The sequence below is a fragment of the Miscanthus floridulus genome, chromosome 11, assembly GCF_019320115.1.
Source record: "Miscanthus floridulus cultivar M001 chromosome 11, ASM1932011v1, whole genome shotgun sequence".
In the NCBI taxonomy this organism is placed as follows: Eukaryota; Viridiplantae; Streptophyta; class Magnoliopsida; order Poales; family Poaceae; genus Miscanthus; species Miscanthus floridulus.
The window spans coordinates 64,325,376-64,387,511 of NC_089590.1; the positions used below are offsets into that span (position 1 = coordinate 64,325,376).

Here is a 62,136-nt window from a genome sequence, read left to right on the forward strand (position 1 = left end):
GGATAGCAAGTTGAAATTCAAGCTCTCTACTAGCAACACATTGGATATGCTCATGTTATTTGATATTGCAATCTTACCAAGCCCTTTGACCTTGCCTTTGCCATTGTCACCAAATGTGATACTATCATAGCCATCATTGCCATTAGTGTTGATTGAGTTGAACATTCTTGCATCACCGGTCATGTGTTGAGTGCACCCACTATCAAGAACCCAATGCCTTCCTCTGGCTTTGTAATTGACCTACAAAAGAAGATCAATTCTTTTTAGGTACCCAAACTTACTTGGGTCCTTGAAGGTTAGTCCCTAAGCTCTTTGGTACCCAAATGGCTTTTTTCTTTGAGCCCATTCATGGTTTACCAATGAACTTAGCCTTGACACCATTTGTACCCTTAGTAAGCACATAGAAAGAATTAATCTTAATAGAGGATACATTAGCATTTTTGCTCTTGTTCTTGCACTCATGCTCTTTATGACCAACTTGCTTGTAACTAGTGCAAAACCGACCATTGTTCTTGACAAAACTAGTCTTATGAGAAGCAAAGGCTGCCTTGCCTTTCTTGGGGGTATAGCCCAATCCCTCTTTATAGAGAGAAGCTCTTTGGCTTCTCAAGCATATAAGCAAGCAGTCCTCACCACCATAGGCCTTAGCCAAGGTGTGAGTGAGCTTATTGACCTCCTTGAGGTTCTCATTCTCAACCATTAGTGAGACATCACAAGTGAGACCATCACTACTAGATGAGGTGGAAGTAGAAGTACTACAAGAAGGGTTAGTGGGAGCAATAATGATAGGCATAGATAATGATTCATCAATTATATCACAAGTTAAGCCTATATTGCAAGTTTCAACATGCTTCTTTTTATTTTGCTCATCAAGCAAAGAGGAATAAGCTTTTTCAAGCTTATTGTGAGCCTTGCCAAGCTTCTCATGGGCTTCCTCTAGCCTCTCATGAGATGCATTGAGCTCATCAAAGGCTTGTTTAAGGGCTTTTAGTTCCTTACGCAAGCTTTTGCATTCCCTTCTCTTGATGTCAAAGTGTTCTTTAGCATCTTCTAGCATGTCAAATAGTTCATCCTTAGTAGGTTCATCATCATCACTATCACTTTCATTTTCATTTTTATTATCATGTTCCTCATCACTTCCATCATCACAATTTTGTACCTTAGTGGCCTTAGCCATGAAGCATGATGGAGTGTCGAAGAGAGAAGGTTTCTCATTGATTGCAATGCTTGCAAGTGCCTTCTTCTTGGTGGTCTTGTCATCATCACTATCATCATCATCATCACTTGAGGAACCATCACTATCCCAAGTGACCACATATGAACCACCCTTCTTCTTCTTGAAGGTCATCTTGTCCTTCTTCTCTTTCTTTTCCTTTTTGTCCTTCTTATTCTTCTTGTTGTCATCATCATTGTCGCTATTGTAAGGACATTGAGCAACAAGATGATCTTTGCTTTCACATTTGAAGCACCTTCTTGACTCTTCCTTGTTCTTGGATGAAGATTCTTTCTTCTAGCATGGTACCCTTTCTTCATCATGAACTTGCCAAATTTCTTGACGAAGAGAGCCATCTTCTCATCATCATCATCATCCCATGAGCCATCATCTTCACTTGATGTTTCTTGCTTAGCCTTGCCCTTGGATGATGTGGCCTTGAATGCCACACTCTTCTTCTTCTCATCTTTCTTCTCCTTCTTTTCTTCCTTCTCATCATCATCTCTATATGTATCATCGGTCATTATATCTCCCAACACTTGGTTTAGTGTCATGGTGTCCAAACCACTTCTCACTAGAATAGTGACTAATGTGCCAAATCTTGAAGGTAAACATCTCAGGAACTTTGTGGGAGAAGTCCTTATCCTTCACCTCTTCTCCAAGTGCTTTGAGATCATTAACAAGCACTTGAAGCCTATGGAACATCTCCGGCACACTCTCATCCTCCTTCATCTTGAAGCTTGCAAACTTGTCTTTGAGAAAGTATGCCTTTGCACCCTTCACGGCTTGAGTGCCTTCAAATGATTCTTCCAACTTCTTCCAAGCCTCATGGGCCATATCAATATTCTTGATTTGCTTAAATGTTCTCTCATCAATTGTATCATGAATAGCACTTAGAGCAATGTCATTGTTTTGGAGAAGCACTTCTTCGGTCGTGGTGGGATTCTCTGGATCACCAATCTCAATTTTGGTTTCTACCACCTTCCACACTTTTCTATTGATTGACTTGATATGTGTTGTCATCTTTGATTTCCAATATGGATAATTTGTGCCATCAAATTAGAGTGGCTTCTTCATGTTGTTGATTTGAGCCATTTTTACACCGAAGGTTGTTAAGCCTCAAATCACGGTGACCTCATCTCTGATACCACTTGAAAGGTCCTAATGGCTAGAGGGGGGTGAATAGCCTATTAAAAATTTCTACAACAATACTTAACAAACCGGTTAGACAATTATGAGGCGAAGCGAGTGTTGCGCTAGCCTACTAAAAATACAAGCCACCTACCATAATTCTAGTTTATGTAGTTTCTATCCACACAATAACTATATCACTACACTAAGTTAGTGTGCTCTCAAAAGGCTAACTAAAGAGTCACACTAACCAAACTAACAAGCTCACAACTAGCTACACTAAAGAACTTGACAACTAGTTTATGGTAATGTAGAGAGTGAGCAAGATAGTTATACCGCCTTGTCGAGGAGTGAACTAATCAATCACAAGGATGAATACCAATGAAAACCAATCACCTTAGAATCAAATGATGAACACAATGATTTTTTACCGAGATTCACTTGCTTGCTGGCAAGCTATTCCTTGTTGTGGCGATTCACTCACTTAGAGGTTCACGAGCTAATTGGCATCACACGCCAAACCCTCAATAGGGTGCTGCACAACCAATACAAGATGAGGATCACACAAGCCATGAGCAATCCACTAGAGTACCTTTTGGCTCTCCGCTGGGGAAAGGTCAAGAACCCCTCACAATCACCACGATCAGAGCCGAAGACAATCATCACCCTCCGCTCGATGATCCTCGCTGCTCCAAGCTGTCTAGGTGGTGGCAACCACCAAGAGTGACAAGCAAATCCCATAGCAAAACACGAACATCGAGTGCCTCTAGATGCAAACACTCAAGCAATACACTTGGATTCTCTCCCAATCTCACAAAAATGATGAATCAATGATGGAGATGAGTGGAGGGCTTTGGCTAAGCTCACAAGGTTGCTATGTCAATGCAAATAGCCAAGATGGTGAGCTTGAGCTAGCCATGGGGCTTAAATAGAAGCCCCCATGAAATAGAGCCATTGTACCCCTTCACTGGGCACAACATGGGGTGACCGGACGCTCCGGTCATATCGACCGAACGCTGGACCTCAGCGTCCGGTCACGCGATGCGTGCCACGTGTCCCCTCTCTTCAAATGTTGATCACCCGTTCTCAACGGTCAAGTGACGATAGGATGCAGCAGCTCAAAGTGATCGGACGCTGAACCCCAGCGTCCGGTCATTTCTAGTAAGCATCTAGAGACGACTTTTCACAACCGAACGCATCCAGTCATGCTTGACCGGACACAGCCAGCATCCAGTCAGTCACCTTCAACACTATGTGTTGCCATGTCAGTAGGACCGGACGCAGCCTTCCAACGTCCGGTTAGTTTGTGACCCAGCGTCCGGTCACTGTGTGACCAATGACTAACTCCTTTTCACCTCTATCTTCTTCACCCTTGCTCAAATGTGCCAACCACCAAGTGTATCACCTTGTGCACATGGTTAGCATATTTTCATAAACATTTTCAAGGGTGTTAGCACTCCACTAGATCCTAAATGCATATGCAATGAGTTAGAGCATCTAGTGGCACTTTGATAACCACATTTTGATATGAGTTTCACCCCTCTTAATAGTACGGCTATCGAACCTAAATGTGATCACACTCTCTAAGTGTCTTGATCACCAAAACAAAATAGCTCCTACCATTTATACCTTTGCCTTGAGCCTTTTGTTTTTCTCTTTCTTCTTTTCAAGTCCAATCGCTTGATCATCACCATGGCATCACCATCATCACGTCATGGTCTTCATTTGCTTCATCACTTTAAATGTGCTACCTATCTCATGATCACTTGATAAACTAGGTTAGCACTTAGGGTTTCATCAATTCACCAAAACCAAACTAGAGCTTTCAACAGTGCACATAATTACACAACAACAGCCCAATTGGAAATAATGATTCACGAGCTAAGTCATCTTCTTCCTTTCCTCTCTGTTTTAGATCATATCAGCAACGCAGCCATTGCGGTGAGCCATCCCACGAATCATAGCTTATAAGATTGATTAATATTAGGTGATATACATGAAAAACTCAAGGCACAAAGGATAGGAGTTGGGGATATATACCCTAAACAATTCAAGAACATGGGTAGATTTGAACCTCAGTGCAGGGAGGGTCAGACGTGTAGGAGTCGCTAGCTATCACTCAATTATAGGGCACAATTGTGATCACCAACAAAGGTCTAGGGTTTTAAACTAACAAATTCCATGAGTTTTGGTGAATCTGTATTTTCTGCAGGGTTTATCTAGAAAACCGTCAAGGTGAACCTACATGTCATAATTAATCATGCTTATCCACCACGAAACGGGCACCAGAAGGTTCCAGAGGACTCCAGAGGACACCACACCGAAGCGGGAGCCAAGGGGCTGCCATGTGGGGCTGCTCGGCCCCTGGGGCCACCTGTCAGCCTCCACCTTGTTATGTTAGTTCTTCACCGCCTCCTAGGTTGCATCTACACCATTCTTTAAGTCGGTTTGATCCAAGGGCTCACGATGTATGCTTCGGCCTATATATATTAGCCCCTGTCCCCCTCCCACAGCAGATCCCTAAAACCCTAATTCATATCTTTAGGATCAGAGCGAGCAATCAAGAGAAGATTAGTCCTCCATATGATCTAGCCTTATAAATAGAATAGTGAGATAAAGAGTGAGGGAAGAGTTTGGAGGAGGTGTTGGACTGTCGGTGCTCTCTCTACGACTTGTACCTTGGTGGATCCAAGTTCTACTTGAGCTTGCTTTCGAGGTTTCTCTGGTAATCAACTTCTAATTCAAGTAAGTAATTGTTTATATTGTTCATCAGGATCATGACTCTCTTTTGAGTGCTTTAATCAATAGATGCTCTAGGTTAAAGTATTAATTGTAAGTGTAAGTGTGGTGCTTAGACTTGGGTTAATCGTGGAGGCCCCCTGCATTTCAGAAGGTGGTAGATCACGTGTGTGATATAAGTTCTATATAGCATGTACTATATAGCTTCGTTGATCCTTTGTAGTCCACCTCCCATCTGTAGGTGCACGTAGGACGTGGTTGTGAAGGAAAGCATCCTCTGCTGGTGTCTTTCCCTAGTAATGTCCCCAGTTGAATAATAGAAGACATAGCTTACCCAAGTTAGAATTGGAGAACCTTAGTTATCCTCTCTACGCTCCTAATTATCCTAACCTTGTTGCTACCCCTAATTAAGTTAGACCGTAGTTAGTCTCACAGGTTTCCCTATGGATACGATACTTGGAATACCTCCAGGTGAAAGCTACAGCGATATCCATGCGCTTGCGGATTTATCTATGTACATTAAAATATACCAACAAGCTTTCTGGCGCCATTGCCAGGGAAACGATTGTTGAATTAACTTCGAGACTAGCTTAACATTTTATCTTTTGTTCTTTCTTTTAGCATCGATTCCATTCCTATCTATCAATATGCTAAACCCATGAGCGCAAGCCTAAAGCCACCTAAATCCTCAGACCCTATCATAACACCTGGTTATGAGCTACGTCTATATTTAATAAAACTGATTAGGGATAAATCCTTCTCAGGAGAAGGCAATGAAAACCCATACTCACACCTATAAGAGTTTGAACAGACCTATGCATGCTTGTGCATCGCTGGCATGTCTGACAAAACCTTAAGATGGAAGTTATTCCCGTTCTCTTTGATGGGAAGAGCTAAACAATGGTATAGTCTAACCATAGGAAGTATACAAGGAGATGGGGAAATATTATGCTCTAAATTTTGTTTATGTTTCTTTTCCATCTCTAAGGTAGTCAGCCTTTGAAAAGAGGTTCTAAATTTTAGACAACTAGAAGAAGAATCTCTTGGTACATTGTGATATCGTTTTAATGAACTAATCATCACTGGCCCAGACCGTGCCATTCAAGACCCCGTACTTCTTCAACATTTTTACATAGGTCTTAGCAAGGATTCTAGGGAATCCCTTAGAGGAGCTTTCCTTCATTTGTCTGCTAGTGAATCAAGGGCTATGCTTGATAGAATTAGTGGAAAGACTCCCTGCACTAGCATTCATTATGAACTCCTCGAAGAAGAGAATGAATCCTCTCTGAAACAAGAAGAGGAAGTTTTGATAGCCAAATCACAACCACTCTGATCCCAAGATTTAGCTATCAATCCTGAACCACCAATACCCCAAAATCTCCCAAAAGAAGGAATTCTACCTTTGGAAATCCCTGTTGAGATTAAGGATGACCTCTTTCATGCTGATTTTGGGAGAGCGTTAAATTCTCATAAGAGACATTCAAGTGAATATAATTCAAATCCTCTCAAGAAGGGATCTCTTAGAAAGCGTCCTTATTCCCATGTGGGACATTGGGAAGAATTCAAGGATGGCATGTCTAGTGATGCCATAGAAGGAGAGCCAAGCCATTTAGAAGCCAATCCTATCTTCTCCCCTTCTATACCCACATTATATGTCTTATTTGAACCCATCCTTAACCCCAATGATCCCTCTTATGCTCTTTATCCTAAGTCTCATGATGACCCTAGAAATCCATTAAAACAATTGAAGCATAGGAGTCATGAAGACCGCAAGGATGACCAAGAAGGGCAATGACAATGGCTGGAATGTATTAAGAATTCATATGCCGTTGCTAAAGATTGGATGGACAAGGACGAAGCCTTATGGGTAGAATCCAAACTTGGCCTAGATTCAAATAGTGAGTTTGAATCGACCTCTTTAATAAACATGACTCATCAAAGTTTGGAGGAAGCCTTAGATGAGATCACCCTGAGAGTCTCCAATCTAAGGAAAATATTGCACATTCATGAACAAACATCCTTGGAGCTTGAAAAGGAAGATGACATCGATGAGCATGGGAGTTATTTCATGAACATCTCATCAAATCCATGCTCACATGAGAAACATCCTTTTAGTTTGAAAAGGAAGATTACATCGAGGGGCTACCACATGGGGCCGCTCGGCCCCTGGGGCCACCTGTCAGCCTCCGCCTCGTTATGTCGGTTCTCCACCACCTCCTAGGTTACATCTACGCCATTCTTTAAGTTGGTTTGATCTAAGGGCTCATGATGGATGCTTCAGCCTATATATATCAGCCCCTGCCCCCCTCTCTCAGCAGATCCCTAAAACCCTAATTCATATCTTTAGGATCAGAGCCAGCAATCAAGAGAAGATTAGTCCTCCATAGGATTTAGTCTTATAAATAGAATAGTGAGATAGAGAGTGAGGGAAGAGTTTGGAGGAGGTATCGGCCTGTCGATGCTCTCTCTACGGCTTGTACCTTGGCAGATCCAAATTTTACTTGAGCTTGCTTTCAAGATTTCTCTGGTAATCAACTTTTGATTCAAGTAAGTAATTCTTTATATTGTTCATTAGAATCATGACTCTCTTTTGAGTGCTTTAATCTATAGATGCTCTAGGTTAAAGTATTAATCATAAGTGTAAGCGTGGTGCTTAGACTTGGGTTAATCGTGGAGGCCCCCTGCATTCTAGAAGGTGGTAGATCGTGTGTGTGACATAAGTTCTATATAGCTTGTACTATATATCTTCGTTGATCCTTTGTAGTCCACCTCCTGTCTATAGGCGCACGTAGGACGCGGTTGTGAAGGAAAGCATCCTCTGCTGGTGTTTTTCCCTAGTAATGTCCTCAGTTGAATAATAGAAGACATAGCTTACCCAAGTTAGAACTAGAGAACCTTAGTTATCCTCTCTACGCTCCTATTTATCCTAACCTTGTTGCTATCCCTAGTTAAGTTAGACCGTAGTTAGTCTTACACGTTTGCCTGTGGATACGATACTTGGAATACCTCCAGATGAATGCTACAGCAGTATCTGTGCGCTTGCGGATTTATCTGTGTGCGTTAAAGTATACCAACAACCATATTAATTGAGGATTTTGTTGTGGTTAGGAAAGCTAAAAGTGAAATTTGCTATATTGCTATGCATTCCTAAAAATAGTCCTAAAAACAATCAGTATTCAAGACTGACTAGCCAATTCACTTTCTTGCAAGCCACCAAGCACCATTGACTTGTTTTCTTCCTTTCCATAGAAACTTCTTCTAATTTTATCAATTGCCCTTTACCTATTTAGGCACATGATTGCGATGGCAAACACCATTGTATATCTGCCATATTTGATGGTTTTCAATCTTTTCAATCCCAGCTTCTTGTTTTAATTGGCTACCTTAATGAGTTCAAGAATAGGCTCGAGTCCTTTTGCTGGTGTGATAGTTTGATAGTTTGTTGATGAAGGTGTTTTGATTGGATACAACCATCTAGTTTAAGGAGCAAAAGCCTATGAGCCATGATTTTTAGCCACCAAATTTATCATGACTTTTTTCTGAAATTATGTACCTACTAGTTACATTGAACATGACTGGGTAGTCTCAAGTAGGCTGTTACATTGATAGGGTAGTCCCAAGCTACCTAAACTAGTCTCGTGCACCAAGAAACTGACAAAATATGAATGGTTGTCACACCTATAGCGTTGCGTGTGAGAGTAGAAACCAAATAGCTCAAATCTTCTTTTGTTTGACGCCATCCTTTTTCTCTTTTTTCTGGTTGGTCTTCCTATGGGCCTACTGGGTACAGGAGAGGACAAAATGATGGTTCTTATATCATCAATGGCACTTATCTCATATATCTACTCATGTGTTCAAGCGCAGTGCTTAAGAAATTCTATGATGCACGATCCAATATTTACTGCAAAGAAAGGTATTTAGCGTAATTGGCCTCTTTTGATATAGCATATGCCATAGCATTTGTGACTTGTAGCTTGTTTTTAGTTTTGAATCTTAGTCATTCAGCTCAGTATGTTTGGGTGATGATGTTTGTCTTGTAGTCTTCTTTTCTATTTTGCATCACCTCTCAGTTTTTGGTTTTGGTTTCATATTGAGTTGTTTGCCCCTTCACCCTAATTCCAATAAACAAGTGGGTGATGATAATTATAATTACCATGGCATGAAATTTGATTAAAAACAATTTAGAAGGGTATTAGAATCGATAACATTGGTAACACAAGCTTAAAATTTGACAAGTTTGCAATTCTATTCACCCTAACTGCAAGTATGGGCACACCGCACACCGAAGCTATAGCCTTGGTGCTGGAGATGGGTTGAGATTAGTAGCCTGACTCTTATCCGCACTCCCCTCACTCTCTCCCTATTTGCATAGCACTACTACTAAACCTTGAAACCTATATGAAGAGTGACTCCTCCTTGTAAGCATGAATGAGAGTGAGGGGGGTAGGGGGTATTTATAGCACTTTAGTGTGGGCCCATGGATCCATGTGACATGCCTTCATAGCCATTGATCCAAACCACCATTACATCAAGGGTTGAGATGTGAGGATGTTGTGTTTCCTTGCATGGGAGCATGCAAGATGTGATGGAGCGCAAAAGGGTGGTCGGCTGACCGTGACCCCCCCTATGACATGTGGGGTCTACCCCCTTTGGTGTGGGGCCTCTCCTCTTGATCATGTGTGGGTATGAAGTGGTGTGACCATGTGTTGATGTTGGTTTGGTGACATGTGGGCCATCCAATCCATTTGACTTCATCTTCCACCATTGAGAGAAAGCACACTTGTGATCCAATGGCTCGTGTTGCTTGAGAAGGTATTAGGAGGATCATGGAAGCTTGTCAAAGGGTTGAGAGCCTTTAGAGGCACAATGGGTAGGTAGGCCGACCATAGGTGTGTCGGTCGACCCCCCCTTGTGGGCACATTGTCTATTTGCTCCATTTTGTCCCTACAAGTAAATGAATGGCATGTACAAGTGGAACCATGTTGTTTGTACAAAACTCATTACTACTTTGCTTATTTTCTTCCAAAAAGGATGTTTCGTTGACACTTTTAACTATGTAAATGTGTGGTGAAATTAACATCAACAATGATCTTTGTTGGAACTCAAATTTCATATACTGCTAGAGCGCATTGCAGGCTGAACTTGCATCAAATTTGAATAACAACTAAAATTAAATAGCAATTTCAAAAGTTTGAATAGCAATTTCAGAACTAAAATTTCACACCAGAAAACAACCAACTAAAATGCTAGAGTAGAACATTTCCATCTGCTAGCTTCTTTCTCTATCAGAACTGACATTTTAGAACTCAGTCAGCAATTTGCATTGAATAACAATTTCGACATCAACATTTTAGAACTCATCAGCTAGCCCCTGTCTCTCTAAGAACTCCAGCTACTGGTATAGCATGTGCAACTCTTTCCACACCTTTGGAGATCTGCAATAATTTGTGATGGACCAGCAATGTCAGCTCCATACTGTCTCTTCTTGTGAGTTCAGCTTACAGTTAGACCCTTACACACTTGAAATGCAAAAAACAGTGGAAAATGAAATAAAAGTGGTTCAGATTGTTCCATTCATCAAGGATTATCAAGGACTATCACCTCTTGTAGGGTTGAGATGGTGACTAGAGGGGGGTGAATAGTCGTTTCTAAAACTTAATCGTGTCGGCTAACCGAAACAAGTGCGGAATTAAAACTATCGATCTAGCCAAGACTACACCCCTCTATCTATGTTCTCTAGCACCTTGTAAATATCCTAATTAAGCAACAAAGGTCACTAGTACTTCAAGCAATGAGGGAGCTCCTACACATGCTAGTAAGCAAAAGCACAAAGCCAACTAAGCTCACTAGCAATGCTCAATAACAAGGCAACCAATGCTAAATTAGAGAGCGCAAATACTAAGCTACACAAACTAAGCAATGTGACTAACAAGGTTACACAAACCAAATTAGCCACGCAAGGGAGCTACTTCTATGCTACACAAGTAAGAAGGTAACTAGTGAGCTACACAAGCTAACTAATTACAAGAGCAACTACACAAGCACAATGTATAAAAAGGTAATCACAAGCTTGTGTAAGGGGATTGCAAACCAACGGGAAGAACAAGGTTGACATGGTGATTTTCTCTCGAGGTTCACGTGCTTGCCAACACGCTATGTCCCCGTTGTGTCGACCGCTCACTTGGTGGTTCAGCGGCTAATTGGCATCACCCGCCAAGCCCGCACGTCGGGCACCGTAAGAACCTACCCCAAAAGTGAGGGTAGCTTAATGACACGCTCAACTAGAGTTAATCTTCGCGGCTCTTGCGGGGCGAGCACAATGCCCCTCACAAAGCTCTTCTCCAGAGCACCGCACAAGCTTCTTGCGAGCTTCGACGGAGACCACCACCAAGTCATCTAGGAGGTGGCAACCTCCAAGAGTAACAAGCACCACTGGCTTGCAACTCGATCACCTAGTACCACTCGATGCAACCTCATGATGCAATCGCACTAGAATCGCTCTCTCACACAATCGGATGATCACTATCAAGCATATGTGAGATGGAGGGCTCCCAAGCACTCTCAAGCATGGACACAAAGTCCCCCAAGGTGCTTAGCTCTAGCAATGGCCGAGACCACCTTCTATTTATAGCCCCATGGGCTAAACTAGCCGTTACCCCTTCATTGGGCAAACTCGGGATGACCGGACACGCCGGTCATATCGACCGGACGCAGGACCTTAGCGTTCGGTCAATGGATGCTTGCCACATGTCACCTCCATTCAACCATAGTCACTTGATCTCAACGGTAAGTGATGACCGGACACAGCTGCTCAAAGGGATCGGACGCACCAACACCAGCGTCTGGTCGTTTCCAGTAAGGTTCCACTCACGACCAAACGCGTTCGATCGGTCACGATCGGACGCAGCATTAGCGTCCGGTCCTTCTCCAACTTCTCTATGTCACCTACATCACCATACATCAGCCTGACCTGATGCACCCTACCAGTGTCTGATCACTTTCAGCGCCAGCGTCCGATTGAAGACCAATACCTACGCGCTCTCTGCTACCACTGACCGGACATAGGACCCCAGCGTCCGGTCACCACATGACCAGCATCTGGTCTACTCTGTGAGACCAGACCCTATCTTTTCTATATAGGGCGCCGGTGGAGTTTCGAACCCTTCTCACCTCTGTTCCATCATCGAGTTGATCCACATCAACTCCAACTTCATCTCCTTTATAAATGTGCCAACACCACCAAGTGTACACCACCATGTGTATGTGTGTTGGCATTTTCACAATCATTTTCCAATGGATTAGCCACTCAACTTGCCACGCCACTCAATCCTAGCGATGATGCAAAGTTAGATCACTTGAGTGGCACTAGATGACCGATATGCAAACAAGTTTACCCCTCTTGATAGTATAGCCATCTATCCTAAACCTGGTCATCAACTTCTCTACACACCTATGATCGGTAAAATGAAATGCCCTAGGTTATACCTTTGCCTTGCGCATTCCATTCCATCTCCTCCAATGTCGATGCAACACATGCACCAACACGATCAACAATGATATGATCCACTTCATATCATCATGTGATCATATTGGTTCATCGATCTTGACTTCACTTGCTTTTCACCATTGCCTTCGTCCATCGACGCCAAGTCTTGCTTAAGCTTCACCGCCACGTGGTCCATCACTCTAAAGCCTCCAACTTGCCCTTCACGCTTGCAACTGGTCCATCAAGCCAAGTCATGTCTTGATCTTCTCCACCTTGATCACATGACTCAATGTCATGTCTTATTTGCAATGAGCTCCTTCATCATCACATGTGTGAGCTTTGCAACATCTCCAAGCCATTTTCACCTTCATGGCATATGTTGCTCACACACATGTACTTGTGGACTAATCACCTGTGTATCTCACATAAATATAATTAGTCCACCTAGATTGTCACTCAATTACCAAAACCACACAAGGACCTTTCAATCTCCCCCTTTTTGGTAATTGATGACAACTCTATAAAGATATGGAAATTAAGCTCTTTTGGATTCATGTTGCTTGCCCAAGAAATTTTACCATGTGTAAATGATTTTGGACAAGTACCACAAACCCAAAATGGTAGTATTAGCTCCCCTACATATGTGCTAGAGTGTTCGGTTTGAAGTTTGCACATATGCATAGATTGGAAATGTGGGAGAGTAATTACTACCGAATGATGCTAAGGTGTAAAGAGTAAACCTTTGAAGTGTGATACCAATCAGAGTTTCACCTTTAAGTTCATCCTTAGCACCATGGTTAGCTAGATAACACTTGGAAATAAAAAGCACTAGATACCTCGTGAGATCAACATTAAAAGCAAAGTACTAGCATTACTTGAAAAGCATACCAAGTGTCTAGCTATCATCCTATGTATGCTAGTTTTCATTTCATCAATCAAATTCTACAACTAGCATACATCACACAAGCATGCATATTGAATTTAAGAACTTATGCAATGTAAGCAAGCATATGAATATGTACATATCAAATGCAATCAATCAAAGTTCATGAGCTTGCTCCTCCTACTTGTGTGCTTCTCTTGTCCAAGAATTTTGATCCATCTCTTTTCTTCAATGTTGCTCCCTCTTTGTCCATGTCCATGTCCTACCTCTACTTCTTTGAACTTTCATATCTTATCTCTCCCTCTTGTACAATCTTAATCTCAAAGCTTTCATATCTTTATACAATCTCTCCCCCTTTGTCATCAATTTCCATAAAAGGTGTGTTTCTCATTGATGCAAAGGTATGCATTTGGGGTAGATGGATGAGACTTGAATCTTGTATTTTTTATGGACATCACTTGATTGTTTGAATGACACCACTTGTATATACCACTTGTAACTTATACCACTTGTATCTTGTGTAGGGCTTCTTGAGATACCACACATAGGATCTTTGATACACTTGAGCTCAATTTGTGGGACACCTCCCCCTATGTGATAGCATGGGTCATCTATTTGATACACTTGAGCTCTTGTAGGTGAGGGATGCATTTTCATTTGATGATCACTTAAAGTTGAGGATCACATGTGGAACCATCGTCTTGCATGATTGATACCACATGTAGATGTGATACCACTTGAAAGAATTTTCTAGTATGGAACCACTCGTTGGATTTATCAATAAAAATCTTTTCTTGAACATTTTCTATCTTCATGAGTACCACTTATAGGATATCACTTGTGAGTTGATCTAGACATCACTTGTGAATTCTTGATGAAATACTTGAGTCTAGATATCACTTGAAACAACCAAACTAGATATCTATTTGCATTGTTGTCTTGTGCTTGTACTCTTATCATTATCATGAGCTTCTAATGTTGACTTGAACTAAATTGATTTGCCTAAGCTTCCAAGTCTGGTTTGAACCAATGACAAGCTTCTTCACACCTCTTGCCAGGGTTATCTTGCCAATGTTGTACTTGTCACTTGTTAGCAATCCAAATTAAGTCAAGTAATTGGGTTCACTAGCTCATGAACAAGTTCATATACTAACCAGTAGATCAATGAACCATTCAAGCAATAGTGGTAGGCTATGAATTTAAACATTTTATTTGTTATGCATGATCCTATGAATCATGTACTATATGCACTAACTGCATACTAGTAAGGATGAAATGATCATGCACATTACAATGATACCTTTGCTAAGTTGGAGTAGAGGATAGTCACATATATTCCAATTCATTACTCTAATAGCAATATGAAGTCCAATTATAAGCTTGGTGAAGACCAATAGATACCATTATGAATTCCATTCTTCACCCATATGAAATAAATACCACTTATGATCAAGTGCACTTTCTTATTGTGGTTGGATTGCTTCATCTTTTGATCTTTGCTTGCATGAGAGAACTATTTGGAATACCACTTGAAATATCATGACTAGCTCTCTTTTGGGTGTTGCTTGCTTTTCTTGATCAATCCTTTTGATTGCTTCAACTAAGCATCTCAAATGTCCCTCAGATCACCACTTCCATGTTAGCCTTCCAAGAACCACACTTAGTTTACCTATACATAGGCGGCAAGCCCCTACACTAGGGAGAAGTGACCTCTTTCCAAAGAACCATTCTTGATACTCACTTGAAATAGCTTGATTGATTGATCCAAGTGATAGACTTAACTTGATGACTAACCTTGATTCCTTATTTAAGTCCTTTTCTTTCTACTTGTTTAAGTCCTTTTCTTTCTACCAAATGATCTCCAATCATATCTAGAACTTAAACTTCATCTTCAACTTGAGTTTGACCTAGATCTTCATCTTGAGTACCAAAAATGTGCAAAGTACACTCCATAATCAAATGGCCTTATACTCTTTGCTTGTCATGCTTCTAGATCATCTCAAAACCAAACTTAGGTGCCTCAATTACTTATAAACATGTTTCCAACTTGAGGATCTTTTAATCAAAGTGACTCTAGATCAATCCAACATTTGTCACTTTTCTGGCAGATTTTGTACTCTTCAAAGAAAAATACATATCTACCAAAGTACAAATCTAAATACCACAAAATTTGGTGGAGATGTGCATCACTAAGTTATCTAGCATCTGTAAAAGTTTGAGCTTCATTTGATCTCATATGAACTGCCAGGAATCTGATCTTCCACCACTGCTATATGCTGAAAACTGCTGCACTATAGCTGACAAGATCTACTCCAAAACTGAAGCATCTCTTATCTAATTCTAATAAAATTTGTACAGCATCTTATACCATAAGTCTAGAGCATGTACAACAATTTTTATGCCAATCCAATAAGTTTTGATCACTCAAACATGGCTAAGATCACAGCTCACTCAAATTTTTAATATAGGACAGATTTCAATCACTTGAGCTATACTTCATCAAATATGAATCAAACTTGAAACTAACTTGTTTGAATACTTTCATAAGACATAAATCCATTTAATCCACTTACTAAATGTCATCTTATGAACTTATCCAACACAAATCAATCCAAACTTGAGTACTAATCAATTATCCATTCAATCATCTCATAGCAAGCAACATTGCATATTTATCCAATTCAATCAACTCATATGCACCCAAATGAAATGATCAACAAGAGATATACCTTGACTAGCTCATGATCATCCAACTAGCAAGCTTCAACTCAATTATTTGCAAGTCATCAAATATATCCAATGAATCACCAACAACTTGAATATGACACTTGTATGTTGATAGCACTTGGACTTCACTCAATTTTCACTTGGCATTGGGTTTGGATGTGCACTAGGCTTCATATCTTGACTCAACATATGATGATCAATATGAAATCAATTGAATCAAGTCTCCAATGCTGATGGTACCTACAATCAATCATCCACTTTTTGATGGTACCCAAACAAGTTTGGGTCCTCTCAAGTTAGGAGCAACATACTTAGACATAGCCTTAGTATGAGTAGCGAGATGTTTTGCAATGGAAACCATAGAGGTACCATTATCATCCTTCCTAAGCATAGAATCATCATCAATTGAAATAGTCTTAGGAGTGTTACCTAGGGGACATGAATGTGCCATGTGTCCCCTTTCCCAGCATGAGTAGCACTTTCTCTTTGATTGAGCCTTCTCTTCCTTGCTCATATGGTGCTTCTCATTGCCTTGCCTCTTATGGATTGCTTGAGCCTTCTTCTCAAGCTTGGTAGGACACTTAGAGGCAAAGTGTCCTATACTTCCACACTTAAAGCACTTGATGTGAGCATAATCTTTCTTCTCATCTTCATTCTTGCTCATCATCTTGGTATCTTGAGTTTGCATTGTATGCCTTGCCTTTCCACCCCTTCTTGTTTTCTTCTTCTTTATCATCAAATCACCACTATCTTCATGGTTGATCTTGATTTGCTCTTGGGGTGTCTTCTCTTGCTCAACTTGTGGCTTTGGTTGAGGCTCTTCTAGTTGCTTCACCAATTGTTTGGTTGGGCACATTGAGGTAAGATGACCCAAAGTGCGGTACTTGAAGCACTTCACATGCTTGAGCCTCTCTTCTTCTTTTATCTTCTTGAGCTTCTCAATGTTAGGGCAACCATTTGTAAGATGTCCCACTTCATGACACCGGTAGCACATGGTATGAGAGAGCTTTCTTTGTTGTAGCTTCTTCATCTTTCTTTCTCTCTTTCTTTCACCATTTGTCATCTTCTTCTTGAAGCCAATGCTACACTTATCATCATAGTTTCTTTGAGTCTTCAACATGTGCTCAAAGGTGACTTTTGAGTTGTAGCACCTCTCTAACTTGTTGCTCAAATTCTTCACTTTATTTTTGAGCTCATTGTTCTCCTTCAAAAGGTTAGTCTCACAAGACATAAAAGTAGAATAAGCATCTATTTGTGAAGAACATGGCATTTCTAATAAATCATCACAAGAGGTGGATACATGCTTCTTGTCTACATCACAAGGGTTAGCAACAATATGTGATTGATCAATTGACCCATGTGATGAGCTCTCACTAGTTTTAGTTTTTCCATTATAAATCTCCTTAGTGAGAAAAGCATGGTCTTGTACCAAGTTATCATGAGCAACACTAAGTTCCTCATGAGCCAATTTTAGCTCCTCATATGAACAAGTAGTAACATAAAGTAGATACTTTTGTTGTTCACATGTGTTCTTTAGAAAAGAGTTTTTATTTTTCAATTTCTCAGTTTTAGCCATCTCTTTTTCTAAAGCTTTGATCATGCAACCATATCTATCTAGAAGCTCCTCATATGAATCAAGATCAATCACATTTGCATTAGATACCTTAGTGTCACCATGTGACATGAAGCAATGTGGTGTAGTTGGAGAGCTTGAAGAAACATCACTCTCATACCTCGAGCATGATCCATCATTATCACCATCAAGTGTGCATGGAGTAGCATCATCATTGGCATTACTTGTGGCATCATCATCAATCTTGTCAAGTGATCTTGTGATATGATCATTATCATCATCACTTGACCATGAGGTGGAGTAATCTTTCTCAATCACCACATTGTGATCATGCTCGACACACTCATGCGTCTCCTTCTTGGGCTCATCATCATCATCGGAGACCGTCCCATACTTCTCATTGAGATAACTCCAAATCTTATGGGCGGTCTTCATGTCAATGATCTCTCCAAAGATGTTATCATGCAAGGATCTATACATGATGTTAGTAGCTTGGATGTCGAGATCTAGGCATTTCTCTTGCGCTTGAGTTAGATTATCTTCATCCAACACATGAGAAAAGCCTACATCTACCATCCACCATATTTGAGGGCAAATAAACTTAAAATTACATATCATCCAATTTTTTCATCGTGTAAAGTGTGTGACATCAAAGATGTGTGGACAATCAATATCTAGCCCATAAGCCACAATCCTCTTGGGTCGGTAAAGACCACAAATGAGAGACCTAGCTCTGATACCATTTGTAGGGTCGAGATGGTGACTAGAGGGGGTGAATAGTTGTTTCTGAAACTTAATCGTGTCGGCTAACCGAAATAAGTGCGGAATTAAAACTATCAATCTAGCCAAGACTACACCCCTCTATCTATGTTCTCTAGCACATTGTAAAGATCCTAATTGAGCAACAAAGGTCACTAGTACTTCAAGCAATGAGGGAGCTCCTACACATGCTAGTAAGCAAAAGCACAAAGCCAACTAAGCTCACTAGCAATGCTCAATAACAAGGCAACCAATGCCAAATTAGAGAGCGCAAATACTTAGCTACACAAACTAAGCAATGTGACTAATAAGGTTACACAAACCAAATTAGCCACGCAAGGGAGCTACTTCTATGCTACACAAGCAAGAAAGTAACTAGTGAGCTACACAAACTAACTAATTACAAGAGCAACTACACAAGCACAATGTATAAAAAAAGGTAATCATAAGCTTATGTAAGGGGATTGCAAACCAACAGGAAGAACAAAGTTGACACGGTGATTTTCTCCCGAGGTTCACATGCTTGCCAACATGCTATGTCCCCATTGTGTCGACCGCTCACTTGGTGGTTCGGCGGCTAATTGGCATCACCCGCCAAGCCCGCACGTCGGGCATCATAAGAACCTACCCCAAAAGTGAGGGTAGCTCAATGACACGCTCAACTAGAGTTGCTCTTCGTGGCTCCCGCGGGGCGAGCACAATGCCCCTCACAAAGCTCTTCTCCGGAGCACCGCACAAGCTTCTTGCGGGCTTCAATGGAGACCACCACCAAGCCATCTAGGAGGTGGCAACCTCCAAGAGTAACAAGCACCACCGGCTTGCAACTTGATCACCTAGTGCCACTCGATGCAACCTCATGATGTAGTCGCACTAGAATTGCTCTCTCACACAATCGGATGATCACTATCAAGCATATGTGTGATGGAGAGCTCCCAAGCATGGACACAAAGTCCCCCAAGGTGCTCAGCTCTAGCCATGGCCGAGACCACCTTCTATTTATAGCCCCACGGGCTAAACTAGCCGTTGCCCCTTCACTGGGCAAACTTAGGACGACCGGACGCGTCGGTCATATCGACCGGACGTAGGACCTCAGCGTCCAGTCAACGGATGCTCGCCACATGTCTCCTCCGTTCAACCATAGTCACTTGATCTCAACGGTCAAGTGATGACCGGATGCACCAACACCAGCGTCTGGTCGTTTCCAGTAAGGTTCCACTCGCGACCGGACGTGTCCGGTCGGTCATGATCGGACGCAGCATCAGCGTTCGGTCCTTCTCCAACTTCTCTGCGTCACCTACATCACCGTACATTAGCCAAACTGGACACACCCTGCCAGTGTCCGATCACTTTCAGCGCTAGCGTCCGATCGAAGACCGATGCCTACGCGCACTCTCTGTTGCCACTGACCTGACGTAGGACCCCAGCATCTAGTAACCACATGACCAGCGTCCGGTCCACTCTGTGAGACCCTGTCTTTTCTGTATAGGGCGCCAGTGGCATCATTGGACTGTCCGCACTCTATAGGCAAACACTCCGCTGGTGGAGTTTCGAACCCTTCTCGCCTCTGTTCCATCATCGAGTTGATCCACATCAACTCCAACTTCATCTCCTTTATAAATGTGCCAACACCACCATGTGTATGTGTGTTAGCATTTTCACAATCATTTTTCAATGGATTAGCCACTCAACTTGCCACACCACTCAATCCTAGCGATGATGCAAAGTTAGATCACTTGAGTGGCATTAGATGACCGATATGCAAACAAGTTTACCCCTCTTGATAGTACATCCATCTATCCTAAACCCGATCATCAACTTCTCTACACACCTATGACCGGTGAAATGAAATGCCCTAGGTTATACCTTTGTCTTGCGCATTCCATTCCATCTCCTCCAATGTCAATGCAACACATGCACCAACACGATCAACAATGATATGATCCACTTCATATCATCACGTGATCATATTAGTTCATCAATCTTTACTTCACTTGCTTTTCACCATTGCCTTCGTCCATCGGCGCCAAGTCATGCTTAAGCTTCACTGCCACGCGGTCCATCACTCCAAAGCCTCCAACTTGCCCTTCATGCTTGCAACCGGTCCATCAAGCCAAGTCATGTCTTGATCTTCTCCACCTTGATCACATGACTCAATGTCATGTCTCATTTGCAATGTGTTCCTTCATCATCACATGTGTGAGCTTTGCAACATCTCCAAGCTATTTTCACCTTCATGGCATATGTTGCTCACACACATGTACCTGTGGACAAATCACCTGTGTATCTCACATAAATACAATTAGTCCACCTAGGTTGTCACTCAATTACCAAAACCACACAAGGACCTTTCACCTCTGTAGTGTCATCATCACTAGTTACAATCATACACACTTGAAATGAAAAAAAGTACAAAATAAAGTTAAAATAATTCAGATTGTTCCATTCATCAAGGATTTTGTCAAGGATTGTCACCTCTGTAATGTCATCATCACTAATTATAACCTTCACAACCTCCAAATTGTTGCTTATTAGATTGAGGTCCTCGATAACACTTGGTAGTATGCATCTTCCCACTGTTGTCCTATCTTAGCTTCTTTCTAAGGTAGAGCTCATGCTCGGCAACTCTGGCTTTGTGAAGTCCAGCATTAGGGTTGTCTTCTGTGGTGGCTCCACCTCCATTCCCATGCCTCCAAGGAAAGCAAGCCAGTAGTGTTGCTCCATGACCGCCCTGTGAAGCACCATCGCAGCCGCACCGGATCTACATGGTCCCTCAACATCGCCCTCGCCCTCGCACACCACCGCAATAGCCGCTACCCTACCCTCACCCTCACCCTACCCTCAGTGGACGGTGTTGGAGATGGTGCTTAGAGGATGGCGGCAAATGGTGGCGGAGACGGAGGCAGGTGGACGGTGGCGAGCGGATGCGGTTTGGAACCCTAGAGTTGAGTGTTGCGCCATGAGAGTCGAGTGCCGGAGGTCGAATGAACCCGAATGAACCCTAGAAAGAAAATATTCATCTAACTATAGTATTTAATAATCCACCCCAACTATACTACTCAAAATATTATTTTAAAATTCAACTCCTTTTTTTGGGTTCTGATCCCCTCAATTTTGGAGGCATATGGTGCCTATGGGCCCACCATTTTGCACGCATCTGGTGCCTCCCGGTGCCTCCCTCATCCGTGCCTCTCGGTGGCTCTGTCTTTCTAGCCGTCAGATCGCTCGTCGTGAGCCATCCAATATTCTTTCAACCATAGTAAAAAATTTGTAGAGATAATCATAGGAAAAAGAACAGTTGCCTTTCTTTCTCACCCCAACAATATTTGCCTACATATATATTCTTATCCTTTTTAGCCTTTTGGCTGAAATCCCTAGTGCAATGTATTAGAGCTCTTCATGGTTCATCCTATTTAGGCCATTGTCGGTGCGGGACCCACGGGATACCCTGTATGGAAGGGAGAACTAGTCTAACTAGGATTCTTCCCCTGTAATCTTAGTAGTAGTATTACTCTGTAATCCTACTAAGAACTCTCATTGTAAACCAAATAGGACTTTGGCCTCCTGACTATATAAAGGAGGGCAGGGCTCCTTAGATCGAGGAGTTCAGAGAAAATTGTACAACACAACACTTTACAATCTATCCAACGCAAAGGCTAACGTCGACTGGACATAGGGCTATTACTCGATCAAAGATCGAGGATCCGAACCAGGATAAATCGACTATCTCTTGCGTTAACCATCGAGTTCCGCATACGCTGAAGCCTGAACATACTACCCCGGGGACCCCCGTGGTAGGCTATCAGTGGTCAAACATCGACAGCTAGCGCGCCAGGTAGGGGTTTTCGGCGACTTTGCACCCGAGAGCTCGATGGACCTAGACAACATGATCTTCTCAAAGGGATCAACCTTCATCTTTGGTTCATGGATCTCCGAGGCAGGCGACGATGGCAAGCTCCAATGCCGTCTCCTCGAAGATTCAGATCATCATCAGGACTTTTCCATTTCGGTGACAACGACAGATCAGCTTGCCAGAAGATTCGCGTAGCTCGTGATGTCCAATCCAACTTGGATTTCACAACTTCACGCATCCGATTCAAACTCAAGTTCCGCTTCCGAGATGGAGTCTTATCCGAGTTCTTTCGGAAAATCAAGTTCTTTTCCGACAAAGCTCCAGAACACGATGTCAACCTATCAAGAATACTACTCAGAGTACACTCAGAGTACTTTAAAGAAGTCAGGTCCTCTTCTGTTCAGACTCCACAACATGGCAATGTCTTATCAGACACGGCCCAAAGGATCCACCAATCCAATACTTAGAATATCACTGAAAGGAGCCTAGGAAGGTCTCGTTTTAACTATAACATCTCAAGACTGCATCATCCACTGGCCGGGTTCTGTTCCTGAGGATAGCGGCACTCAACTAGTCGACAACGTGACAACAATAGTTCTACCCTACCAAGAAGGAGACTCGATCTGTGACCTTGAAACCTCTACTGAAGTTATCAACACCTCTGGCAGTACGGAAACCATAGACGATGACAGAACAACTCACGCTAGAGAAGTATTCATGATTCACCACCCTCGATCACAATTAGTCCCCCTAGAAGCACCCAATGTCAGGTCTTTAGATGAATCTGAATCCAACATATCACCATTTATCCAGGGGCACGATGGTGAGACTGAGAGTTAGAGGCAAGCTAGAGAGAGAAAGAACAAATTGAAACAAGGATGTCAATGCCGTGCTAAGCAGCAAAAGGACACTTGGATCAAATATGAGTCAGACCTAGCCGAGTACAATAGAAGAAAATCAGAGTGAGAGGTCGAAGAAGGACGAGCAGCGAATACACCCTACGATAAGATCTGAGAAGCACTAGAAGAACTCAGGGCGACTTTATATCCTAATGAAAAACAAGAACAACTTCGAGACTTCCTCTGATCAACAGTCCTTAGGACACATGATGGAAGGGCAACATCTCACGAATAAGAAGATCAAAATCAAAGGAAGTCCGCTTTCGAAAGACTTGGACCAAGTGGAAGTCACAACAGAGAAAGTTGAAGAAATCATAGTCAAAACGACCGAGTCGAACAACCAAGAAAGGCTAGAAGCAAAGCACCTACTCGGATAGCCACGCAAAACTACTCTCACCAAGACAACAGTTGGCAAGAAGGGGGCGCTGAATCAGAATACACAGAAGCCAGAACACACAATAGATTCCCCTGTTTTGCAAACAGACTTGCTTCAATATGACTACCTCACAAGTTCAAGTCGTCCAACCACTCCAAGTATGATGGCAAGACCAAACCAAAGCAATGGCTTAGTATTTACTCGCAATCGATTGAATTGGCCAGAGGAGACGATGACATCAAGACCTTGTTCTTTCCCATGGCCCTGGGAAACCATGCCCCTTCAGTGGTTTGACAAATTGAATCCAGGATCGATCAGAAATTGGGAGGACTTGCAAAGGGCTTTCTGTGAAAATTTTGCGGGTATCATTACACACCCAATCACCCACACAGAGTTCAAAGGACTCAAACAGAAAGGAGGTGAAAGTCTTAGAAATTACTATCGGTGATTTGGTGAACTACGAGCTCAAGTACATGACATCACACAACGAGAAGTAATCGAAGCTTTCTCTCACGGAATCATGACTAGGTGGCAATTTCAAGACTTCTACAAAGAAAACCCAAGAAACAATGAAGAATTCAGACGAATATTGGAAAAGATAATTACTGCAGAGGAAAAAACAAGAGAAAAATTCCTAGATAGAAACAACCGAGACAACCCGAATAGGCAAAATCATCAAAACAACAGACAATAGGAAAGAAAACGTGGACTAGACAACACAGTAGCAATGGCTAACAAATCAAAGAAGTTTTCAAAACCCAGAAGGTATGACGACATTGAAAACATGCGTTGCATCTTGCACCCCAATGGAAAGCACACCATCGGAAATTGCTACACCTTCAACGAAAGATACACAAGGAAAGATAGTAAGAGGAACAATAAAGAAGACAATCAGAAAAAAGAAGACAACTATGAAGACAAGGGATTCCAAAAATCTAGGGGAATAGTGGCAGTAATCTTTGCCGGGGTTCTAGATTCTAGAAGCAAACATCAAGAAAAGCTAGCGTTATGAACCATCATGGCAGCAGAACCCGCTACACCAAGATATCTCAATTGGTCAGAGTATCCAATCCAATTTTCAAGAGAAGACCAATGAACCAGCGTAGGAAACGTAGGCCATTACCCACTAGTTCTAGATCCAACCATTGTCAGTATGACTGTTACGAAAGTACTAATCGACGAAGGAGCCGGACTCAACATTATTTTTTCAGAAACTCTAAGGAAGATGGGACTACAACTCACCAGGATGATCACACCAACAAGCATGCCTTTTTATGGCATAGTACCTAGCAAGGCAGCAATGCCACTTGGACAAATCACTCTACCGGTTACTTTTGGGACTCCCTCAAACTACCGTACAGAGTTCATCAAATTTGAAGTCGCGGACTTCGATTCATCATATCACGCAATCCTCGGGCGCCCAGCACTAGCAAAATTCATGGCAATACCGCATTATCCATACCTGTTGCTTAAGATGCCAAGGCCTAACGGTGTCCTCTCTCTTCGGAGTGATTTGAAGCACGCATTTGACTATGATGTTCAGGCAATCCAAATTGCAGCAAAAGCACAGGCCAACGATGGAAGAAAAGAAATAACCACTGTTGTGGCAGAAATGAACCCAGAAGAGCTAGAGATACCGGCTAAAAAACCCAGCATCCTAGCACCACCAAAAGAAGCCGATGTCAAGCAAATCGACCTGGGCACTGGTGATCCCTCAAAAATGACAACCATCAGCGCCCACCTATCGGCAAAATAGGAACTCGTGCTCACCAACTTTCTTCGGAACAACAAGGATATCTTTGCTTGGAAGCCGGCCGACATGCTAGGGGTCCCAAGAGAGTTGGCTGAGCACATAATTGATATCAATGAAGGCTCCAAGCCTGTGAAGCAACGACTACGACGATTCTCTCCCAACAAGAAGGCAACAATTAAAAAGGAAATTACAAAGCTATTGGTAGCCGAGTTCATCAGAGAGATCCTTCATCTAGATTGGTTAGCAAACCTAGTTCTAGTACAGAAAAAGAATACAGACGAGTGGCGCATGTGCGTCGACTACACAGATCTCAACAAACATTGCCCGAAAGATCCATTTGGGCTACCGCGCATTGATCAGATAGTTGACTCAATGGCAGGATCCACCCTATTATCCTTTCTTGATTGCTATTCAGGATATCACTAGATTGCATTAAAAGAACAAGACCAGAGCAAGACATCTTTCATCATTCCGTTCGGTGCCTACTGCTACAAGACCATGTCGTTTGGACTCAAGAATGCTGGAGCCACCTACCAAAGAGCTATTCAAACATGCCTTGGTGATCAGATCGACGAAAACGTAGAAGCATACATGGATGACGTAGTGGTAAAGACAAAGAACCCGGATGCACTAATTAAAGACCTAAAGCAAACCTTTGAAAACCTGAGAAGATGGAGGTGGAAATTGAATCCAAACAAATGTGTATTTGGAGTTCCTTCAGGACAACTACTCGAATTCCTGGTCAGTCATCATGGAATCGAAGCAAGCGCCAAGCAGATTCAAGCCATAACAGAGATGGGCCCTCCTCGAAGTGTCAAAGATGTGCAGAAACTAACAGGCTGCATGGCAGCCCTCAATCGTTTCATATCAAGACTGGGCGAAAAAGGGTTACCTTTCTTTAAATTGCTGAAGAAGACAGACAAGTTCGAGTGGACAGAAGAAGCCAACAAAGCTTTCAAGAAGCTCAAGGCATACCTCACCTCCTCACCAGTTCTCACACCTCCGAAGAAATACGAAGACATGATGCTATACATTACGGCAACTTCTACGGTGATCAGCACTGCGATTGTCGTAGAAAGAGAAGAAGAAGGGCGTGTATATAAAGTACAACGTCCCATATACTACATCAGTGAAGTACTGTCAGAATCAAAAATCTGGTACCCACATGTGCAAAAACTACTCTACGCCCTCCTGATCACTTCACACAAGCTTCGCCACTATTTTGAAAGCCACAGGATTACCGTGGTGATAGATTTCCCACTCGGAGACATCCTACACAACAGAGATGCAACAGGGCACATATCTAAGTGGGCAGTTGAACTTGGCGCTCTCAATATCGATTTCACTCCACGGAAGGCAATTAAATCTCAAGCCCTGGCTGATTTTGTTGCCGAATGGACAGAAATTCAACAACCTGTGTCAAGTACCATCCTTGATCATTGGAAGATGTACTTTAATGGATCACTCAAGCTAGGCGGAGCCGGTGCAGGTGTCCTCCTAATTTCTCCAGACGAAAAGCAACTCAAGTACGTCCTTTAGATATTATGGCAAGCTACAAACAATGAGGCAGAATACGAAGCCCTCATACACGGGCTACGAGTGACAATTACCCTCGGAATCAAACGTTTACTCGTTTATGGAGATTCAGCAGTAGTAATCAATCAAGTCAACAAAGATTGGGACTGCACCAAAGAAAACATGGGCGCTTACTGTGCTGAAATACGAAAGCTCGAAAAACATTTTCAAGGATTAGAAATTCTACACGTCCTGCACGATTCTAATATTGCGGCAGACATCCTCGCCAAGCTTGGATCAGACAGGGCGAAGGTCCCACCCAGTGTATTCATAGAGGAGTTATCAGCTCCTTCTATCAAACAACCCGGTGAGATAACCCCTGAAATCTCAGCCAACGACACCTAGATCTTGGTAATCACCACTTTATGGACCTAGGTTTTTATTTATTACATCAAAGAAAATAAGTTACCAGCGGAAAAAGAAGAAGCTACCTGAGTTGTTCATAGAAGCAAGAACTATGTCCTAGTAGGAGACAAGCTCTACAGAAGAGCCGCATCATCAGGAGTACTCCTAAAATGCGTCTCATTTGAAGAGGGCAAAGAGATCCTAGATGAAATACACTCAGGTTGCTGTGGAAATCATGCCGCTTCAAGAACACTAGTCGGAAAAGCATCCCGCACCGGTTACTACTGGCCAACCGCTTTGAAAGACGCAGAAGAACTCGTTAGAAGATGCAAAGGTTGTCAAATATTCACAAGACAGGCTCATGTGCCAGCTCACAACCTCATATGCATCCCACCTGCTTGGCCTTTCTCCTGCTAGGGGCTGGATCAAGTAGGACCCCTCAAGAAAGCAAAAGGCAGCTTCGAGTACATCTTCGTAGCAATTGACAAGTTCACCAAGTGGATTGAATTCAAACCGCTTACAAAATACAGCGCAGCCAAAGCAGTTGAGTTCATCCAAGACATTATGCACCGCTTTGGCATGCCCAATCGAATCATCATGGATTTGGGTTCTCCCTTCACAGCCATAGAATTCCAAAGTTGGGCACAAGACTGCAGCTTCAGAATAGATTATGCATCAGTCGCACATCTAGAGGCCAACGGACAGGTTGAAAGGGCAAACGGACTCATACTAGCTGGATTAAAACCAAGATTGTATGAAGAACTAATAGACTATGGATCAAAATGGATTGAAGAATTACCCAAGGTTGTATGGGGGCTACGGACTCAAATAAGCAGAGCCACCGGATACTCACCTTTCTTCCTAGTGTACGGATCAGAAGCAGTACTACCCGCAGACTTGATCTAGACGTCACCAAGGATAGAACAATACGACGAAGGAGAAGCAGAACACACCCAAAGATTAGAACTCAACAGTACAGAAGAAGCCAGAGTAAACGCTACCCTTCAATCAGCAAGATACCTCTAAGGACTAAGACGCCACTATAACAAGAATACCCAGTCCTGATCATTACAAGTCGGAGACCTAGTACTAAGAAGAATACAAAAAACCGACGGATGCCATAAACTACTCAGTCCATAGGAAGGTCCTTTTATCGTCACAAAAGTCATCGGACCGGGCACATACAAGTTGATAACAGAAGACGGAAAAGAAGTCAACAATACATGGCACATCAGTCAGCTATGAAGATTCTATGCATGAAAACAACTCAAGGGAAAATATGTATACAAGACACAAGAGATTAACGTTCATGATCAACAAAGATAGCGCTCATCAACAACATATGTACTATTGTGACCTATCAATATTCATGATCAATAAAGATGGTTCTTTCTCGACAAACATATGTCTCATTATGCCTCTCCCCGAGTTGTTTCCAATAAGAACAAAAAAGCAAAATGGCTGAAAAGATGCCTAAGCATACCGGCCGAGAGCAAAAGAGTTGAAAACATGCTTGAGCTCGCCGATGAGGGTAGCTAATAAGCTAACACCCGAACCAAAAAGCAAAATGGCTGAAAAGACGCCTGAGCATACCGGCCGAGAGCAAAATAGCTGAAAAGACGCTTGAGCCCGCCAATGAGGGTAGCTAATAAGCTAACACCCAAACTAAAAAGCAAAATGGCTGAAAAGACGCCTGAGCATACCGGCCGAGAGCAAAATAGCTAAAAAAATGCTTGAGCCTGTCGATGAGGGTAGCTAATAAGCTAACACCCAAATTAAAAAGCAAAATGGCTGAAAAGACTCCTGAGCATACCGGCCGAGAGCAAAAGAGCTGAAAACATGCTTGAGCCCGCCGATGAGGGTAGCTAACAAGCTAACACCCGAACCAAAAAGTAAAATGGCTGAAAAGACGCCTGAGCATACCGGCCAAGAGCAAAAGAGCTGAAAACATGCTTGAGCCCGCCGATGAGGGTAGCCAATAAGCTAACACCCGAACCAAAAAGCAAAACGACTGAAAATAAGACTAAACATAAATCAGAGCAATTTCAAGACAAGACCCTCTAGCTCCTTATTCCAAATAGCAAGAGGCTCGGGGGCTACACTCAGAAGATCCCAAGAAACGCTACATGGTTTCGCTCAAGAAAGCACTTGGACAACGCTTGTTCCTGCTCAACAAGACTTGGAGAAAACAAGATGAGGCTTCCAGAGCTCTACCATGAAGTGCTCGGGGGCTTGCCTGTCCTAGGATATTTTTGCAACCAGAGATAGGACCATATGCTAACCACACTACGAGCCAAGCCGAGAAGAAGAAGCTGGAGATATCCTAAGTCTTTTCAGTACTAACAAGAACACAAAGTTTATCAAGACAACGGTCTACACCGGGTTGTTTACAAGTCATAGACAAGCACTCGATAGATCAAGGAAGCCTACCAACCTACATATACCGAGTTGTTTACAAGGCACAAACTAAAACCAGAGAAGAACACGATAGATCAATGATCTACCCAATCCGAGTTGTTTACGAGACAAAGAAATACAAGCAAAGAAGACATCAACAAAGAACAAAAAATCTCCATTCAGTTTTCAAGTATAGTGTTTTGTTACAAAAGCTAGAATACAAGAGTCGATTACATCAGGCATTGTCATCAGGAGAAGAAACATCAATGTTAAGATTATCTACAATCTTCCTGGCTAAGTCATCGACCTCAGGCTCCAACCTCTCAACAGCATCCAAGTACTCTTGGCTCTCGGCTTCATCGGCAACCTTGGACAAAGGAAAGTTCGAAGAAAGAACCCAGACCTAGGCAAGGACGTTCCTGGTACACAGATGGGCACACCTCTTCATGAACCCCTGGAAACGAGTCGGCACTTGGGGAATAAATTGAGCCCAAGATTGACTATTATCCGCTGGAGTCCGAAGAAGGTTGGCTACTGACCGAAAAGACTTCCACAAAGCATTCCAGTTATCAGTAGCTGTTGCCAACCTACCAGTCCAGTCTTGAATAGTCTTTTGGGCTTGCATAAGATCCCTATCAGCTCCACGCCTAATCAACTTAGCAAGCGCGAGTTCTTCTTCAGCTCAAGTAATTACCTCCTCAGCTTTGTTGTGGTTAGTGCGGACGAGTGTCTTCATCTCTTCGATACCCTACGAGAGCATCTGCTTTTCAACTCGGAGAGCTAGGCGAAGCAACAAAAAAAAGTCAGCAAAAAAGGAAGTCAGAATACAAAAGGAAACAAACAGAACCCGTAATACCTTTGCACTTGTTCTTCATGGACTCCACCACAGCATCCTTCTGCTTCTCCGCCTCTACCACCCAAGCACGAAGAGCCTTCTCCTCCTTTTGGTGCGTTTGGCGCTCAATCTCCAACTCGACTCGGAGGAGGTCAAGATCGGCCTTCAGGGCGCTCACCTCAGAAGACAACTTTTTCTCGTTTTCAGACGAGAAAAAGAAGCCAGTATGATCATGAGAGAAGGACTGAGCAAAAAAAAGACAAAGAAAAACAAGACATAAGGACAGAAGAAAAACGAACATCCAAAGAAGGAACGGCAGAAAAACTTACCTGGAGCTTTTCCCCAAAAGAAGTCGCAAGGGTCGATAAGCTTCCCCAGGTGGCAGTTAGCTCCGACAATCGATGAGTGGTATCAAACTGCTGCACCACGTCATCAGCAAAAGGCGGACCACCAGAGGTGAGAGAAGGAGAAGGAGAAGCCGGCCGAGGCGAAGAAGGCACGACCAGAGCAATCTCCTAGGAAGCCAAGGCCAATCCCTCAGATGGACCCGCCGCCATGGCCACAGTCACTTCGGGAGCTGGCAAATCAGCAGCTACGGACTCTATCCCCCTCACAGCCACCTCAGCGCCCGTGCATTCCGAGTCCTGAGACTTAGTACGCAAGGGCGTACTAGAGGTTTGACAAGAAGTCGATTGGAGGCTCGGGGAAGATGAAGGCCTAAAAGATGACAAGGAAACCCGTCAAAAAAGAATAAGAAAAAAGAAGAACAAAAGCAGAGAAATAAAACCAGAATTCACTCACTCAGCTATCCTCTTCTTCATAAAACCAAAAGAAGACCTCGCAGGGGGAACCACGGCAGCAAAAACGTCCCCGCCACTCGGTGGCCGGAGCAGCGTAGCCGGTACCGGAGCCCCGGAAGAACTTGGTACCAGAGTTACGGAAGAACTCAGTACCAGAGCTACGAAAGAACCCGGTGCAAGAGCCTCAGAAGAACTGATACCCGATGATCGCTTACTACAAAGACATCAAGACCAATGTCAAAACAAAAAGAAGGTTTCAACTATAGGAAAATAAGAAAACAACTCACCGCCGCATGATAAGGGGTGCATCATCATCCTCTTCTTCCTTAGTCTCGACCATGGCCACCATAGCACCAGCTAAAAAAGGGCAAAAGTACTCGGTTAAAGACAAAAACAAGCAACAGAAGGACAGAGCGTATTAATGTGCTCACCTAAGAGCATGCTAGCTATAACTTGAGTACCTAGAGAAGTACACGACTGGCGAGCTTTCTTAGCAACGGGCACACCAGAAGAAGAATTAGCCACTCGCCCCCTCTTGCCGACGCTATGAGCAGCTCGAGGAACTGAATGAGGAACATACTCTACATATACATCAGGGTTCGTAGAAGAAACACCAGGAAGCATTACGGTGGTTTGCGACTTACTGGTTAAAGAAGCCCCAGCAAGACTACCCCTAGCCCCCCACAATGGCAGGGAGGTTGTGAAGGGGAATCAGGTCAACAAAGTTACACCCCAATTCCTACGAAAAGAATAAGACAAGGAAGATTAAGCGAAAATAGATACAGCAAAAAGAAATACAAAAAGTACCCGCATAAAGAGAAAACAACTTACAGCTAGAGGCGGGTTCTTTGCACAGTACTCAGAGATGGTAAGCGGGACAATGCTTGCTCCTTTCAGCATCTTCTGAAGGCGCTCGAGTACCTCCTCGTCGATCAACTCAAGGGCAGGGACCATGCGTGAAGGATCCTCAGCCCCAGAGTACTCGAAGCCAAAGTTATCTCGCTCCTTCAGAGGCTGAACACGATGGCGAAGAAAACTCAAGACAATTCCAAAACCGGTCAAGCCCTGCTGCTTTAGAGTGCTTATCCGCTCAATGAATGGCTAGATCACCTAGAGCTCGTCCGACATTAGGGAGTTCTTTTCCCACCGGTCGTTAACCGAGGGACCAGATCCAGAATGAACGGCGAGAGAAGGAATCAAATTGGCGGCATAGAACCAGTCAACACGCCAATCCCTCACAGAATCAACCAGGTCATAGTCAAAGAACTTGCTTTTAAGACCCTGGTGAAACTAAATCCCGCAGCCGCCAAGAACATTGGTGTCTTCACGGTGGGGTTGAGGCTTCATACGAAAGAAGTGATGGAAGAGAGAAAGAGAAGGAGGAATTCTAAGGAAAGCTTCATAGAGATGTACAAAAACATAAAGATGGAGGATGGCATTGGGAGCAAGATGATTCAAGCTAACCCCAAAATAATTGAGAAATCGATGAAGGAAGGCGGAAGCAGGAAGGCAAAGTCCAGCACGGATAAAGGAGACGAAAAGAATGATCTCACCAGGACCTGGAGTAGGGACCCGATGCTCACCTGGAGCTCTCCATTCAGCAATGTCCTTGCTCTGGATCAAGCCATCGCTGACAAGTTCGTGAAGCTGGTCTTCAGTCGTTGTTGGAGCTGGCCAAAACTTCTAGGCAGCCCTCATGGCCATGAACTCTTGGTTCTCGATCATAGAGAGGGATGGCTCCTCGTCCACGAAGGTTGCCTAGGACTTGCTCATAGCTTTCTTCCTACCCATGTACTAACGGAGACAAAAAGGCGCTAGGGAAAGAGAAGGCATGGACGGCGGCGCTCAGATGGTGGCGGCAATGGCGACGGCAGACTTACGAAGGCTAGGGTTTTTTTAAGGCGAAGGCAGAGTACCAAAGAAAAGGAGGACAAAGGCCTTTAAATAGATTTTACACCAGTAAAAACGCGGCCCACCAGGCCCATTAAAACACGGTGTGAGAATGCAATGGTCCATTTACTAACACAGCTAAAATGACAGAAGGCACAAATCCACACAACGGCACAGTTCAACGGGTGGATTTCAGACTTATCCATCCAGCAAAATGGCAGAGTTACCATATGGCTGCGAAAAGAACTCATCAGCCATGAAGCAACAGGAGGTTACCTCACAAGGAACATAACAACCCGGTTCTAACATAAAGAACTCGGGAATCTCATAGACAACAAGGACATCAGTAGAATAAAGAATGACAACTCAGAAGACAAGATTCTCTCTATTACAAATGACTTCAAAAGATACAAGATTACACATCTTACAAGACCCAACGAACTCGGAACTATGATAGGCAAGTAGCAAAAAGGAACCTAGAAACAACTAAGCTCTAGAACGACTACGTGTTCCAAATCACTACTCGGTAGAACAAACCGTACTTGGCTACACTGTTTTCTTCAAAGGACGGACGCAGTGCACCCAAGGCAAAAATCAGTAGAATGGCAGGATAACATGGAGCAGAGAAGGCCGACAGGCATCTGTCTACCCAAGTCCGATGTGATGCTGGATATGGTGTTGATCTGCACCGGATAGTCTCAAGACAAGCGGCGAGGATCAACCCAGAACTGCCAGATGAAGGAACGAAGCCCACATCACAAGACTTCCTCCAACTACTGCCACGTACATCCTGGTACATTGCTGCTGTGGGATTAGCCTACCTCTAATCCCTATCACAAGACTCCCTCCAACTACGGCAAGACACACAAGAATTGCAAAATAAACCCGGGGGCTGCTCTACCACACAAACTACAATATTCATGACTACAGAGACATCAGAACAAGTAACAGAACGCTCAATGAATCAAAATAGCACTCCAGGGGGCTATTTATAGACCAAAGGAGCGGTGCACATGGACCAAGAGCACCAACGGAATAAGCCTAACAAAGGACACAGTGAAAAGACAGAACTCAATAATGAAAGGGAACTCAGGCGTGAAGAAACAGTACTCAACAATAAGCATATTCGAGAGAATATACCAACACAGTACAACCCGTGAACAAAAGGCATTTACACTCAACCACCACCATACAACTACATCTGACAACAGCAGACTCTACATCTAACAACAGCAGACTACCAGAGAATATGCCAAGATTCTATATCTGAGCTCTTTTTGAACAATGCTCGGGGGCTACAACAGGGGAAGTTTTCAATTCGTTGAACAACTCAAATTCAAGACCCTCCAACTTTTTGTTCCAAATAGCAAGAGGCTCGGGGGCTACACTCAAACAGGAATTTTCAAACAGCATAAAGATTCAAGACCCTCCAACTTTTTGTTCCAAATAGCAAGAGGCTCGGGGGCTACACTCAGTGAGTGCACTTTTTTATTCAAAAAAGCGCACATCACTCAGAAGACTTCTTCAAGACAGATGACTTCAAGGCCACACGACGAAAAGAACCCGGAAATAGCTATATCCGCGCTCTTCTTGACAAAGAACCCGGATACACGCTTGGGAGCCCTTCGACGAAGAATCAAGGCGATTTCAAGAAAAGACCCTCAAGCTCCTTGTGCCAAACAGCAAGAGGCTCGGGGGCTACATCCAAATGAGAGTACTTTTTTCTTCAAAAAGGTACACACCACGCGAAAGACCTCACGAAGCGCTACATGGTTTCGCTCAAGAAAGCACTCAGACGACGCTTGTTCCTGCTCGACAAGACCTGAAGGAACAAGACGAGGCTTCTAGAGCTCAACCATGAAGTGCTCGGGGGCTTGTTGGTGCGGGACCCATGGGATACCCCACACGGAAGGGAGAACTAGTCTAACTATGATTCTTCCCCTGCAATCTTAGTAGTAGTATTACTCTGTAATCCTACTAGGAACTCTCATTGTAAACCGACTAGGACTCTGGCCTCCTAACTATATAAAGGAGGGCAGGGCTCCTTGGATCGGGGAGTTCAGAGAAAATTGTACAACACAACACTTTACAATCTATCCAACGCAAAGGCTAACGCCGACTGGACGTAGGGCTATTACACGATCAAAGATCGAGGGTCCGAACCAGGATAAATCAACTGTCTCTTGCGTTAACCGTCGAGTTCCACATACGCTGAAGCCCGAACATACTGCCCCAGGGACCCCCGTGGCAGGCTATCGGTGGTCAAATATCGACAGCCATGTTACGATCCACTAGTATTAATAATTACCTAGCTAATACCTAATACATCCTAACTACTCAGTCTGTCTAAAAACTTGATGTTTTTTATAAAAACACTCAAAAGAGTGTTTCACATCTGATATATGATGGACAAAAAGACACAAAATGACCTCTAATATATAAGAGTACATCAAAAATCAATCGGTTGTCTTCTTCTTTCGGACGTCCACTGCCTGCCGGAGCTTGAAGATTGCACTGCAAAGATAGCAAAGAAAAGGGCTACCTACAAACACTCTCACCAAACATGGCTTTGAAGACCGCAAAAATCACTCACTGCTGACAACGAGATCTAGTATCCACTAAAAGAATAGCGGCTGGAGAAATCCTCCAAGGAACATAGGCGTGCAATCCTTCTCCATCCAAACAGAGTGTTGAAGATTTTGAACCTTGTGGTAGAACAGACCAAAAGAAGAGGTCAAGATCGCCGCATCAAAAGGCAATCAATTGCAACTACCAAGATCTGAAAAAGATCAACAGATATGATGGACCAAACCCTCACTGGTCCTTCATCGACGCCAGATCGAATGTTGCCGAGGTAGGGAGAGACCGAGAGACCTTATTCCAAAGTACCATCGTCGTCACCACCTCGTCGTTGACACTAGAATCAAATCCTAGATCAACAAGGATCTGCAAACCTAATCTAAAACTACGAAGAAAAAAGGATCGGGTCTCGCTCGTGTGTCCACCGGCGAGATCGCCGATTATGAGAGAGGAAGGGGATTCAACAAGTTTCGTAGGAGAGGGCGGCTACGGCGGTGGTTGGGAGAGGCGGTCGCCAAATTGTGTAGGCCTTTTCATGCAGCAACAAATCTGCACAGCTAATAAATATAAGGGTACCAACGTCATATAACATATACAGTAATCTGTTTGAAAAAAATCCAAGAACAAAAGTATTTTGGAGTTGAGGAAGTATTTAGCTAGCTAATTATTATCAAGGAAGTTGTGTATTGCTAATATGTGGTTGAATAGTTGGTTCGAGATGCAAATGAACTATTAGCACCTATTAACAACCCTCCACTAACTAATGGACTAAAGCAGCTCTCCTAACTGATACTCCCTCTATCCTAGAATATTTTATGTTTTAAATTTTTTAGGACATAATTAGTACCTTTTGCAAATTACTCAGACACCCTATTTATTGAAGTTGTTCTACTTAGAGTATCTCCAAAAGTTCCTAAAAATCAGTAGGTAAATCAATGAATTTTTCAAGTGACTAAAAAAGTTGGGAGCATATTTGTTGGGTTCCTCCAACAATTTCTAAAATCTCGCTCTTGAAATATAGAAGACAATTTTGCATCAGAAATCACAGATTATTTTCAAAACACACCAACCATTTTTATACTTTTATTCTCTTGTACATTTTTATTGGGAACCATCCTTCTCAAAATTTCTCCTCACGTCATTTCACCTCTAGATTGGCCGACCGATACACGTGAGTATATTATTGTGCAGTTAGGTCGATTTTCTCAAGCGCAGAAAGATTGGAAGTTGAGATAGGAGTTGTTGGAGAGCGTTTTTTTTCCGATCTTACCCAAAAAAATTTAAGATTGGGAGTGGGTTCTAGAAACTCTTAGAGATGCTCTAAGGAATATGACACGCTAACTAAAATGAATGCATGGACACGTTCAGGCCCGATTTCTTTCACGCGGTGCTATTTACGTTAATCAAACTATCAAAAGGAATGCAGTGGATGACTATAGCAGGCCATATAGCGTATCTGAGATCTAAAATATCAAGTTTACTGAGACATTTTTTTAATCATATAACATCAAATATTCTAGGATAGAGGGATTTAGCAGATCTGTTAGCTGACCTATTTATTTGTTCACTAATGCTCTTCCCGTAATATAGTGTATTAGCAGATCTATTAGCTGACCTATTTTGGACAAACTAAGAGATAAGACGTAGTACAAAAGACACATATACCCTTACTTCGTTTTCGAACGTGACACAATCGTTACTTCGTTAGTGTGATTAATGAAGATTAGTTAGTAAATCACAGCTGACAATATAATCCTATCATATTTTTGCTACTATTTAATGCAAAAATATCTTGTCTCCTAAAATCTCTTATAGTTAGGTGTAATTTTTTAATGCTAGAATGCACTGTAATACAATACTTGACGAAGGGAGTGTTAGCGCTAATAGATCTAAACATGCTCTTTTAATCAGTGTTATGCTTGGTGCCAATTTTTCTTTATAAAAATTGGGAGCAATCCAAAAGGTCAAAAGCTTTCTTTTGAGAGGAAAACGGAGCAACGCTTCTGGTTTGGTAACAATCCAAAGAAGAGTAAGTTTATTAACAAAAAAATCCAAAGAAGAGTGCAAAAGTCTCAAGGTATCACAAGACGATTAACGATTGATAGTCCAGAAAGATGGGAAAAGGAGGCCCGAAGAGCCGAGCCCAACTAGTAATACTAGCAGCCGCCGAGTCAATCTCAATCCTCCTTGGAAGGGTCCATGACATGGCCTAGGAACAAGACCTCGGCCTTCTCGTACTCGACGATCGCGAACATGAACGGGTGGTCAGCCACAAATCTCATCGGTGGCGGCGGGGGTCTCTCCGGTGGACTGTAAGTCGGGCTCGTAGCGGCGTACTTCGCTGCAACAGCTGTCGTGCCTTCCTCGTCGACCTCCACGGCGCACGTCTGCCTCACGGCCGACACGTAGAGCCCCTCGGGTGGCATGTTCGACACCATCCGCGACAGGTCGGCAGCGTCCGCGAACGGCGCGGACAGCCCGAGCTGGCAGAGCGCGTTCACCGCGTCGAACGTGAAGGAGAACTTGAACTTGGGAACCTTGCACGGGCGGACTACCTGCTCGCGCCGGGGCGCACACCGCATGACGAAATCCGGCTCAGTGACGGCCAGGCGCAGCAGGTCGGGAAGCCTGTCGCGCCTGTGCGGCAGGAACATGAGCATGCAGAAGCAGGGCGCCTTGGAGTCCAGCCTGCCGTCAGGCCCCACCATCTTGTAGAAGCACTGGAGGACCTTGAACCCCAGGCCAGGGGCGTCAAAGCTCTCGGCGTACTGCATGCCAGCGTCCGACAGGAACGGCACCCGCACGGGCTTGCCGTCGCGGCGGTAGAAGTTGCCGCGAACGGTATCCGACGGGTCGAACCTCCGTGCCCACGTCGCCTTGAAGTGCATGCCGTTGGCGAGGACGACCTTGGTGTCGCCGTGAACCGCGCCATCGGACAGGAGGTTCCGTATGCGCCCCGCCGTGGCCTGCTCGATGAAAGCGCGCGTTCACCTCAGCGGTCGCCGCCGCAGGCTGATTCTTGAAATCGACAGATCTTGCGACGGCGTGGTGAGCAGAGACGGCGGAGGACACAAACTCCGGCGAGAGGAAAAGCGTGCGGTCCACGAAGATGCCGGCGGCGACGGAGAGCTGTGGCCACGTGCTCACGTTGGTGAGGAGCCTCGCAATGGCCACATCGAGGTGGCCCGTGTTTTCGGAGCCCAGGAACGTGAGCAGCTGCCGCAACGTCGGGCCCTGCGTGCCCACGGCAAGCAGCGCGAGCCCAGCCCCGAGGGACATAGGCGAAAAGATAAAATTGGATTGCTTGGTTATCGCCTCCATGCCGGGGTACCAAGCGACTTGCAAGCAATAGTCCATGGCGAGCGGCTATTAGGTTACCGTGAAGTGATTTCGATTATTAGCAGAGAACCTGGTCAGATTACGGCGACGTGATTAGTTAGTTATAGAGGTGTTCGTGGAAAAGCTGGGGAAAGAGGACCCATCGGGTTGTATTTATAGACCAAACCGCCTGGGTGAACCTCCAAGGTAGCCTTGAGGAGGATGAGGATCCGGGTTATTCCCATTAACAAGGTTGTATGAGTTTTTTTTATCAAAAAAAAAAGGTTGTATGAGTTTTCATCTCTCTTAGACAGCGTGGCCAGAATTTATAAGTAGTGTGATCTAATGTTATATAAATTTTAAGTCACCATAAATGTAGCATATAGATACACGACTACATAAACGCTCTATTCGTTTGGGCTTGTTTGGCTTATAAGCCATGGCTGAAAGTATTGTTGGCTGATTTGGTGTGAGAGAAAAATATTGTTCGTTTGCTAAAAAAAATACGGCTTATAAGCCAAACAAGCCCAAACGAACAGGGCGAAAGTACCAAACGCAATAAAAAGATCATGCGAACATAAACAGATGAGTCCAGCTTGCTATAATAGAATTATATAATGTTTTAGTTTACATCCCTAATTATCTAATGGTGCACTAAAATCCTATAATTGAAATAGATTAAAATTCTTAGAAGTCTAGAACCTAGATCAATTTTGCATAGTTTTCTTTGAATTAGAACTTGAGGGGTCTCACGTTTCCATTTGCACTTTTCACACTATTATATAACTGAAATTCTCATCAAACATCATTAGTTCTTTATATACATCGTCATCTATTCTACATAACTCACTAATAGGTTTGATGCACTTACACTTCAGCATTAACTTTCTTTTATCTTCCCCTCTCTTTTATTCCTTGCCTGTGAATTAGATTAGTCGGAGGAGATTAGAGACTTAGTCTAGTTAGTTTTGTTTCTACATTCTCCGTAATTTTCTGTCTCATTTTTTACTTTTAGCTTTGTTTTGTGTGTAAAAACAAAAGCCGACTTGGTTGTTGCCCTCTTGCCAACTCAATAAATATGCGTGCACGCGTGTGCATTTCATGATGTGTGATTATGGTTGGTATTGTCAAAACGGCCTCCCTATGCTCAAATCAAGTTAGAATTGGGTAATCGATTTAAACAAAAAATTTGATTTGTTTTTTTTTTTGTTTTGAAAAAACTCCAGTTTTTGGAAATCAGTAGCCGGTCGGTCCTTTACAAAATAGAAAACTAATAAATTTGGTGTCGGTTTTTTTTACTTCAGTTTACATCAAACTGTCCGAACTGTTCCAATGTCGCGTGTCCATCTGCTAGGCTGGTCCTCTGCTCGCCGCCGTCGGCCGCCCTTGCTGGCCTACCGGCACCTCTGCTCACCACCGTCGGCCTACCCTACTGGCACCCCTGCTCACCACCACCGGTCAGTGCCCCCTGCACGGCGATATGCTTGGTCGTCATCGCCCCCGCTGGATGGACTGCTCTGCGCCCCTCCGCCTACTGCCTGCCGATGCAATTCTTCGCCTGACGGAAGTTGGCTGCGTTGATGCCAACCAGTCACCGCTCCTTTCTCTAAAGTCGCGCTAGTGTCGTGTCGCTCCAGCCTCTCGCTCGCTCTGCCCCGCGCACTTGTGTCGCGCCCCTTCCTTGCTTGGCTGCTCGCACCGACGCCACGCTCCTCCCGCCCCCGCTCCCACTGCGTCGCGTGCCCTGTCCCTGCTCGCGCCACCGCCATAGCTCATGGCGCAAGGTAGATAGGGTAGGGTGTGGGGAATGGAGTGGCGATTGGGAGTGGAGGAAGGGTTGTGTTTTTCGAGCTGTTGGGGTACACTGGACCGACGTGGGCTCTCGATCGGTGGAGTGGAAGCCTAGGCCATTGTAGGATGGACAGGGGTGGTAGACTCTGCTTCTTGCACCCGGATGCCTGGCCACACACTTTCGCATGCTGCTCATGTGCTGCTGCTCGCATGCTGCTGCACACCTGCGCCTATTGCTCGTGTGCTGCTGCTTGCATGCTGCTGCGCGCCTGCGCATGCTGCTGCGCATGGACGTGGAGACTGCACCAGCGTGCAGGGACCGCCTCCGCTCGCTTTCCTCGCCTGCTAATGGAAACACTTGCAAGATCAAGCATTTACTACAAAATACGTCTGAAACAAGTGAAACATTTGAAACATAAGCTTGCAATATATGTATATAGCCACTGCAACATATGTAACATCCAGATAAAACACGTGCAACATACGTCTGAAACAGCTGAAACATTTGGAACGTATAATTGCAACATACGTGTATAGCCACTGCAACATATGCAACATCCAGATAAAACAAATGCAACTTGCAACATGAAAACACTTGTTGCAACATAAGACTGAAAACAGACGAAACATTTGTAACAGACTCTTGCAACATATGCTTGAAACATATACAATATCTAGATCAAAACGCTTGCAATATACATCTGAAATAGATGAAATATTTTGGACAAACTTTTGCAGCATTCATCTGAAACACTTGCAATATATGCAACATGTGCAACATCTTGATCTACTTTTGCAATATCCGTATGAAGCACTTGCAACATACCTCTGAAACACTTGAAACATACTCTTGCAACATGTACTTTTAGCGCAGCGCAACATCTCTTTATTACTTGGGAGAATAAAGGCTCATTGGTGTGTGGATTTCACCAGAGGCAGTGCCTCGGCGGCACTTATAGGCGGCGGGGCGGCGGTGTGACACAGCAAGAAGGCAGGGCCCGCACGATTGGGAGAGGAAGCCAGATCCACCGAGGAGCCACTCGTGCCGGGCTTGCCGCGCTGGTCCACCCGTGACCGGGGCCGTCGGTGCCATTGGGCCGCCGTGTCGAGGGCCCCTTCGGCCTCCATGTCGTGGCCCGCTTGTGTTGAGGCCACGCCGAGGCCGCCGTGCTTGTCCACACCGTAGCGAGAGATAGGGGAAGGGAGGAGTAGCGTTGGAGGCATACAAGAGAGAGAGAGAAAAGCCGAGGTAGGGAGGCACGAGAGAGAGGAGCGGTCGTTGATATTTTCCAAGGCTCACATATTGACGGTACAGGTACTGGTACAGGCGTGGGTGGATTGGGTCCGTCTGAAGAGAGAGAGTTGCGGCAGCTAGTATTTTTCAAGACACACGTCTAACGGTACATGTACAGGCGTAGGTGGATCGGGGGCGTCTGCCGTGTGGGAGTATTACAAAAAATTGAAGCCAAAACCGAAAATTGAACAACCATGTAAAGAAAGTCCTACCCTAAATCCAGGCTTCGCACCCAATAAAGACATGTTTGGAATGTGAAAAAAAAATCTGGTCGTTTGTTTTTTCTATAAAATCATATTAATTCATATCTGCATGATTTCTACGAAATTGCTGCATTCAAGGCTATGGTCTAGGTTACCTACGGAGTACTCACGTACGACAACTCTTGGTTTTCATTCACCTGCCGTTCCAATCGAGAGCCAAGACGGGTCGACAGCTCGTGGATCTCGTGCGCGTCCAATCCTAACGCTGAACTGGCTCCCGATCGTGTTGGTCTGCATCGGCGTCGGACTCGGTCGGCTGGGCCCTGCCCACGTTCGCTGCCACAGACAACGGCGTCCCACCGTCCCCCCTCCTCCCTGACATGAGCCTCGGATAGCCTGTGGAAGATTCAGATGCCACATGCCACGGCGCTAATCGCAGTGCAGACAGGTTTGACTGAGGTCATGTTTAGTTTACACCAAATCCACTTTGGCACTATACAAAAAGAAGATTCTCCGTCACATCAAACTTGCGGTATATGTATGGAGTACTAAATGTTGACGAAATCAAAAAATAATTGCACAGTTTGGTTGTACTTTGCGAGACGAACGTTTTGAGCCTAATTAGTCAACGATTGGACAATTATTACCAATTACAAACGAAATGCTACAGTGCGGCTACAGTGTCCGAGAAATCCGGCGGCGCCAAATCGGTGGGCAACTAAACATGGCCTGATTGCACCTCACAGGTTACGGCCAATGTGGAAGGTTGAGCCAAATCAACTAGAACAAGCGATCAGAGATTAGAAAAAGAATGTGGGCGGCAGAATAAACAAAGCACCCAACGGCTTTGCTGACCGACGTGCCATAGGATCCCTTTCTTACGGGAGGGGTGTTTGATGAGAACAGGTCGGGGTAACCTTACGGTCAAGTCCCCATCTCCACTTCTCCGGATCCACCCAGCCACGAACAAGGACGCCTTTCCGGCCTTGTAGGTTGTAGCACGCAGCAGCTTCTCATTTCTTCAGCCACCAACCAACCACAGCGAAACAACACGAAACAGGAGGGGAGAGAACTGAAACACCCCTCGCTCTCGCTCACCTCAGTCCCTCTCCCTCTCATAAACGACGAGGAGGCCGTACGTACTCCGCAAGCTTCTCAGTTCACGCTCTCTAGTCTCTCCTCCAGGCACCACCGCTCCAGCAGCCTGAGCTAGTGAGCTGAGCACGAGCTGCCACCGTACGGCCGGGGCAGAAGCGGATCGGAGGAGGAGGAGGAGGAGGAGGAGGAGCAGAGCGAGATGGGGCTGGGCGTGAAGGCGACGCCGTTCACGTACGCGGCGCACTCGCTGGCCGCGGTGGCGGCGGTGCTGGTGCTGGTGTGGTGCGTCCACTTCCGCGGCGGCCTCGCGCTCGAGGCGCAGAACAAGAACCTCATCTTCAACGTAAGCACCGGACCGCCCCGTTCCCTCCCCTTTCGTTTGCAACTTGCATCCGCCTTCGGGATTTGGCTTATAGCTTCGTTCCCTCTGTAGTTGTTCCTTGCTTGCTTGTTGCGAGCCACGTCAGCGCGCGGTGCGGCTTTAGCTGCAAAGAAGAATATCGGACCGTAGCGTATGTTCGCTTCTTAGCGGTAGTGCGCGACACTGTTCCCAGAATCTGGGATTTTTCATGGAAATCGTCAGCTTTGTGAGCTTTGAGCGTTTGATTTCATGGGAACTGTATGACAGATTTGATCTGGAGGTAGAAGAAAGTAAGTACTCTTTGGGCCCAATTCATGAACATAGTAGATGGCTAGATGCTACAAGTCTACAACAAGAGAGCAATCACAAAATGCCATTGAGTATTTAGACGCTCTCTTGGCGTTGACCCGCCCCGTACCTCATGTTCGTACACATAGGAAATGAGACGGAAATGGCGCAGAGACTTTGAGAGCATAAGAAAAGCAACACCACATGGAGACTGGTCTTAAACTTTCAACAAAGCTAACGATTCCCCGTTTGTTGTTCTACCCTGCTTCGGAACATGGCTTGCAGTTTGGGAATGCTACGTTGTAAATAATGCAGAATGTTACGTTAACCCTTGAATGGCTCCAAGAGAATGTTCACTGGAATCGGTGACTTCTATGGATAACTTAAGTCCCTGCCTCTACAATCTGAAGAAAGTACGCAGCTTGAACAAACATATGTTATCACGGTTAAGACTTTCTTCTCTGTCTCCTTGTATGTCTGGCTCTGCCTTGGATCACTAATGTTTTACACTAAGCTTAATTTTTTTGTTTTTTACTACTACATGGATTCACGTACAGATGTACTGTAGCTTAACTTCGCTTGGATCATGCCATGTCTTGCACAAGAACCTAGATTAAATGTCAGTCTGTCTCTGCCCTGGATCACTACTGTACAGAGTGTTACCAAGCTTAAAAACTTGCACCTTTTTTCTACCGCTGCATCGATTTATGACCAATGTAGGCTGTAGCTTATCCTTTGTCGTTACTAGTGTAGCTTATCCTATGTCGTTACTTGTCAATTGCTGTAATTCTGTGGTTTTCTTGTGTGTCTATTGCAGGTTCACCCTGTTCTTATGCTGATTGGCTACATTATCCTCGGCAGTGAAGGTAACAGCAACACAAAATCATACTCATTTTAGTTCCATGTCTGCCATATCAGCACTAAACGTTGGTTTCTCCCGATCCACTGTATGGCAGCCATTATGATCTACAAGGTGTTTCCAAAACTGAACCACGACACAGCCAAGCTGACGCATCTGATCCTCCACGCCATCGCGATTGTACTCGGCGCCTTCGGCATCTACTGCGCGTTCAAGTACCACAACGATAGCGGCATCGCCAACCTCTACAGCCTGCACTCGTGGCTCGGGATCGGAACCATCTCTCTGTACTCCATTCAGGTGACGCGTTACGCGCCGGCGTCGCACGAATTTCACAACAATCTGCAGCCTTCCCCTGTTCTTGCAGCCTTGCATGCGGATTAGCTGATTGTCTGTCGATGATGTTGCTCGCAGTGGGTGTTCGGGTTCGTGACCTTCTTCTTCCCCGGCGCGGCGCCGAGCGTGAGGCGCAGCGCGCTGCCCTGGCACGCGCTGTTCGGGCTCTTCGTCTACGTTCTGGCGCTGGCGACCGCGGAGCTTGGGTTCCTGGAGAAGCTCACCTTCCTGGAGAGCGGGGGGCTCGACAAGTACGGCGCCGAGGCGTTCCTGGTCAACTTCACGGCGCTCGTCGTCGTGCTGTTCGGCGCCTCCGTCGTCGTCGCCGCAGTCACGCCGGCGCACGTCGAGGAACCGCGGGGCTACGCCCCAATTCCGGTCAGCTAGAGGGGAGGGCCGAGGGCGTCGCTGAGCATTCAGAAGAGTGCAACTGTGTTCTGTTTGAAACTTTGAATTGAACCCATGACATCAGTTCGAATTCGAAGCGGATGCGACTATGCGAGGGCTTCGGTCTATAAATACAACCCGATGGGTCCTCTTTCCCCTGCTTTTCCACAAACACCTCCAGAAGTAATTTGCTCCGCATTACGCACAACAGCACAGTAGGTTCTCTCTGCTAACAATCGAAATCAACTTCAAGTTAATTAATCTAATAACCGTTCGCCATGGACTGTTGCTTGCAAGTCGCTTGGCACGCTGGCATGGAGGCGATAACGGAGCAGTCCAATTTCATCTTCTCGCCTATGTCCCTCAGGGCTGGACTCGCGCTGCTTGCCGTGGGCACGCACGGCCCGACGCTGCGCCAGCTGCTCACGTTCCCGGGCTCCGAAAACACGCACCACCTCGACGTGGCCATTGCGAGGCTCCTCAGCAACGTGACCACGTGGCCACAACTCTCCTTCGCCGCTGGCATTTTTGTGGACCGCACGCTCTTGTCACCGAGCCGGATTTTGTCATGAGGTGTGCGCCCCCGGCGCGAGCAGGAAGTCTGCCCGTGCAAGGTCCCCAAGTTCAAGTTCTCCTTCGCGTTCGACGCGGTGAACGCGCTCCGGCAGCTCGGGCTGTCCGAGCCGTTCACGTACGCTGCAGACCTGTCGGGGATGGTGTCGAACATGCCACCCGAGGGGCTCTACGTGTCCGCCATGCGGCAGACGTGCGCCGTGGAGGTCGACGAGGAAGGCACGACAGACGTTGCAGCGACGTACTCCTTTTTGAGCCCAACTGGTCCCTGCTGGTCACCCCCGCCGCCGCCGATGAGGTTTGTGGCGGACCATCCGTTCATGTTCGCGATCGTCGAGTACGAGAAGGCCGAGCTCTTGTTCCTAGGCCACGTCATGGACCCTTCCAAGGAGGATTGAATTGAGATCGATTCGGAGGCGGCGCAGTCTTGTATGGTTTAGGGCCGGGGGCCGGCCTCATACGGAATGATGGCTAGTGGGGCTCGGGCCTTCGGGATTCTTTTTTACCGTTTTTCTGGACTGGTTAATCGTTAATGGTCCGTCCTGTAATATACGTTGAGACTTTTGCAGTCTTGTTTGGATTGTTACCACTTGCCGATGGCAAAGTGTTTCACAACAGCTACGTGTTTTTAAGTAGCACTCTGAAGTTTTTGAAAATAAAAAACTGCAGCTAGACCATATTCTGATAGAGAAAACATGACATCTGAGACACTGCATTGTGGGCTAAAATGTTTGTTTATATTGTACCAACTAATTAACAGCCCACATGGCATCCTTCCTCCAGTTTTAAATGGCTATATGCCCTAATTTCGTCCACGGATTTTGATACTTATATCTCTTATTAAAACATTTTGTTTCTCTTAAAAACTGTTAGTCCATATCATGTTCGAGGTACTAGTAATAATAATCAAGAGTCAAGAGTAGCATAAAAAAAATTAATTCTATATCCCTATAAGAAATGAATCTGATTTATAACTGCTATAACCGTACATGTGCAGATAACCAGATGAGAGGCTAGATTACCGTATGATATAAACCAGACTTGTTCTAATAAGGTACACGCTGCTAAGCTAGGAAGCAGAATCGTAAGCAAAACACTGTATGGCGTCCTGCAACAAGAACCAGATGAGGTGACGATGCTGAGTTAGCAAAGATTGATCACTTCTTCCCCTCTTTCTTCTCTTCCTTAGCTGGGCCGACCGAGACGACGTCGATCTTTCCGAACTTCTTCAACTTCTTGGCAATGAGGACGGTGTCCATTTCACCGATTACAGTCATCTTCTGATCTTTGTGATCAGCGGCTATCGAATTGATTCCTGTTTATTAAGATCATACATATAAATGAAGAAAAGAAAGAAAACAGCATATATGCTCATATGTATATATAGCAGGATAGCTCAATTTCCTAACAGAGAAACCAATAATGACTCGCTTTACCGATGCAGGATAAAAGAATAGCCGGACTGAAGAAGCTGAAAAGAGAATAACTGAAGAAGGGCGATTAAGTGAGAGGCGACACTGTGACGGTTGAAGCTAGCTAAAATCAAAACATTACCGTAGATATCTGCAACAGTTTCCATTGCCTTCTGCTTCACCTTCTCATCGCTCATGGCGGAGATCTTCAAGACCACCTTCTGCTGGCATGGGAAGAAGCCCAGGAGTTAATTAGAACTCTATCCGGGAACAGCCTGAGGCAGCGAAGCATTCGACGACCTCTGCAACGAACTGGAACCATACCTGCGGCGCCATATCCTGGAGGAAGAAAGATAGAGGGGAGGCTGCTTTGATTTTTGTCGAACCCTGCAACGAGCCAATGAGCTGATCCACCGTGCTCCCTACATATCGACGCAAAGCATAGACAGTTAGACACCTCACCGTTTGTCTCTCTTTTTTTTCGCGCTTTGCGTTGTGGGCCCAAGCCCAACCCGTACGTTCACCACTGACCAGCATGGGCGGAATGAAAACAACACCAGAGAGGCAGAGAGTGGCTAGACGTGCTAATCGTCAGTCCGGTGAATCCCGGAAAAATATTCAGTCCAAACTAGTCTTCGTAAAAAACCATACAAAACATACCCCCGAAATATAATTTATAAAAAACATAAACAATTCAAAACTATGCACGCACAAAATGTTTCTATATATATATACATGGCCATACAATTGAGAAAAAATATTTCATAAAAAATCATACGGAAATATCAAATTTTATGTGCATACGCACTATGAGACAACACCTGAATTTTTTTATTCACATGAATTTAGATCATAAGTTCTAAAAATTTGTGACAACGTACATCTATATATGCATATGCATCGTGGATATGTGTTGTTTTAAATTTAAGTATAATTTTTAGACCGTTTTTACAATTCCATTAGAGATGTAGTTTACACTGAATATATAGATAGCCAAAAATGCAGTATGATATTGAATATTTTCTCATGAATCCCAGAATTTGATAGTCCATTTTAAAACAGCATGTGGCAGTTGGCAGGTCCGAGCCGCCGTCATTGACACGTTCACGCGGAAACCTTTTTTTAAAAAAAAAATATCCAAACATATTTTTATAGTAGACCTATTTAAAAACATAAATGTTGATATTATTTTCTATAAATTTGGTTAGACTTTATAATTGTTTACCAGTCCTAAATCTAGAATTACACAGTGATCGGAACAGAGGAAGTACACGAGTTCTCTGCCCGGTTAGCTTCGTCCCTAATCCCTATCCAAGGTCAGGTGAGGTTGGTTGAGTCTGTTGGCTGTACACTTCCTAACACAACGACCCGGAGAAGCAAGGCAGCGAATGAACAGCTGCAGAGTGCAGGCGCAGCCGCGCAGCTAACCAGAAGCGATACGAGACTAGTTTTGTTAACGTGCATGGATAAAAATCGCGGTGACGCAACGCGCTTGTAGCGCAGTGGTGAGCGCTCCCGGAGGCCACCCACCCGCGTTTGAATCCCAGCTGTGGATCGGCCGGGCGTGCCACCGGTGGGTTTTCTCCCCGTATTTGTTTCGTGCAGGTCCTGAATACTCGTGTGGCGCTACAATAGAACTACAACATGTCCAGCCTCTACGAGGCTCGTGGTTTTGGTGGTTTCGATAATCTCCAGAAAGACGTTTGAGGTGTATAGATTGGAGTTTATAGGAGTGTGCATGTATAGTGGTGTGAATATGAATACAGATACTACAACTTGTACACTGAAAAGTCAGCAGGAGAGAATGGAAGTCAGTGGAAGCTCCACCCACGTACGCGACCTTCAGGTCAGCAGACTCAGCACGCGGCCAAGGCGACAACAACCAACCGGCGGCTGGCCACCGTTCGTCTTCAAAATCAAAATGCTACAGTATCTGATCCCGACGCTGCAGTGAGCAGACGGCACGGAGGGAGCGGAATGAGTAGGCATGCGGTCAGCATCAGCGATCCCGTGGCGACGATACCGAGCCGCCCTGCATCGCGTCGCGGTCTTGGTTGATCCATGCGTTCCCCTTCCCCATCCTTCCTACACGCCCAAACAAGCCAGGCACAACTGAACGGCCGATCAGGAAATTGAATTCAGGCACATGAGCTCGGTTACCGGCTTACCGCGATAGGGAAGCGGGGGAGAGAAAAGGGACCACGGCGTGGTGTTTTCGTCGCCTCGGCCCTCGATCATGCGTCTGTTGTCAGCTCGTCCTCGCTCGGCGAACACCGGCCGTATGCCATCTGATTGAGGGACGATGGAGGCCGCGGCGGCACCGAAGGCGTCGTCCGGCTCGCTCGGAGCCTGGCTGCTGCAACGCCTTATTACAGCGGCGTGTTCGTCGTCTTCGCCGCGCTCGTCGCCGGAGCTCTCGTCTCTGCCTGCTGGATGTCTGTCAGCGCTAGAGTAAGGCTCCCAGGCTCCCAGCAATACATACTTGTTTCTTTTTTCTTCCATGGCACACTTTCTCTTCTGTGATGTCCGTCTCTTGATCGATTCTTGACTCTCGACACACATGGCGAGCAGTAGTTGGGTAATCTGTTCAGCCATATGCTTAGTTGGTTGTTGAATAACCACGCTACGTTAGAACAGGCGCACGGCTGCCGACAAGTTTCTGTCGTCGCACAACCGAACCTGCACACCCGATTGTCAAACCCAAAACTCCGTTCTACGATTTTTCTTCAAGAAAAGGTCAAGCTAAAAGAATAGTGTGTATGAATTGCTTCTCTTCTTACAACACATATATGGTGCATCTTATGCAATTTTTTTACTGATTCTAAGTTACAGGTCACTCCGATCACTCCTGTCGCCACTCAATCCATAGCACACAACGCCGCAACGGGGCCGAAGCCAGCGCCGGGTCCGCCACGGTTCACCGGCGTCGTCGGCGCGAGCACGAACCAAACGCCGTCCGCGGCGGCCAGTTCCGCGCCACCGCCTCGAGAGGTGCCAGTGCCTGCGACAGCGCCACCCGCCCCGGCGCCCGCGGAAGCAGCCGCGCCGCCGCCGGACTGCCCGTCCTACTTCCGGTGGATCCACGAGGACCTGCGGCCGTGGCGCGCCGCGGGGGTCACGCGCGACGCGGTGGAGGGCGCGCGCCGGTTATTCGCGCCCAAGTTCCGGGTCACCGTGGTCGCGGGCCGCCTGTACGTGGCGCGCTACGGCCGGTGCTTCCAGACGCAGGCTGCGTTCACGCAGTGGGGCATCGTGCAGCTGCTCCGCCGCTACCCCGGCCGCGTCCCGGACCTCGACCTCATGTTCGACTGTGAGGACCTGCCCGTCGTCAGCGCTGGCGACCGCCACCAGCTGGCCCAGGCTCCGCCGTCGCCGCTGTTCCGGTACTGCGGCAGCGAGACGACGCTGGACATCGCCTTCCCTGACTGGTCATTCTGGGGTTGGTAAATATATACGCACGTTGCCGTTCTTCGCCATGACCATGCATGATCATGTATGTTCGTAATGCTCCTTAATCTCTCGAGTCACAAAGTGCTTCGTTCTTCTTTGAATTTGAAAGGCCTGAGCTTAACATAAAGCCATGGGAAGCGCTGCGGAGGGAGAGCAACGAAGGGAACGCCATGGTGAACTGGATGGACAGGGCGCCGTACGCGTACTGGAAAGGGAACCCCAAGGTGGGCGCCGAACGCCTGCTCCTCCTCAGGTGCAACGCGTCCGGCAAGCGTGACTGGAACGCGCGGGTATACGCGCAGGTACAACTCCTCCCTGAATCGTCCAGGCGTGCGCAAACACACTCGCCACGGCATGGCACGTGACGTGACACTGACACGGGAGGCTACAACTTTCAGGACTGGGGAAAGGAGGTGCGGCACGGATTCAGGGGATCGGACCTGTCCAAGCAGTGCACGCACAGGTAGAATCACATGAGCTTGCTCTCCATAACATCACAGCTAGCAGCTGCTCACATTTTAGTATGCTTTGCGCACGTGTGCGCAGGTACAAGATTTACATCGAAGGTTTACGTGTGCGCAGGTACAAGATTTACATCGAAGGTCAGTAGGTACAAGATTTACATCCTGGCGTGCGACTCGGTGGCGCTCATGGTGCGGCCGAGGTTCCACGACTTCTTCTCGCGGGGGCTGTCGCCGCTGCGGCACTACTGGCCCGTCCGCGGCGACCGCGGCATGTGCCGGTCCATCAAGTACGCCGTGGACTGGGGCAACGCTCACACGGACAGGGTACCTTCCCCGATCTACTTCACACCTTCCGTACCCTACGAATTCCGAACAGAGGACCAAACGCTCTTGTCTGGCAATGGCAGGCGCAGGAGATGGCAGGGAACGCGAGCAGGTTCATCCAGGAGGAGCTGACGATGGACCGCGTCTACGACTACATGTTCCACCTCCTGACAGAGTACGCCGGGCTGCTGCTGTACAGGCCCGCGGTGCCGCGCGGCGCCGCGGAGGTCACTGTCGAGTCCATGACCCGGGGAAGGCGGGGGCTGGAGAGGCAGTTCATGATGGACACCGTGTGTGAGGATCAGCAACTTGGAGGATGGGAAAGGAGGAGCAGAGGAAGAACAGCAAGCAGTTCAGAGGACAGGATTGAAATTAACAGAATGTTTGATACAATTTTTGTTCACCATTCTCTCTCTCTTGCCTTGGATACATATACTAGTGCCTACGCCGCTCACAAGAATCTGCATACTTCTGGTTGGGCCGCCGGATCCGCTTGGGTTGACCGGAGCTTGGCGAGCCATGAGGTGGGCCTGAAGGAGTCGTCGTGGTATCAGGCCCAGCAGGGAGTGGGGTGCTGACACCGTGGTGGCCAGCGCGAATGGCGAAGGCCCCTGCAGGCTGCAGGCGGCTTACAGTGCCAAGGAACTAGAGGCGCTGCGAAGAGCGAGAGAGGATGCGGTGAGACAAGTGGAGGCGTGGGAGAAGTGACGGTTGACAGTTGACACGCGTAGAGAGTAGGAGGTATGGAGGAACCTCCAAATTTGGTCAAAGAAATATAGAGCGAATTTGTAAAGTAAATATCCTTTTTTACCGGTATTCTAAAGTCTAAAATATGGGCAAAGACGTTTAGCGATCTCTCTCCTCAAACAAAATAACGGGCTAAATCAAGCTACAGCAGCTAATAACGACTAAATTGCTACTACTCCCTCCGTCCCAGAATATCTGTCGTTCTCGCTTCCCGAGAAACAACTTTAACAAAATATATATTAAAAAATATTATTATTTATGGTACATAATTAGTAATCGGAAAGATCTTTAAATCTAGTTTTTTAATAAATGTATTTAGAGATACAAATGTTGCTAGTATTTTTTACAAATCGAGTGTGGCACGAAAACCGGAAACGACAATTAAATCGGGACAGAGGAAGTATGTTATATGACCACGAACCAGCAGTGATAGTCCACCTATCATTATCGGGTGTGCTATTATTGCTGGTTGAAGCCACGAACCGGTTGTGATATACTGTCACCCTGTCGCAATTCCCAAATGCATCATACATGGACCATGGGGGCGATCACAGATTCACGGTTGCCTGCCTACTAGTGCTAGCGTCCTTTCCCCGGTGCCGCCTCGCGCACTGCTTGCCCGCGCAGGCCTCAGAAATAAAGCCGTCGCCCTCCGCGCCGTTGGGGACGTCGTAACTGAGAGCTCACGAGGGCGCTCGGCCCAGATTACTAGTCCATTCTTCCAGCAGCAGCAGAGGAAGCACAGTCTGCCTCTCCTGACTCCTCTGCTTTCCCGCACCCCCGCACCCGGGTCGGCCGGGCGCGCGCACTCACCGTCGCGGCTCCGGCGGCCGGCTGCCATGGCGACGGCGGCCCCGGCAGCGGCGGACTGCCGGGTGCGCACCGTGCTCGCGGCGGCGCTGTCGAGGACCACCGCCGCCTTCCTCTTCCTCTCCATCGTCGGCGTCGGGGTGGTCGTCTCGGGCCGCTGGATCACCGCCACCACCGCTGTGAGTCCACGCTCTCTGATTCCTTCTTGTCGTGTCACGATCGGCGCATCCTTTTTGTTGCGGTGCTGCTGCTTCTTCCGCATGATCGCGAGAATCTCCCTCTTCTTCTTTTTCTTTTTTCTTTTGGACGTTAGAAAATGATTTCTTGTTACAAACTGAAAAAATTGACCAGCGATGGAATAATAACTTCCTTTCTGAGAACAATAGTACACGAATTAGCTTGCTATATTTTGAGATCAGAACAAAGCCGCGAGTGGTTTTGGGTATTTCTAATTTCGGACGTGGAGGCGTGGAGCTGGCGGTTTTCCCTTTCTAGCCGCGCGCCTTGCTGTTGAGCTCTGTTTGGCCTGCAAATGGTTGCCGCGGCAGCAGCCAGCAGAAAACCCTTGTGTGCAGTGCACCTAATTCTAAATTCTGCATTGCGTTCACCGGGCTGACTTGGTAATCAAGGCCACAACACAACATGACCTAGAGTTATTTTCATGGCCTTAGTTGGCAGAAAAAAAAAGTTTTTCCTCCATAATTGCTGCATGATTGATTAGTTCTAGACTTCCCGTAGCTCAGAAAGGAGTGAGCTAGACATCCAAAGTCTACTCCCTCCGTCCAAAAAGGGGAGACGCTACGGGATACATACGGGTCAAATTTTCTCAACTTTGATTAAATTTATAAAAAATACGTGCAACATTTATATCTCAAAATAAGTTTATTACAAAAGTATATTCGATAATCTATCTAATGATATTAATTTTGTATTATAATTATTAATATTTTTTATATATAATTGGTTAAGGTGAAAAAAAAATTAACTTCTCGTGACAAAAAAACGACTTGTATTTTAGGATAGAATGAGTATTCCTTTATCTGACTTTATTTATTCTATGATGATGAATCGTCGTGTAGTGGCCACTAAAGAAAATGAGAGCGACTGGACGAGACTTATAAGGCGGCGGTGCGTGAACGCTAGGGGACCCCAGATCGAGGGAAGAAGCGGCTTGCTACTTGCCTTGTAAAAAGTTTTTTTAAAAAGTGCTATAGTTGTTATTACATCGAATTTTACGATATGTATATGAAGCATTAAATATAGATAAAAAAAACTAATTACATAGTTTGGTTGAAAATCGCGAGACGAACGTTTTGAGTCTAATTAGTCCATGATTAAATACTAATTACCAAATAAAAACAAAAATACTACATTAGCCAAATTCTCAAATTTCACCCAACAAAACACAGCCTTTCTCAGTCCGGCGAGCTCCGCGCCCCCTACGGGCCCTACCCACGCCTTTGGCCGCCGGCGCAGAAAGACCACTAGGTCCGTAGGTAGGCTAGCGGCTAGCTAGATTATACTCCGTTTCTGTATTCTGTTTTGCCCGGCACGTCACGGTGCTCGACATCGACTGCTCGTTCGTGCAGACGGATTGGTGCGATCACGGGAGTTCGTGTAGCGGTGTAGGCTAGTCGTCGCTAAAGAACGGGTTCAAGTGGAAAGAGAGCGCGCGAAATTGAAAGGCCAAGAGGCAAGGAGCGTTTGTTCACGGCTCCTCACGAGCAGTTCACATCACATCACAGAGGCAAATGGACCCTGCAAGCTCGCCACGTCTCTGGTGACCAAGCGGATATGTGCTGTTTGTTTTGCTGAAATTTAGCTAACGCTGATGCTTATACTAATTTATTGTAATTTATTATGAGAATAAAATACCGTTCCTTCACTAAAAATTACTCCCTCCATAAAAAAAAGACGGTTGTTCTAGCTTTGAATGTAGACAAACACTTATCCAGGTTCAAAGCTAAAACAACAGTGACGGAGGGAGCTTGCATGAATCCTCGAGAATCTTGCTCCGTCGGTTGCTTTCTCCGTTGGTCAGAAACGGCAGCATTCGTCTGCTGGTGGAGCAGCCAGCTGCGGCACACGCCGATTAGGATGGGCCCTCTGTCTAACATCTGGATTTCTATTGCACGCTTATTTGCTCACTCATACTAAGGCTAACAGCGAATAAAAATCATTAATTCTGAAAGAAAAATAATCAAGAGAAAAACAAAAAAAAAAGATATTTACAGTCATTTATTATGTAAGAATAAGAAAAAGAGGGATTAACAACCCGACATGTAAAGAAAGGAGATATATTCGTGCGAGAGAAAAAAACTATACAGGAAAACTCTAATTAAATTATGCAAGCAGTTGAAAGAGTCTGGTTTAAAACTAAATATTATTATGCTCTAACAAGTTTTTTTTTGAGGATCAATTATGCTCTAATAAGTGCTGACGAGCTCAGCTAATGTCCTGTGCTAGCTCATAATTGGGCTTGCATGACCGAATCACATCTGCATTGGGCCTTAGGGCCCAAATGGTTTAACATTCTAATGACTTCTTTTGGGCCAAAAAAAAAATCATCGCCTTTACTCTTTGCCGTTGCAGGGACGCCTGAGCCTAACGCGCCTCCCCACCACCGCGGCCGTTCCCGCCGCCGCCGTACTCCACCACGCTGAAACGCAACAGCTACAACCGCCGCGCCCGTCCGCACCACCGCCGCCTCCTACCCCTTCCCGACCACCACCTCCCTCCTACTCCATCTCCTGCGCCAGCTTCAACCTCTCCAATCCCGCCAAAGCGCCGCCCAAAACCTCCCAAACCCTCGCGCGCGCGCTCTCCTCTCCCTCCATCTGCCCCGCCTCCCCCAGCCCACCCCCGCCCTCCTCCTCCTCCTCCGCCGCCTCGCCATCCTCCAACAACTCGTGCCCGTCCTACTTCCGCTTCATCCACGAGGACCTCCGCCCATGGCGCGCCGCGGGCGGGATCACGCGCGCCATGCTCGACCGCGCCCGCCTCACCGCCACCTTCCGCCTCGTCGTGCTCGGAGGCCGCGCCTACGTCCAGCGGTTCCGCCCGGCGTTCCAGACCCGGGACCTCTTCACCATCTGGGGCGTCCTGCAGCTGCTCCGTCGCTACCCCGGTCGCGTCCCCGATCTCGACCTCATGTTCGACACCGTCGACTGGCCCGTCGTCCGCGCCCACCTCTACCGCGGGAAGTATGCCGAGATGTTGCCACCGCTGTTCCGCTACTGTGGGGATGATAAAACGCTGGACATCGTCTTCCCAGATTGGTCATTCTGGGGATGGTAATTCTACTTGCTTTGCTTGTTTGAATTGCACATTTTCGGTCTAAATGGGATAAATTGGGAACTGAACACCAAAAGAAGATGGCACAAAAATGTATGTCAATTATATGCACTGTATCATGGCTGATAAGCCAGGCTGATAAGTTCAAGCGAACAGGGCCAGTTCGATTAATACTAATGTTTTCAGTAATAAATTTTAAATCCGTAGTTTCCATACCTTAAACTTAGATGCATATGAAGTACAACGGTTCTAATGATACTGACTATCCTTCGTTGGCAGGCCAGAGATCAACATAAAGCCATGGGATGCCCTGCAGGAGGACTTGAAGGATGGTAATAACAGAGTGAGATGGATGGATAGAGAGCCTTATGCTTACTGGAAAGGGAATCCATCAGTTTCTGCGACACGTAAGGAACTGGTTAAGTGTAATGTCTCTAGTACACATGATTGGAACGCAAGGATTTACGCTCAGGTAACTTGTTTTTGTTTGTTAATTTTTCCATCCCTGCAATAGGGATCCTTGGAGAAAGTAGAGTCCCTCTGTTCCCCCCTAATAGATTAAAATGGTTCTCTTCGAACTTAGTAAATACTATTACATGTTTACTTCTGTAACTGTTGCTTTTGTGGATAAATACTGAAGATATTTATTGTCTTACTTTATTTTTGGTTTTTTGGGACTTAGGACTGGTTCAAGGAGAGCAAGGCAGGATATAAGGACTCAGATTTGAGTAGTCAGTGTGCTCACAGGTTTGCCTTTTTTTCCTTGTTCTTGTTGAGTTATAACAAGTAAGGAGTTACATAGTTCTATCAATAGCACTTTATGTTCTTAGCACTTTTGCTCAACCGTTTACAGGTACAAGATCTATATTGAAGGATCAGCATGGTCCATCAGTGAGAAATATATACTAGCATGTGATTCAATGACCCTGTTGGTTACACCAAGATACTATGATTTCTTTTCAAGGTCACTTATGCCGATTCAGCATTATTGGCCTGTTCGGGATGACAATAAATGTGCCTCCATAAAATATGCTGTTGATTGGGGCAATTCTCACAAGCAATTGGTACCTTGCATCTATCTATATTTTGTCATATACATTTGTAGGCAATTTTTTGCAGTTCTAAACATTAGATTTGGAAATAATAGTAATAAGCTCCGCTTGTTACTAACTGAAATCCAGTTGATATGCAGCATATGGTCTATGGTGTTACTGATAGAGTTTGGTGTTACTGATAGAGTTTGGTGCAAACAACTTCTGCCCATAATAGCGTGCACTGAGAAATCAACCTGGGACCTTTTGTTGAAACATAAATAGCATAAAAATCCACCATGATGCAAAACATGGCAGAACATAAAATGGAGCAAGCAGATATATAATATTTGAGCATGGGATTAAGAACTTGAAGGGCGGGCCTGGTGCAAGCGGTAGAGTCTTACCGCCTGTGACCGGAAGGTCCCGGGTTCGAGTCGCGGTCTCCTCGCATTGCACAGGCGAGGGTAAGGCTTGCCACTGACACCCTTCCCCAGACCCCGCACAGAGCGGGAGCTCTCTGCACTGGGTACGCCCTTTTTTATGGGATTAAGAACTTAAAGATACAAGTTTTTCATCCAACACTAGTTTTTCATTCAAAACTGGAAGTGCCCTACTTTTCAACTTAGGCTGGATAAGTATCTACCATTCAATGAACACTTGTTTCACTAGGCTTCTCTCTACTAACAGTCATTTTTAGTTTTCCACAGAGTTAAGAAAACTTTTAAATGGTACTACCTCTGAATCTTATACAAAACAAATGGCCTAGGCCCTAGGATGCATGCTAATAAAAATGCTTTAGGTATGCCCTAGGATTCAAAACTCGGGAGTCGGGACCACTATGCTAATAAAAATGGTTTAGTTTGTCAAGCAAAACTTTACATTACCATCATCAAAAGTACTTCAATGGTAATATAGTTTTATGAATTCAGTATATCTTAGAAAAATAAAAACTCAAGGTGAGTGTTAATGTTATAAACAAACTACTAAATTGGACAGGTGGCAGTGATTTTTTACTTGCACTGTTTAGAATTTTTAGCGTGCCTTTATGTTGCAATCTCTTAGATTGTTCCTCTACCTTTGTGAGAAATATACTATGTTTTTTCTCAATTGAAATACTTTTCTCATACTCCAAATCTTTCATAGGCACAGCGCATAGGAAAGCAAGCAAGTAATTTCATTCAAGAAGAGCTCAGTATGGACCATGTTTATGACTACATGCTTCATCTTCTAACTGAATATGCCAAGCTCCTAAAGTTCAAGCCCACTAAGCCACCTGAAGCTGTTGATGTCTGTTCAGAGTCTTTGGTCTGCCAAGCTGAAGGCCTCGAGAAGAAGTTTCTTATGAAATCCATGGTGATGTTTGCTCGTGATGCAGGCCCATGTGATCTGCCTCCTCCCTTCGACCCTCATGAGCTCAAGTTGCTAAAGCAGAGGAAAGAAAATTCAATAAAGCAGATTCAAATGTGGGAGCAAAGAGATTTAGGGTCTTAGATAACCCCCTGCTTTTTTTTTCTTTCAATCGCAGTCACACATAAGACCTAATTTGGAAAGCAGGGGGAGGTAAACCCAGGAGAAATGGTTTATTCAAATGACATCCCCATGGATTGCTCACCCTGGGAAAAGTGAGGGATCCTAAGGCGATTTGAGTTTCCAAACTAGCCCTAATTGGTTGGTGTCTTATAATTTGGAATGGGGGGAGTATGATCTAACTTAGTGTCATTGAGGTGCGACCAAATACCAATTATTCATTGGCTGAAATCAACGTAGAAGAATATAGATAAATTGAGCAAGTACCCATTCCTTAGGTATTTTTTCGTATAAAGCAATGGTTAGCTACTTAGCTATAACCATTTTTCTGTATTTAATTTTGTTTTGATTGGCTTTACTTTGTAAAGCAACTGTAAATGTTACACAGAAATAGTTCAACAACAATTATGCAGAATATATAATTCTTAGCCAATATTCACTTCCTCATTGAGATTGGATGTCGTAGATATCTGTGCTATAGCTCAAAAAGAAGTATTGCAATGTGAACTCCTGGGTGTTCTTGTACCGTGGAGAGTTTGATGGAGCATGTCAAGGGTATCCTCTGGGAGTTTAACGCATGACCTCTAGCTAATTAATTTTACTTGAGATGCTCTCTTTCACTGGTCACTGGCATGGTAAGCAACTTTGCTGCTTCCACAGCTTAACACAAAGAAGAACTTCACCAGTATTTTTACCCTGCAGAAAACCCTTGAATCGGTACTCTGATAGACGATGCAAAGGAAGGTGATGCCTTGTGAACATTTCTGGTCCATTTATGATTTGCATCACTGGGATTTCCGAAGCCTGTGTCAGTTTCTTAAGAGTCAATCCAATTGCAGGTTTCAGTTCTCCACTACATCAATGCATTGTTTTCTTTGCATTGATGTCAGGTAAAGGTTGTTACTACTAGATTTCTTTGACGTCTTCCATATATCAAGTATATGAACTTGCCTTGCTCATGGCTTTGGTTGGAGTGAGCTCTGAAATCTCACCTTGGTGTCCACGCCTACAGTCCATTGTGGAAAAAGGGCTATGCAGCATAAGAATATCTAGTAGAGTTATTTGGAATGCTTTACATACTATTTTCTCAACAGTCAACAAGCTCGTAGTCAATGGAGAAAAAAAAACAGAAGCGTAATTTCTTTGAGCCTTCTTCATTAGTCCCCCAAGTTTGATGTCAAGTATTTTTTTCACCTTTTACTGTTCTGTTTGCTGCATTATCCATTACATTGCATCCAGACTGCATCCAGGTTCTTGTAGAGATTATCAATATCTAGCTACAGTGACATGGTCAAGATCATGACGTCAGTTACTCTATCCGCTCCAAGTTATAGGTCACTTTCTTTGTCCGAAGTTAAATATGGTCAAGTTTTTAGGAAAAAAAAATATATTAACATCTGTAAGCTCAAATAAATGTACTGTCAGAAAATGTTTCAAGATGGGTTTAATGAATCTAATTTTGGTGTTACAGATTTTGTTGTATTTTTCTATAAATTTAGTTAAAATTAGAGACATATGACTTATGATAAAACTGAAGTAATCTAATTTGGAACGGAGCAAGTAATTCTTTTTCCGTGAAACAGGCCACAAGAAAAGAAACAAGGAGGGTGAAATGTGAAGAAAAGTAAAATCATTTTGGAATGAAGACTAAGGTCTTGTTTGAGTCCAGTAGCTGCTAATAGCTCATAGCCAATATTAGCTAGCTAACTATTAGTTGTTATTAGCTACTTTGGTCCAACTAGTGAGATACTTGATGCTCATAATCAGTAGTTGTTTGTTAGTACTTCAGCCAATAATTAATTAGACTATTAGTTGATCGTATTGATTTGTAATGCATTTCTTCTGTACCCATGCTCTTTTAGGGAATTGCAAGCGGTTACAGGTACTTGATGCTCAATGTAGTGAAACAACTTTTTGAGAGGCGAATGTAGAAAGGAGAGATAAAGTAAAGAATGCCATTCTCATAGAGTACCAGGGAACCTTGTGTCTGAAGGCTATTATATCACACCGCATCCCATTTGGCAGCCACAGGAATCATGATTAGTCTTGCGTTGATTTGCTTGGAAGCAGCACTATCTCCCTTTTCGGGCCACCTTTAAATTAAACAATCTCCACTGGCCTGCACGTGCATATTCGTGTGAAAAAAAAAAAAATCTCTCTCCTCTAGGCTCCAAGAAATTCACAGATGCGAAATGAAACTGAACACTGGAAAGTGAGGAAACGCCTCACATTTCTCAAAAAAACACAGCAAGCATTTTTTTTCCTTTTAGAAGTTCCACATAAGAACTAGGAAGCTAGCTTAAGATTAAGAACATGATTGTGACTTTTGACGGCCTGTTCGCTTGATCGTTTTTGTGGCTTATAAGCTGACTGATACTGTTTTGTTGTAAGAGAAAAACACTGAATCATGGCTGATAAGCATGGCTGATATAATCGAACATGGTGTGAGTTACTCATTTCTTCTGATCAACTAGTGTACCCTTTATTGCTTTTCCTTGCAGGCTAACATTTCGCTAGGCCACGGCATGATGATGTCGCCCTGTCAAACTAAGTAGTACGTGACAACGGTGACGTGTACCCATCTCTGATCAGTGATTACTCTAGATTTCTTCTTTTGAAACAGAGGTGATTACTCTAGAATTGTCGTAACTTTCTGCAATACTCCCTCCGTCCCATAATTGATGACGTTATGGGATGTTGACTGGTCAAACTTTCTCAACTTTGATTAGATTTATAGAAAATACGTGCAACATTT

The 62,136-nt window shown here is 44.9% G+C and overlaps 5 protein-coding genes and 1 pseudogene across 6 annotated transcripts; 4 read left to right on the plus strand and 2 right to left on the minus strand.

Moving 5' to 3' along the window:
* Window positions 1-37,861: 37,861 nt before the first annotated feature.
* LOC136494760 (putative non-inhibitory serpin-10) lies at window positions 37,862-39,358 on the minus strand. The gene has a single exon (XM_066490932.1). It carries the CDS (start codon window positions 38,697-38,699, stop codon window positions 37,989-37,991), a length of 711 nt encoding a protein of 236 aa, XP_066347029.1. The 5' UTR covers window positions 38,700-39,358; the 3' UTR covers window positions 37,862-37,988.
* Window positions 39,359-43,407: 4,049 nt separating this feature from the next.
* Window positions 43,408-45,918, plus strand: LOC136493260 (probable ascorbate-specific transmembrane electron transporter 2). The gene is made up of 4 exons (XM_066489321.1): window positions 43,408-43,858; window positions 44,982-45,030; window positions 45,121-45,323; window positions 45,438-45,918. Exons 1-4 carry the CDS (start codon window positions 43,715-43,717, stop codon window positions 45,744-45,746), a joined length of 705 nt encoding a protein of 234 aa, XP_066345418.1. The 5' UTR covers window positions 43,408-43,714; the 3' UTR covers window positions 45,747-45,918.
* A 142-nt stretch (window positions 45,919-46,060) lies between these two features.
* On the plus strand, window positions 46,061-46,717 carry LOC136492078 (putative non-inhibitory serpin-Z11). Its single transcript, XM_066488223.1, has 2 exons — window positions 46,061-46,234; window positions 46,343-46,717. The coding sequence occupies exons 1-2, from the start codon at window positions 46,061-46,063 to the stop codon at window positions 46,715-46,717; spliced, it is 549 nt and encodes a 182-aa protein (XP_066344320.1).
* A 526-nt stretch (window positions 46,718-47,243) lies between these two features.
* LOC136494644 (heavy metal-associated isoprenylated plant protein 39-like) lies at window positions 47,244-48,186 on the minus strand. Of its 2 annotated transcripts, none has more exons than XM_066490814.1 (3): window positions 48,056-48,169; window positions 47,874-47,955; window positions 47,244-47,634 (listed from the first exon to the last, which is right to left on the minus strand). In XM_066490814.1, exons 1-3 carry the CDS (start codon window positions 48,065-48,067, stop codon window positions 47,477-47,479), a joined length of 252 nt encoding a protein of 83 aa, XP_066346911.1. In that variant the 5' UTR covers window positions 48,068-48,169; the 3' UTR covers window positions 47,244-47,476. The 2 variants fall into 2 exon arrangements, with proteins under 2 accessions (XP_066346911.1, XP_066346912.1); XM_066490815.1 differs by having other exon boundaries at window positions 47,252-47,634; window positions 47,874-47,952; window positions 48,056-48,186.
* Window positions 48,187-49,694: 1,508 nt separating this feature from the next.
* LOC136491003 (uncharacterized) lies at window positions 49,695-52,785 on the plus strand (annotated as a pseudogene).
* Window positions 52,684-59,903, plus strand: LOC136491004 (uncharacterized). Its single transcript, XM_066487210.1, has 6 exons — window positions 52,684-53,705; window positions 56,119-56,819; window positions 57,100-57,292; window positions 57,503-57,567; window positions 57,674-57,884; window positions 58,998-59,903. Exons 1-6 carry the CDS (start codon window positions 53,556-53,558, stop codon window positions 59,343-59,345), a joined length of 1,668 nt encoding a protein of 555 aa, XP_066343307.1. The 5' UTR covers window positions 52,684-53,555; the 3' UTR covers window positions 59,346-59,903.
* The last annotated feature ends 2,233 nt before the right edge of the window (window positions 59,904-62,136 follow it).

What these genes read in the sequence shown, in the direction of transcription:
- LOC136492078 (XM_066488223.1), top strand. Translation starts at nt 46,061, where the DNA reads ATGGAGGCGATAACGGAGCAGTCCAATTTCATCTTCTCGCCTATGTCC. An exon ending in TTGCGAGGCTCCTCAGCAAC is followed by an intron (nt 46,235 to 46,342) that starts GTGACCACGTGG and finishes CGGCGCGAGCAG; the next exon opens with GAAGTCTGCCCGTGCAAGGT.
- LOC136491004 (XM_066487210.1), top strand. Translation starts at nt 53,556, where the DNA reads ATGGCGACGGCGGCCCCGGCAGCGGCGGACTGCCGGGTGCGCACCGTG. An exon ending in GGATCACCGCCACCACCGCT is followed by an intron (nt 53,706 to 56,118) that starts GTGAGTCCACGC and finishes TTGCCGTTGCAG; the next exon opens with GGACGCCTGAGCCTAACGCG. An exon ending in GATTGGTCATTCTGGGGATG is followed by an intron (nt 56,820 to 57,099) that starts GTAATTCTACTT and finishes CTTCGTTGGCAG; the next exon opens with GCCAGAGATCAACATAAAGC.
- LOC136494760 (XM_066490932.1), bottom strand. Translation starts at nt 38,699, where the DNA reads ATGCACTTCAAGGCGACGTGGGCACGGAGGTTCGACCCGTCGGATACC.
- LOC136494644 (XM_066490814.1), bottom strand. An exon ending in AACTGTTGCAGATATCTACG is followed by an intron (nt 47,635 to 47,873) that starts GTAATGTTTTGA and finishes CTTAATAAACAG; the next exon opens with GAATCAATTCGATAGCCGCT.
- LOC136493260 (XM_066489321.1), top strand. Translation starts at nt 43,715, where the DNA reads ATGGGGCTGGGCGTGAAGGCGACGCCGTTCACGTACGCGGCGCACTCG. An exon ending in CATTATCCTCGGCAGTGAAG is followed by an intron (nt 45,031 to 45,120) that starts GTAACAGCAACA and finishes ACTGTATGGCAG; the next exon opens with CCATTATGATCTACAAGGTG. An exon ending in TCTCTCTGTACTCCATTCAG is followed by an intron (nt 45,324 to 45,437) that starts GTGACGCGTTAC and finishes TGTTGCTCGCAG; the next exon opens with TGGGTGTTCGGGTTCGTGAC.